The sequence below is a fragment of the Peromyscus leucopus genome, chromosome 1 (genome assembly GCF_004664715.2).
Source record: "Peromyscus leucopus breed LL Stock chromosome 1, UCI_PerLeu_2.1, whole genome shotgun sequence".
NCBI classification, from domain to species: Eukaryota; Metazoa; Chordata; class Mammalia; order Rodentia; family Cricetidae; genus Peromyscus; species Peromyscus leucopus.
This window is the reverse complement of record NC_051063.1, coordinates 3,953,877-4,013,868: the sequence shown is the minus strand read 5'-3', so window position 1 is coordinate 4,013,868 and position 59,992 is coordinate 3,953,877. Positions and strand designations below refer to the sequence as shown.

Sequence of the window (59,992 nt, the reverse complement as noted above, 5' to 3'; positions counted from 1 at the left end):
TTTCCAGCTTCTGGGCTGAAATGATCCTCCCTCAACTTTCTCAGTGGCTGTGACCACAGGTACGTACACCATGCTTGACTTACGGAATCCAGTATGGTGGACAATAGGTGGGAGACCTGCTTTCAAGGGCCTCTGCCAGGGCCTCAACTTGCCTAGGACCCATTCACCAACTAATAGTGTCTCCTTTCAAAACAAAAATGAGTTAGGCTGGACAGATGGCTCAGCCAGTAAGGCATGCATTTTTCTTGCAGAGGACCCAAGTTTGGTTCCCAGCACCCACATCAGGAAATTGACAACCCCCTCTGACTCCAGCTCTAGGGGATCCTAAGCCCTCTTCTGGCCTCTGAGGGCACCTGCATGAATGAGCACAAACCCACACATGGACATATACAAACATAAATATTTTTTAAAAATAGAAAAGAGTGTTCCTTTCCCAGCTTATAAGAACAAGGACTAGCTGGGCGGTGGTGGCGCATGCCTTTAATCCCAGCACTCGGGAGACAGAGCCAGGCAGATCTCTGTGAGTTCGAGGCCAGCCTGGGCTACAGAGTGAGTTCCAGGAAAGGAGCAAAGCTACACAGAGAAACCCTGTCTCAAAAAAACCAAAAAAAAAAAAAAAAAAAAAAAAAAAAGAAAGAAAGAAAGAAAGAAAGAAAGAAAAAATAAAAAAGAAAAAAAAAAAGGAAAAAGAACAAGGACTTAACCAGGCTGGGATCCATGTCTTTTCCCGTGGCTGGCATTTTAGGGCATGAAGAATCTGGACAGCCCTCCAAAGCATCCTTTTTACCCTGACAGACTCTCTCAGCCCAGGTCTCTTGTGTCCTTCCTTCACTCTCTATAGAGTGTCTATCAGGCTATGACTTCTCCTGGGTAAGGACCAACCCCTTCTTGGGACTATGTTCCTCCACCCAGCCCAGCCCAGTTTAGGGGCTGGCCCAAAGCAGATGTCAACATATTTTTGTTGACTTGAACCCTTCACCAGCTAAGCCTTGAGTAAATGCTGTTTTCCTGCTCCTTGTTCTGGTCATTATCCAGGGGAAGGAGGAAAAGATGACACAAAAGAGTCCAGGACAGGGTCCCTGCCTTCCAAGTCTTTAAAAGTCAGGGCAAAGATAAATTATGGCAGTGGGATTAGTGGGAGATAAAGGGGAGGAGGTGTCAGCAAAGGTCTACGGTGCCTGCCGAGGGAGAGGCCTCATCCTGGGAGCCCTTGAGGAAGGCCTCAAAGGACAAATGTGTGGTCACCACCCAAGGGCATTGACATGCAATTACTAACCAAAAATATCTTGTCATCTGTACATCTAGACTCTGTGAACTCTAAGCCATACAGTTTCCTCTGGGTAGCACAGGGAACCCTCCTGTGGAAACCCATCCCAGGGAAAGGGATGGACTCAGAGAAGTTAAGGAACTGGTGTCTCCCCGCCAGGGGTGGGGAGGTGGAATCTCTCTATGGCAGTTTTTCCAAGAGACAACCCAGAGCCTCTGGTCTTGCTGGGAGCTGCAGCTGGGTACAGCCAGCCCTCGGAGGGTTACTGAACACCTACTAGATACCTGGCCCAGCCAGTGGGGAGGGAAAAATTAAAGACGTGTCCATAATCACTAACCACAGAAAGCCTCATCTTCCCTCCTTCCACACCGCCTCCTGTCCACTCTCTCCTCCCCACCTCGTTACGCTTAGCCACAGACCCTAGGCTGAGGCTGAAGGCACAGGAGACTCGGGAGACAGCCTGGACGAATCAGTCCCAGATTCTGCAGTTCTGTTTCTAGCTATGACCTACGATGAGTGTCTTACCCTCCTGAGCTTCAGTTTCTACCTTAGTCTAACCCTCAAGCTGGATCAGACAATCAGGGCTCCTCTCTGAGTGTCCATCCTATAGGAAGCTCCTGAGATTCTTTCTGGTTCAAAACAGCCCATTGTTCAAAAGCCACTTCTGATCCCCGCGTCCCTGCAGAGTGTCAAGACCCATCCCCCCACCTCCCCTCAGTGTCCCAAGACCAGAGCTCACCTGTTTGCATCCCAGGGCTCCTCTCTCAAGTTCCTCTCAGGTACAGGACTCAAGCCTGATGGGGCATAGCGGACAACGCCTGAGCTCAGGGCCAAGAACACTGGGCATGATCCTCGGCAGGGCACTGCTTGGGCTCCTCAGAGGCTTCCATGTTTAGGGGCCAGGCTGAGGCCCCTTTGGGCACCACCAGGAAGGCAGGCGGCGAGCCTGCCTCCACGCCAGGCAGAGCCTCACACTAACTAACCTTTGCTATCTCTCAGGAGCAGCAGCCCAGTGGCCGGGCGGGCCTCCCAGACAGGCTTCTATCTTCTTAAACCCTTAATTATTAACTCCTGAGACTCAGCGGGCAGCGGAAGACACGGGCCTCTTTCCTGGGTTATGGGCTCTGAGCTGGACAAGATCTACCTGGGAGCAGGAGGGAAGCTACTCCCCCCGTGCTGATGTCCAGGGCTTCAAAGCTCTCAGAGAGCGCCTGTCCCCTGCCCTCCCTGGCTGAAACATCCAACCTGGCTCCATTAGCACCGGCTGCTGTTTGCCTTTGGACAGGTATTCGTAGTCCCTTAAGCCCTTCAAGGGACAATTGAATCACCGAAGGGCAATTCAATGTAGCTTCAGCCGCTTTGTGCCTCAGTTTCCGTAAAATGCACTGCCAGCCTCTAAGATATAACCAGTCAGCTGTCATTGCCTTTTCCTTCCAAAAGTTGTTTCCCACGCTCGCTCGCTCTCCCTTTCTTCTGCGCAGGGTGGTCATGGCAATGCTGGGCATTGAAGCCAGAGCCTTGTACATGCAAATACTGAGCCACACACCCGATCCTTACAGCTACAACTTCCATTGCGTTTTGTCCCTTTCAAAACGGAAAAGATTTCTTCCTTTGGACCTTGGACGAGTCATTTAGCCTCTCTGGGACTCAGCCCCTCGTCTATAAAATGGGAACTATTCTTCCCTATGAGAGACAGTAACCTTCATGGAGGGTCTACCCTAGTGCCACAGGAGCACCCCCTAACTCCTTCCTCTTCTGCTTACACTCTTGTCTCTGGTCAGCCTTTGGGTCCTTCTGGGCCCCTCCTCACCAGCGCCGCACCCCGCCCAGCCGGCCAGGCCAGCGGATAACAGTATCTCTGCTCAGCTTTGGGCTGTGAAGCCTGCTTGGCTTAATGTAAGCCAGATGCTGGCGGAGGGTTTCCTGGCTGTGAATTTTCCATGGCCTGCTCCCACCCCCTTCCTGTTTTTGCTTCTCGCTCATCCCCCTACTAAATTCTCCAGTGCCCCCACCTTCCTCTGCAGGGCAACCAAGGCCTCACCTGGAAACCATTAGCAGAAAACAGGATGTGCAGAAAGGGGGTGCATCTCTTACCACCCTGACTCACCCTGGCCTGGATGGTAGCAAAAGGCACTGGTGGGGGTGGAGGGAGGGACTCTCAGTGGGGAAACTGAGTCAGAGGTGCTGGGGACCTCACAAAGAAACAAGATACTTTCTGGGCATTTGCTTAGAAGGGAGGGTCCGTGAAGTCCTTGGCCAGAGCCAGTAAGGGGTTAACCCTCTCCACTTGCAAATCAGGAGACTGAGGCTTGAAGAGTCATCCGGGGTCACTGATGAGTGGGCACCGGGAGACAGTTGGGAACCGGCCAGCTGGCAACAGAGCTGTCATCTAGTCTCTCTGGGGCTTGTTTCATACTCATCCCTGCCTGCCCTCCCCCTATTGCTTGAGGTTGAGCCTGGAGCCTGGTCACGAGGGGGAGACTCCCAAGGCAAGAGGTAGCTGCCCAGACCTGGCCGGGCAGGCTCTGAGGTGGATGGATCTACTTCTGCAGGAGCTCCACAGGGTGACCTTGGGCAAGCAGGCCGAGGAAGCTGTGAGCAGAGGGGCCTGCTCTGTTTGTCTTCCTTGTCCTGTGAGACTTTCCAGGCAGCAAGGATTTGAACATACACCCCACCGGGCCCCCCAACCCCCCCAGCAATGTCTCCCTCATTCCATGACAACAACACAGCCTCTGGGCTCCTAAAGCCTCCTCTGGCTGCCCCTCTCTCCGCCAGCTGTGCAGTGTTTGGACAACTGGATGGAATGTTCTGCCGCCAGAATTCTCCCTGGATCCCTGAGCTCAGATTTCACCAGGGAGGGAGGGAGGGAGGAGGGATGCTGGCTCCAAGGAGAGGGAAGAGACTGGGGAGTTCAAACACAGGCCTGGACACCCCAGTCCCTGTGCCCTCAGGCCTGACAGAGATGACTGCCTGCCGCCCCTGTTCCACTGAGGCTCTGAAGTCTGGCCAGGATCCTCGGGAAAGGCCGGATGGCCAGTGGAGGCAGCTGTATGTTGTCAAGGACTTGGTCAAGCCAATGATGAAGTCGGACCCTGGGGACAGCCTGGGCTGGGTGAGGAACAGCTCTTGGAGAATTCTAAGAATGTGAAGATCATGCTAGCACTGATCTTTCTTCCCCACAGCCTCTCCGTTTTATAGCTAGGACAGCTGGGGTCCCAGGACAGGTGTGTTTGCTTAAGTGGACACAGCATGCTTAGTTAGACCTAAAACTGAACCAGGTCTCCTGATGCTAAACTTGCACCCCTCACTGTCCAGGGAGTCCTCATCCTCAACTCTAGAGACACACATCATCTTTGCTCTTCCTCAAAAGACACAAGAGAGACAGTCTCTAGTATATGGTAATCAATGCTCACCAAACAATAGATACGGAGGGCCAGGGTGGCCTCTGAGAGTGTGCCATCAGCTGCTTTGTGGACCGGGGAGGGGCTCGGAGAGCCAGGACACCTCCCGCCATCTCTTGCTTTGTGGTCCAGGCTTTGTTCCCCTCCTTAGCACTCTCCACCCCCAGGACCTCATGAGAAAATCCTTTTCTCTGGCTTTGAAAACACAAGCTCTAGATCCAACTATAATAATGCTAGTTTGAGACTCAGTTTACCCACCTTAAAATGGGGTGGGGTTATCTTTCATTTAATTCCTTTGTGTTGAGGTTGCTGGTGGCCGGGGGTATTGACTGGGTGCTGGTGGACCTCTTTGGAGACTCAATATGGAGACTGAGAAAACCCCTGGAGCTCAGACAGAGGGAAAGGAAGGAAGGGATTACTTTAGGCTAAATAGGTGTGTGAAACTCATCCAGGTGCCCCTGGGGCCTGGGCTGGTTCCCTGAGATGAAATCTGTCCAGAGGAAGATGTCCACCTGATGGAGGAGTTTGAGAGCTGTTCAGACCTTCAGGGAAAGACACAACTATGAGAAGGTATGACTGGAGTGGAAGACTCCAGATAAAGGAATGTGGGGAGCGGCACTGACCTGCCAACATAGCGTCTTACGCACGCCCATCCATTATGCTTTTGGTTCTTATTTTAAAGGTGGGAATTGGGGTCTAGATGCATAGCCCTATGGTACAGCACTTGGCTAGCATGCATAAGACCCCAGGTTTCATCTTTAGCAGAAAGGGGTTGGGATGAAGACCCTGGGAAGGCCAAAGGGTATGGCCAATAGCAAACAAGTGGAGACTTCAAAGCTCATTTCATCATCTCTCCACCTTTCCAGAAAAAGAGGGAAGGTCTTATATGTAGCCCAGGCAAGCTTCCAACTAGCTAGGTAACTGAGGATGATCTTGAATTCCTGTAGTGCTGGGGTCACAAGCATGTGACACCAAACCCGGTTTATGTGTGCTGAGCATTAATTTAGGGCTTCATGTACGTTGGGTAAGCCCTCTACCGACTGAGCTACATCCCCATCCCTGTCTCTGTTTTTGTTTTCACATTTACTTAGTTTGGAGGGGACATGCCACAGCACATGTGCCAGAGAACTACTTTAGAGAGTCAGTTCTCTCCTTCCACCTGTGGGTCCCAGGAATCGAACTCAGGTTGTCAGGCTTATCAGCAAGTGCCCTTAACCCACTCAGCCAGTTCATCAGCCCAAGTTTCTTGTTTTTCTGGAATAGGGTCTCACTGTGAAACCTGCCTGGCCTGGAGCTTATGGCAACACTCCTGCCTCAAGCTCCTGAGGGCTGAAAGTGAGACTTTTTAGAAACAGTAGAACTTGAGGAATATGTAAGATTTAAAGATCTACTTAGAAATGGGGCATTTCGTACTTAGGGACCAGCAAATTTTGGAGTGGCAAAAGCAACTTTTTGAGAGAGAAAAAGCTTAGGCTCAATGCGGGGGGTGGGGGGGGTGGGGGGGTGTTGGGAAGCATTCAGAAAAGGCTGGGAAGAGAGTATCAGGCTTGCAGCCTCAGAGACCAAACTAAAGAATTTGGAATTTGTTTTTTTTTTTTTTTTAGATATATTCATGTATTTTTATGTATGTACCAGAAGAAGGAATCTGATCTCATTTACAGATGGTTGTGAGCCACCACCATGTGGTTGCTGGGAATTGAACTCAGGACCTCTGGAAGAACAGTCAAGTGTTCTTAACCACTGAGCCATCTCTTCAGCCTCCTGGAATTTGTTCTAAATGCTCTTAGGAGCACTGTTTACATTTTGTTTTAGCCATTCATTCATTCATTCATTCATTCATTTTATTAGCAAGAGAGTAGAATGATCTAGGCCCTGCTGGCAGCAGAAAATAAAAGTGACCATTTACTCATCAAATCTCCAGTGAGGGAGACTTGGTCAACTTGGGCATAGAGACAGAAGAGAATCAATTGATCTGTTCATATTAACACTGAAAAGTTTTCCAAGTTTTGTTATCCCATGACAAAAGTAACCAACTCTAAAAGGCAAATAATCTGGGAACATGCTCAGCATAATCTGGGAATGTGCAAAGGGGCCACATCTTTAACAGATCAAGAATTCACAAGAATCATTAAGAAAAACACTTGGAGCCCAGCAGATGCTCAGCCAGTCACTTAAATTGACCTGATTCTGGAGTAGGATATGTTAGAGCATCTCTCCACTCATGAGGTACAACTTGGGAGGTGGTGGTGTGTAGGGGATGAGATTCAGACAGCTGACTGGAGCACCGTGTGGAAAACACCCAGATAAGGGAAGTATGGGGTACTCTGGAGGATCTCCCAGCAACTCCTAACTTGGACCTAGAGTCCAGAAAAAAATGAAGAGAGAAGGTAGGGAGAGGGAATGAAATTATTGGAAGATATGGGCTAATGTGAGAATTAGGGACCAGATCATGGGAGTGGTGGGGGTATATCCTGAGTTTAGACTTTGTATATAAGGACAAAGGAAACCATCGGGACATTTAGGCAGATGTGTGATGTGACTGGATTTCCATGTCAAAAGGGGGGCTCTAAGGGCCAAGCACGATGATGTAGGCCTGTAACTTCTGTGTTTGGGAGGTACAGGCAGGAAGATGAATAGTTCTTTAAGGTCAGCTTTGGCTACATAAATCTAAGGTCAGCCTGGGCTTTCTGAAACCCCGTCTCAAAGCAAGAAGGCACTTAGAAGGCACGCAGAATCACCGGACCTTTCCACTCCTCACGATGTGTTGACTTGAAGCAATGAGGAGCCCTTCTGTTACTGAAAATGAATACCCTAAGCCAGGCATGGGAGAGCTCATCTGTGATTCCAGCTACTTGAGACAGGAGGATGATTTAAGCCCAAAGTTGAAGACCAGCTTGTGCAATGTAATGTTACTCTGAAAAAACAAATAAATCCTAGAAAGACGTCATGGTTATCTGAGACCTTGTCTGCCAAGATCTCCAAAAGCCATCTCCTTCCCAAGGATGAAGCAGCTGAAGCAGGGAGCAGGACCAGCAGGGAGAGAGGGAGCTGGATGTAGAGCAGCTACGTGCACCCAGAGTCCTTGAGGAGAGCCACAGTATTCCATGTTGGTGACATCCTTTGATAGAACTATATGTGACTCTTTGGAAGAGAGTATCTGAATTAATTTGTGCAGAATTCCCATTAGTCAGCAATGAGCAGGGAGCTATCAGTCCGAGATCACCAGCACATAAAGATGCTAGCCACAATAAATGAGGGTCAGCAGAAACAACCCACAAACAGATTTGGGTGCCTTAGGGCTCCACATATTAGGCTTCTTTATGCAAAGCAGAAAGGTTATAGATGAAAATTTAAGGTTAATAAGCAATATAAGGCCGGGCGGTGGTGGCGCATGCCTTTAATCCCAGCACTCTGGAGGCAGAGTCAGGCGGATCTCTATGAGTTCGAGGCCAGCCTGGGCTACCAAGTGAGTTCCAGGAAAGGTGCAGCTACACAGAGAAACCCTGTCTCAACGCCCCCCCCCAAAAAAAAATCATTAAGGAGAACAGAAAAAGAATTTAAATGGCCAAATGAATATTTATGTATTCAAAATAAATAATGAATTAGACAAAGCAAGAGAGAGAACTGAATCTCTGGAGGCTATATCCAAATATAAGAGCTAGGGGGAGTGCTGAGAACCTTTGTCTCCTGGACATGACACAGCTGTTGCGCTCATGAACTCACAGGTACCTGCACAAGAGTGGGCCCTTTGCCGGGCGATGGTGGCGCACGCCTTTAATCCTAGCACTTGGGAGGCAGAGCCAGGCAGATCTCTGTGAGTTCAAGGCCAGCCTGGGCTACTAAGTGAGTTCCAAGAAAGGCTCCAAAGCTACACAGAGAAACCCTGTCTCGAAAAACAAAAACAAAAACAAACAAACAAACAAAAAAAGAGTGGGCCCTTCAACATTTCTTCTTGGATGGCGGAAGTACTTATGATATCCCACTCATCCCTGATGGACTGCCGGCAGCCGATGGTTGCTGGGGGAGAAGGGAGTAATTTTCTTCAGTAGTGCAGCCACTGACAAGTTGTCCATACCCCAGGGGATAATCTCCCACCAGTGCTCATGCAAGCAACCCTAACTAAACACTGTGGGTCACACATGGAAAGAAGACATAGAAGCTGCAGGACACCTTCTGGGAAGGAGAAGGAAGGGCATGAGAGAGGAGAATGAGGTGGAAATGGTTGAGATTCATTATATACATGTATGAAACTGTCAACAAATAAAAAATAAAAAAATAGAAGTTAAATTCATCCAAAAGATAATATAGTTCTAAATTAATAGATACCTAATAAAATATTTAAAGCAAAAACTGTAAGAGCTGCAAGGAGCGATTAGATAAATCTGCCATCAGGGGATGAATATCAGCAGACTAATGGACAGAGCTGGGAGACAGAATGCCAGGGCTTGGCGGCAGCAGGGACATCTGCATTCGCAGTAATGGCCTAAGCATAGAGCCCTGGTTCCAAGCAAACTGAGAAGCAATTGGATCACCGAGTCTGTTTCCTTCATGCCACTGGGCAGCTGCCCTTTCTGAATCCTGCATAAGACTGGAAATTACTCTCTGGAGATAGTAAAAGAGAATGTCTTTGGGCCTGTGGCTGCCTGAGGGAGTTTAGCAATTGCAGGCATGCTGAACACTGAGATCCAACACACACACACACACACACACACACACACACACACACACACACACACCTTCTCTCACTTGACTGTCAAACTTTTACCCTCCAAATACCCCTCTTTGGGACTCTGACCAACCTGAGAAAGAGGCCTAAGACTAGTGTAACCATCTGGCTAAGAACAGTGTATGGAAGGGGGCCATGGTGGTGCATGCTTTTAATCCCAGCACTTGGTAGACAGAGGCAGGCAGGCCTCTGAGTTTGAGGACAGCCTGATCTGCAGAGCTAGTTCTGTGACAGCCAGAGATACACAAAGAAACCCTGTCTCAAAAAAAAAAACAAAAAACAAAAACCAACCAAACACCACCAAAAACAGTACATGGTGAGGTTGACTATCATAGGAACATCTCATCGGTATTTGGTTTTGTACTGAGATGGGGTCTCATGCTGCCCAAGGTGAACTCAAATTCCCTATGGAGCCCAGAGCACATGCCTTGGGTCCCTAATCTTCTTGCTTCTGTTTCTCACGTGTGTCACCACACCGAGCTTTCCTCTTTTTAGTTTTGAGACACAAGGCGGGGTCTTGGGTCCTGCTGTGTGTGTAGCCCAAGCTGGCCCTGGAGTTCCCATGCTACTCTTTTGCCCCTTAAAAGTTCTTTAACTTTAAAAATTATTCTTATACCAGGGAGTGGTGGCACATGCCTTTGACCCCAGCATTCTGGAAGCAGAGGCAGACAGAGCTCCAAATTTGAGACCAGCCTGGTCTACAGAGGGAGTTCCAAGACAGCCAGGACTACACAGAGAAACCCTGTCTCAAAACAAAACAAACAAGTTTATATTATTTATTGGGGTTGGGGGTTCATGTGTACCACAGTGCACACACGTCAGTCAGAAGAGAACTTGTGGGAGTTGGTTGACTCCTTCCATGTGGGTCCCAGGATTTAACTTAGGTCATCAGGCTTGGCAGAAAGTGGCTTTGCCCAATGAGCCATCTTGCCAGCTCCACTTCCAGAGTTCTTGGCTATAAACAGGCAACCGAAGATTATCAACCAATTGTGTGAAGCCTCCTAATATGAAGGAAACCAAACTCAGTAAGTTTAAAAAAAAAGAAAGAAAGAAAGAAAAGAACAAAAGACAGAAAGAAAATGACTGAAGACCCTGACCTACACAAGACGGTCTCAAAGCAAGCAAGGCAGGCAAGCAAAGATTCCAAAATGAGTAACAGAAGACCTGCTGACCTCACATCCACCAACGGGAGACGTGTGCACACCACCACTGACTTTCCAACGTGGGTTCTAGGATTGCTTCTGGGAACCCAGCTCAGGTCAAGCAGCCTGCAAGGCAAGCGCTTTACTAACTTGCCTATCTTTTCACCCCATCTTCTGCTTTAACCCATGGTGCTAATTGGAGGAGGACATCTTCATCTACCAAATAGGAAGCCAAGAGCTAATATCTCAAACTGATTACTAAAAAGCCACCAGTACAGATGTTTTTTAGAAATATGGTGATGTGTAAATCCCAGAAGCTAGAGGGGAACAAGGAAGGATGGAGGATGGAAACAAAACACTGAAGCATTTATTTGGTTGGGTTTGGGGGAATTGTTAGTTTGTTTTTCAAGATAGGAATTCTGTGTGTAGCCTTGGCTGTCCTGGAACTCACTATGTAGACCAGGCTGGCCTTGAACTCACAGAGATCTGCTGTGGAACAATCCTTTTCTACCCTATGAATATGTATTACTCTCATTTGCTAATAAAAAGCTGATTGGCCAATAGCTGGGTAGAAAGAGATTGAGTGAGAGAGCCAGACTAGGAGAATTCTGGGAAGAGGAAGGGGGAGTCAGAGAGTTGCCAGCAAAACAGCAGAGAAGCAAGATAAGAATGTCATACTGAGAAAAGGTACCAAGCCACGTGGCTAAACATAGATAAGAATTATGGGTTAATTTAAGTCTAAGAGCTAGTCAGTAATAAGCCTGAGACACTAGCCAAGCATTTATAATTAATATAAACCCCTGTGTGGTAATTTGGGAAGTGGCCGCTGGTTATTTGGAAACAGGCGATTGGGAAAAGAAACATCCGATTACAGAGATCTGCCTACCTCTGCCTCCTGAGTGATGGAATTAAAAGCTTCCACCACCACAGACCCATTCACTGCTATATTTTAAGGTTTTTTTTATTTTTATTTATTTATTTTTTTTGACTGTGTGAGCCAATGGATTATCTACACATGTGCTGTAGTTTGGGTCTGACATGTCCCCTCAAATGTTCATGTGCTCAAGGCATGGGCTCCAGCTTGGTGACAGAAATGTTTTAAATTTTATTTATTTATTTTGAGACAGATTCTCATGTAACCCAAGGTGACTTTGAACTCAAAAGTAGCCAAAGATTAATTTGAGCCAGGTATGGAGGTGCATGTCTTTAATCCCAGCACTCAGGAGGCTGAGGCAGGTGGATCTCTGTGAGTTCAAGGCCATCCTGATCTACATGGAGAGACCTCATTTCAAAAATAAGTAAAGCACGATAAAGACAGTAAAGGCAATTCCCAGGACAACTACTAAGAGAACTTAGCAATCCAAGTTAGAGAGAGAGAGAGACAGGCAGACAGACAGACAGACAGACAGACAGACTAAACATGGAAAACTGGGAAATATCAGGGAAGGGGCCAGGCAAGATAATGCATGCTTGGAATCCTAGCATTTGGAAGCCAGGTGAGTGAAGACTGCAAGTTCAAAACCTGGGCTATACAAGTCCCAGGCCAGCCTGGATCCATACCGGGGTTTTATTCCAAATACCAAGCTCTACTCCCAACAAGAGCTGGAGATACAGTTTAGTGACAGAATGCCTCCCTGGCATGTGCAAGGTCCTGGATTAACAACACAAGCACACACATACACACACATGTTCTCTCTCTCTCTTTCTCCCTCTCTCTTTCTCTCTCTCTCTCTCTCTCTCTCTCTCTCTCTCTCTCTCTCTCTCTCTCTCTCACACACACACACACACACACACACACACACACACACACACTAAATAAAAGTCACACCAAATCTATTATAGCTAGTAGATAAATTCAGTGAAATTGCAAGATATAAGAGCAAACATAAAAATCAGTTGCTGCACACCTTTAATCCCTGCTCTCAGGAGGGAGAGGCAGATGGATCTCTGAGTTTAAGGCCAGCCTGGTCTACAGAGTGAGTTCTAGGACACCAAGGCTACACAGAGAAACTTTATCTTGAAAAACCATAAGAAAAAAAAAATCAATTGTTGCTTGAAGTCCTGGCATAAGCCAAGAGGATCACAAGTTCAAGTCCAGCCTGACTGTGGCAGAATATTCCTTTACACTGTGTGAAGACGTGTCACTGTGATTGGTTTAATAAAGAGCTGAATGGCCAATAGCTAGACAGGAAGAGGTTAGGCGGGCCTTCTGGGGACACAGAGAGGACTTAGGGAAGAAGAATTGCCAGAGAGACCTGGAGAAAGCAGCATGAGCCGTACAAAGAGATGAGGTAACAAGCCATGTGATGGAACATAGATTAAAATAAGTGGGTTAGTTTAATTTATAACAGCTAGTGGGATAAGTCTAAGCTAAAGCCAAGCTTTCATAATTAATAATAAGTCTCTGTGTGTTGTTATTTGGGAGCTGGCGGTCCAGAGAAAGACTCGCTACACCTGACCTACATACTTTGCCTCATGATACTAAGGGTTTTGGATATAGTGCAATGGCAGACAGCTTGTCCAGCATGTACAAGACACAGAACACAAAAAAAGTGACACTGACAAACAAGGACAGCTACAGAGCAGTTCCATTTCTGTCCATGGCAAGACTCCAAAAGTGAGTCAACAAAACAATTCTGGTTGCAATACTATCAACAAATAACAAGGGAAGATTTTTAACCAAGAGGGTGTGTAAGACTTACACACTGGGCCAGGCATGCTGCTGCAGCCCTTTAATCCCAGCACTTGGGAAGCAAAGGCAGACAGATTTCTGTGGGTTTAAGGCCAGCCTGGTCGAACTAGTTCCAGGACAGCCAGGGCTACGTAGAGACACTCTGTCTCAAAATAAATAAATAGATGATGGATAGATAGATAGATAGATAGATAGATAGATAGATAGATAGATAGATAGAAAATCAATAAATGAATGAATGAATAAATAAATAAATTTACACAATGAAAACTACAAACTATTGTTGAATGAAAGAGACCTAAGTAAATGAACAGACAGCCCCATGTTCACAGACAGGAAGACTTATATGATATACATGATAGAATGACCTACAGAATCAAAATCATCCTGTCACAATTCTGTCATTCTTCAGAAGTAGCAAGGGGATCCTAAAATTCATAGGAATGTCAAGGCAATGGTTCACTGAAATTGTGAACTTGACACAATCTAGAATCACTTCAGAAGAGTCTCCAAAAGGGATTGTCATGGTCAGGTTGGCCTGTGGACATGTCTGTGGGGGATTCTCTTGATTAACTGTTGTGGGAAGACCCAGGCTGAAAGTAGGAGACCCCATTCCCTGGGGTTTGGTCCTGGACCGCATAAGGGCAGACAAGGAAAGCTGAGCGAATGGCACGGATCATCGTTTCTTTCCTGCTCCTAACTATGTATATGACTAGCTACCTCAAGTTCCAACTGCCTCGACTTCCCCAAAATGATGGGCTGTGGCCTGGAATCATAAGCCAAACAAGCCCTCCTCCCTGAAAGGGTTTCTGTCGGGTGTTTCATCACAGTAACAGAAATGAACCCAAGCCACATCCTGAATAACCAAAGTTGGAGAACCCTTACTTCTTTTTTGCACTTGCTTATTTGGTGTGTGTGTGTGTGTGTGTGTGTGTGTGTGTGTGTGTGTGTGTGTAGGTGCATAGGGAAGGTTGAGGTTGGTGCACGTATGTGCAATGGTGCAAGTGTGGAAATCGAAGGACAACTTTCTCTCCTTCCACTTGTGGGGATTGCACTTACGTTGTCTTACCCACCGAGCCTCACTCACACTTTTTGATTTCAAAACAGCATGCCTACTCACCGCCTGCCACTGTATAAATAAGGGCTTGAAGGCGCATGCTGTTAAGTCTGGGGCAAATGGCTGAGAAGCCTGTATATGATGGTGAAAACTTAAGATTATAGAAGGTGTACTGACTAGTCTTCTGTCACCTTGACACACAAACTGGAGTTGTCTGAAAAGGAAGGACCCTCAATTGAGAAAATGCCTCCGTAAGATCCAGCTGTGAGGCATTTTCTTAACTAGTGATTGATGGAGGTCCCAGTCCACTGTGGGTGGGGCCACTGCTGGGCTAGTGGTCCTGGGTTCTATAAGAAAGCAGAGTGAGCAAGCCATGGGGAACAAACCAGTAAGCAACACCCTTTCATGGCCTCCATATCAGCTCTTGCCTCCAGGTTCCTGGCCCTCTGGAGTTCTGGTCCTGACTTCCTTTGGTGATAAACAGCAATACGGAGGTGTAAGTAGAATAAACCCTTTCCTCCCCAGCTTGCTTTTTGGTGATGGTGTTCTGTTGCAGCAATAGAAACCCAAGACAGAAGTCTATTCAGATTAACAAACGCTGATTTGAGATGCATGTCTAACTACTTATGCGGGTGCTTACTGATCAACATCAAGCTTCTAGAAAATTTAGGTAAGTAACAACATACGTTTGATAAATAAGGTATATTTGATAAATAAGATTTATAAATTCCTAAGGTCTGCTCAGGTTCACAGTAATAGTTGTCTAGCTTTGTTGTCTTTGCTTCATTTGTTAAGCTTTATCTATTTGGATTAAAAAAAAAAACTGATATTCTGTAATGGTAAAAGTTTATCTTCAATTAAATCTAACTCAAACTTTTAAAGTTCGAACTTAACGGATAAAGCTATATGATCCTAATCTTATAAAAGCCACTAACTTGTAAATTGTTATGTGATTCATTTAGTGACAAGCTTTATTTAGGTTCCTGTGTGTTTCAAGGTTAAGCCTAAAATCAGATACACTTATAGATGATGATCTTCAAAACTTTTCATAGATCAGTTGATGGTTGCATTTAAGGTGTTTGATGGAAGGGGAGAGAGATGGGGGAACCAGTGCAGCACCCAGGAGGCTCAAAGGTGCTAAAGGAGCAGGTAGCCAAAATGGTTGCATTACAGAGGGAAGAGCAGCCCATCCCCCTGGGCTGGAGAGTTCAGGGTAGAGGGAGGGGCTACGCAAGCCAGTAGGAGCCCTAACAGTAGGGCTGAGAGATGCTGGGAGACCCTGGTGGCCAGGTTCACCTTGACATGTTAAATAGGCACCCCAGCCATTTGTCCCAGCATTTGAGACTTAACACACACCTGCCATTCTAGCACTTGGGGGACAGAGGCAGGGTATCCCTGTAGCAGGTTGGCTAGTTAGACTAGCCAGAATTGGTGAGTTCTGGGTTCAGCAAGAGAGCCTGCCTGAGTAAGTGAAGTAGTGAGCCATTGAGGAAGACATGGACATCGACCTAGGGCCTCAATAAGCATGCACACACATATACCCAGACACATATTACACATACACATATGTACATCACACATACATATTACACGTTCATGCACATGCAAAAGAAAAAGGAAAACCAAACCAAAACCAAACAAGCAACAAGTGTAGTATTGGCCTCAGGACAGACACAGAGATCAATGGAATTGAGCAGAGACTCCAGAAATAGATACATCTGTCACAGACTGATCTTTAACAACAGTGCCACAACCATTCAATGAGGGAAACAAACCTTTCCAACAAAGAGTGCTTGGACACCTGCTTATCCATATGCAGCATAAGCCCTTGGACCTTTACCTTACACCATCTGCAAAAATGAACTAACAATATGTCAGACCCTAAGTGTAGGAGCTGAAACCATAAAATTCTCAGAAGAAAACAGGGAGTACGCAAATATTCAGGACCTTAGATTTGGCAAGATCAACATTCAGGAAAAGCAAAAAGTTTTATGTGTCAAAGAACATTTTCAACTAAGTATAAAGAGGTCTATGGAGTGCTTGCCTGGCATGCAAGAGACCCTGGGTTCGATCCCCAGCATGGCATAAATTGGGCCTGCAACCTCAACACTTGGGAAATGGAGGTAGGAAGATTAGGAGTTCAAGGTCATCTTCAGATACCAATCAAGTTCAGGGGCTGTCTAAAAAACAAACGAAAGAGTTCAGTGCTTTGAAATGTAAATAATAACAGACTTCTCTCTTTCATTATCATCTGAAGGCAACCTTTTAATTTAGGTTGTACACTGGACTCAGCTGGAGAACTTGTTTAAAATGCAGATTCCCAGTTGGCAAGGTGGCTCAGCCCAGAAGAGTGCTTGCAGCCAAGACGGAGTTGGATGCCTGCGACCCACGTGGTGGAAGGAGAGAACTGACTCCCAAAGTTGTCCTCTGACCTCTACATGTGTATTGTGGTGCTCAAGCATGCACACACACAAACCAACAGATAAACGTAATTGAAAAAAGTAAACGCAGATATGACTCAGGGGCTTTGGGGTGGAGCTTGAGAGTCTTGCATCTCTAACAAACCTCTGTATGGTGTGCATGCTAAAGGGTCTCCATGTAAGAGTCCACGTTCTAGGAGGAGACGGACATGTAAAGCAATTCACTGAAGCCGAGGAGCCCTTGGAGAAAAGACTATGCCTTCTAGAACCCCGGGAGCTTAGACTATGTAGTACGTAGTTCCATCAAGAACTCACTCATGGGACTGCAGAGGTGGCTCACCAGTTCAGAGAACTGGCTATTCTTCCGGAGGACCTGGCTTTGAACCCCAGCACCCACATGGTGGTTACAACCGTCTATAACTCAAGTCTCAAGGGACATTATACCCTCGTCTGCTGCCAGGGGTATCAGACAGGCATGTGTTACACAGATAAACATGCAGACAAAACATCCATACACATAAAAACAAACAAAAAAACAAATTACTCAGCCCAGCATCACAGTATGTTCTCAGAATGCAGGGGCCCTGGTTCTTAAAACACATTCATTGAACAGGTGGGGATGGAGTGAAAAGGTGGGGGAGGGTCAGAGCCTCACCTGGCTGGTCTCCACAGGCTGCAGTCCGTGAAGCAGAGCACAGCTCAGGGATCCCAGCTCTCCCCAGGCTGTGCTGAATTCTCACCTTGTGACTCTTTTTCTGTTGGTTCTGATCTGTTCTGTACTATCTCATTGGCCTGATATGGCTTGGTGATGCTGGACTGATGTATCCCAGCCTTCCCCTGTCTTACGCTGTCCTTGTCCCTCTGAAGGGGTCAGAGGTTATGTGTCAGAGTCCCCAGAGCTTTAGCAATCAGGTCTGCCTGGTGTCAGGGAAGAGGTGTTGACTATCTTCCTTCCTGTCCCTGGAGTGGCACTACTATATGTCCTCTGCCTCCCTGCCCAGCTGTGTTCATCTACCTCTTTCTTCCTCTTGGCTTCTGCCCTATTTATTCTGTGATTGGCCCAGGGGAGGAGAGTGGGCTGGCAGGCACCCTATGCAGAGCCTGGAGACAGCAGCCAGACCCACTGGGCCCACCCCAGGGTCTCCTGCCTACTGCCCTCTGCCAAGTCTGGTCCTCTTCTACCTGCCTGGCAGAGGTCAGGTCCTCTGTGATGCTCCTGTTGCTATGGTGATCCTAGATGAGAAGACTATAATGTTCTGGGTCTGGAACTTTCACCCGTTAGCCCATCTGTTCTCTACCTGCTCCCTGATATGGTTCTCTACCAGGGGACTCGAGAGCATGGGCTCTGCTACCATCAAAGTCTTCTCTGCATACCCCTCATTCCTCAGACCTCCCTTCAACCCCAACAGAGACCCTAACAGGTAAGCCTCAGGTCCTGGATAGCCCCCTTCCAGAGTAGAGGTCATGGTTGTGGGTAGAAAGGGCCCAGGATCCAAAGTCAGAAGACTTAGAGTCCCAGGGCCTAGTCTTAGATCATTGTGACCTCGGGCAAAAGGTCTGCCTTGAGCTCCAGTGTCCCCTGAGTGTGTTATACTCAACTGTCTCCCAGTAACTGCCTCTATGACTTGCCATGGGCTGTTCTTTTGCACTTACATCTCAGTTCTGTGAGCTCCTATTCCTGTTTCAAAGCCCCAACTCCAATGCTCCCACTCTGTAAGTTTCCCTGGTCTCTTAGACATTGTTGCTTTCATTTTCTGCAGGAGGTTTTTAAAATATTTCTCTAATTGTCACTCAACTCTGACTTCTTAGAGGCAGAAGTCAGAATGGATTCTATGCTGGCATCAGAGGTGTTCTGTTGACTAACTTCTTTGTGGCATGGAAAATAAAAAAGAATGGTCTTGGCTGAGTTGTGCACTCTCCTTGCAGGGGTCCCTCTGGGGTCCTGCATCCTCCCTGGCATGTCTTCGGCTTTACTGTTTACCTGAGGTCTGCTTGGTTGGCTGGAGACATTTTCGTGTCTGAGATCCATGGGAGACCATGTCTTATGCTGGAGTGGGTCCGGGGGTCCGGGAGCAGCTTGTTCACTGAGTGTCTCTGGAGACATCTTGGCACGTCTGGGGTGGGCAGGGAGCAGCACCATGAAGAGGTCTGTAGGGATTGCCGGGCTAACGGTGAGGAGCATGGGTTTCATGGAAAAGGGAAGAAGGATCCAGCACCTCCCAGCTCTTCAAAGGATTCTCTAGCTGCTGGTAATGCTCGGGAGACCATAGAGTCTTCCAAAGCCAGCTCCGATCTTCACTGACACCTGGACATCTAGACCAGGCAGGTTTCCCCAGCGTGAACCAAGTCAATGGTTCCTCTAGTGGCCAACATAAAGGGTTCAGGAATCCATCAAAGTCAGGGTTTGCTTTTTTTTTTTTTTTTTTTAAATCTAAAACAGAATGTTAGCATCACTGTGACTGGAACTTGATCAACTTTAATTATAATATATATATATATGTATATATATATATTTATTTATTTATTTATTTATTTATTTATATATATTTATTTATTTATTGGGCTGTGGCTATTTCTCAGTGGGAGGAGTGCTTGCCTAATATGTATGAAGTCTTTCACTGGATCCCCAGCACTGCATAAACTAGGTATGGTGGTTCACACCTGTAATCTTAGCTCTCAGGAAGTAGAAGTAGGAGCATTAGAAGTTCAAGGTCCTCCTGAGAAAGACAAAAAATTCATAGTTATCCTGGGCTCCATGAGAACATGCCTCAAATAAAACATGTTGACGGTGGGGGTGTGCATATGTATGTGCACAGACATGCATGTGGAGACCATGGTCATTGTTGGTTGTCTGTCTCATGGCTCTCCACCTTTTTTGTTTGATACAGGGTCTCACTGTGTATCTGGCTGGCCTGACACTCACTATGTAGATCAGGCTGGCCTTGAACTCAGAGATCCACCTGCCTCTGCTTCCCAAGGGATGCAATTAGAGACATATGCCACCACACCTAACCACCACCTTATTTTTTTGAGACAGGGTCTCATCACTGAACCTGGAGCCCACACTGACCAGAACAGCTGGCCAGTGAGCTCCAGGTATCTTACTGTCTGTCCCACTCAGCACCAGGGTCACAGAGGCATGTCATACTTCGCTTTTTACATGGATAGGTGCTGCGGATCCAAACTCATACCCTCATGTGGACATGGCAAACATGTGTGTGTGTGTGTGTGTGTGTGTGTGTGTGTGTGTGTGTGTGTGTGTGTGTAAAACCACCTGTAGGTGGTAAGCTCTCCCCTGAGTGTCAGTGTGTGTTGGGGCAGAGGGGGAAAGCAAAGTAGGAATCCACAGCGATTCTCAGCCCAGGCTGTACATTACAGGTGCAAAGCAGCACTTGGGCCAGGCGAGTCTGCATCTGTCGGTGGGGCCCAGGCACCGCGCTTTGCAGATCTCCCCCGGGTCTGACTTGTCTGTCATCCCTCACTCTCATCCTGCAGCAGAGCAACACTTATTCTCACCCCCTTTTCAGATGAAAAGACTGAGGCCCACATCAGTCCTGTCCCGTCTCTGTCTAACTAAGGACAGGGACAGGGTGGCAGGGAGGGGTGGCTGCTTTTCCTCCAAGGTTGTGCCGGGTCTCAGCAGACTCTCGGGATAACACCAGCCTTATTGTTCGCTGTGATTAGAAAAGTAGTCAAGGTCATGGTGAAATAGCTATTTCCCCCTGCCCCCCTTTCTGGACTTATACAGAGTCCAGAATCACCTGCGAGCTCAGCCTCCTTAGGGAGTGAAGAGGTGGGAAGAGGGAGAGCCCCGACAGGGAGTAGGAGGCTGGCTTCATACTAAGGCTCAGGGTCAAACTGTAAATTGGGGCTTCCGGAAGTGTGGTTCCCAAGACCACCCAAATCTCACAGGTTCCTGCAGCACTTGATAAAAACGCAACGTCTCCAAGGACGCAGCACCAGCCTCCCGAGAGAGATCCGGAGAAGCTGCATGTTTGGCAAATGTCTTGACAAACTGTCTCACTCAGTGAAGACTGAAGAGCCAGTGCTCCCCGGAGTCTGGGCTCTTGTGTACGACGAGCTTGTCGGTCAACTCCCAGCTTAGCCAGGTGCTTACAAGAGCCTTCAGAAAGGACTGGTGTGCTAAGGTCTGCCAGCTGTTGAGATGCCACCCAGCTGCCCCTGGGGGCACAGGTGTTTGCCTTTCTCTCTCTCAGGCTGTCTGGGATGAGATAGCTGGAACAGCAGGCCTTTAGTTTTCTCCCACTAAGCCCGGTCGGTGGCCACACCTGGCCTTCCTGTCCTCTTCTCTTTCTCTACCTCTGAGGCACCTACTAGTAGGCCCTGCCAACCAATCACAGCCACCACAACCTATGATGTCATCAGCAGCCAATCAGGGCTTCTCACCAGTATATGCAGATTGTGGTTACTTACTGTGCTGATGAAATAAATTCCAAAGCAACACATCCTTTTGAGACAAGGATGCTCAGGCCGGTGAGGGCTAGCACATAGGTCACTACAAGCCAGTGACGTGTAGCAGTGGGCTATAGTTCTTTCTGGAGGGGCCCCCCAGAGGCCTGGACAAGACTCCTTTTCCTGGGGTCCTGGTACCTTGGCTGAGGCTCAATCCTGCCCCCAACTTTCTCTGAAAGACCTCAGGAGTGGGGACACAGTGGTGGTGGCACAGATTTCTCTATTCTAAAGTTTAGAGCCATGGAAGAGGGGGTGTGAACCTAGTTCCCATCCTGTTCTTAGCTCAACACCCCCAGGAAGGAATTAGAGGAACATTGCCCGGGGCGGTGCTGGTTGCTGCTCTTGAGCAGATTACAAGAGGGGCCCGAGACAAGGACTCCTTTGTGGAAGCTTTGGCTTAGACAGTCAGGTGACAACGGACGTGGGTGGGCAGTGCCAGCCTCCAAGTATGGGCAGGGGTACCTGCCCCGGGGTCTCAGAGAGTGCCAGCAACCCAGTGGCCAGAACTTGTATGAGGTTGCCTGAACTGCTGGAACCCTACCTGTGAGTAGGGGTTGCCCCAGGTGGATGGGGCTGGGGCTTTGCAGGCCGTTAGGGGTGGATGACTGCTCTTGTGTATTCGGGGGTGTGGTGGGCACATATTGGCAGCACCTGTCGGGGAGGTGGACTCTGGATGCTGGAATGGGGGTAGTCAACCATGGCTTTAATCAGTTTTGTATTGAGCATCCGCTCCAAGAACACACTAAGAGTTTCCAGTGGGAGAGGAGGACAGCAGGCAGGAGTGTCCTGTGTCCCATGGACTTCAAGTAGCGCCATACACCATGTAGAAGGATCGAGCACACTGGGAAGGCACCACTGGTGACCACTGAGGCACTATTTCCCGTAGGGTGGCTGGGGACATTTTTCCTAGGAGATGTTCTAAAGTGGAAGTGAGCCATGGGATTACCTCAGGAAAAGCATCCGTCCCCTGAGGTGGCTACATCAGCAGGTGGAAAGGCCCTGGGATGGCCATTCAGTCACCATGAATAGGGCATTCCCTCCTGCCAGGCTAAGTGCTGGGGATGGGGACATGGCCGTGAACAGGGCTAGCCTGGGTCTCTGAGCTATTCACTCTGGTGCAGTTGAGGAAGCTGGGGAAGGGGCTGAGAACTCAGGCCGCCTGGCTCTGAGACCTGAGCTCTGTGCCAATGCTGCTGCTGCCCTGGCAGCCGCCTTTGTCATTAGACAAAACCAAGGGCACGTGGCAACTCCCAGACCTGCCCAGTGTCTTCTTGTGTTCCTACCCCATCCTTCTGTGACCCAGGCTAGAAAAATGGAGGCCCCGGGTAGGGCAGGACTAAACTCCTATGAGTCCGTCCAGACCAGAACTTAGTCTTTGATTCTTTTCTTCCCCTCTCCACGTCACCCTCTGCCTGCTGACCAGGACCCGAGGCCACCTACTGCTGCACAGTGCCAAGCCATGACTGTCACCTACACAAACAAAGTAGCCAATGCCCGTCTCGGTTCCTTCTCCTGCCTGCTCCTGTGCTGGCGTGGCAGCATCTACAAGCTGCTGTGTGGGGAATTCCTCATCTTCATGTTCCTCTACTACGCCATCCGTGGAGTCTATAGGTAAGAGATTCAGGAAGACGGGGCGGAGCATCTGGGGGGGTGGGTCTAGGGCTCATGGAGGCAGGGTCTCCAGGCCTGCAGGTGGGGTGGAAATGGGGTGAGAGCATCAAGGAGTTGGGAAGGAGTGGGTCCAATGTTCCAGCTAGCTTCTAAGGCTGAGCTGAACTCCTGGGCAGGCCCTGGCCACTGGAGTGAGGCTAGGGAGAACAGAAAAAAAAAAAAAAAAAGACCCAGAGTTGGGCATGTAGCTCAGAGAAATATTTGCCTGGTATGTGTGTCATTTGGGCTCGATCCCCAACACACACACACACACACACACACACACACACACACACACACTTGATCTCTCACACACATATAAGCAATAAATACATAAATAAAAAATTTAAAAAGCAATCACGTCTACTATGTATTGAAAAATATCAACTACTTGCAGTTTGTTCTAATAACAGTACACTGTTATTTGGTACTTTAAAAATTAGAATTTAATTAATTGTCTTTAATTTTTTTAGATTTTTAAATTTTGTTTCACATGTATGAGTGTTTTGCCTTCATTTATGTCTGTGCACCATGTATATGCCTGGTGCTTGTGGAGGTCAGAAGAGGACATTGAATCCTCTAGAACTGGAGTTACAGTTACTATGAGTTGCCATGCGGGTGCTGGGAACCAAACCCAGGTCCTCTGCAGGAGCAACAAGTGCTCTCAACCAGGGAGCCATTTCTCCAGCCCCAGTGAATTAGTTCTCTGGGATAAGGTCTTGCTATATAGCCCTGACTGTCCTAGAACCCTTATGTAGACAAGATGACCTCAAACTTGCAGTGGGGTGCTTCACTTGCCCTCTGCCTCCCAAGTGCTAGGATCACAGGCAGGAGCCACCATGCCAAGCTAGAACTTACTTGATTTATAATTTATTTATTTTTGAGACAAGGTCTTTCTAACTTAGCCTTGGCTGTCCTGCAACTCTCTATATAGACCAGGCTGGCCTTGAATTCACAGAGCTCTACCTGCTTCTGCCTCCTGAGTGCTGGGATTAAAGCCTGGCTAAAAGTTTTGTTTTTTTTCTTATAAAGGAAAACATTTAATTGGTGGCTTACAGTTCAGAGGTTCAGTCCATTATCATCATGGCGGGACATGATGGATTGTGTGCAGGCAGACATGCTGCTGGAGAAAGGGTTGAGAGTTCTACATCTTGCGCAGGCAACAGAAAGTGAACTCTAAGAGTTATTTTTGAAAGCATTTTGTCTGTAGGAAAATTAAGTGGATGGTACGGAGATTTCTCTCCTGTGCCCACGCCACCCTCCGCTCTAGCAAAGCACAGTTGCACACTGGCACACTCGCTGCAGTCAGTGAACTTACCTCGTGTTGATAGAAGTCCATAGTTTTCACTAGGGTTCATTCCTGGTGTCCTGCATCCTATGGGTTTGGACAGATGTATCTTACATGACATGTATGCACCACTAGAATATCATCAAGAGTCACTTGATTGCCCTAAAACTCAATGCTCAGCCTGGCCATCCCTCTCCACTTTTTTTCTTTTGTGGTGTGTGTTCAATCCCATATATGGTGCCAAGATGGAACCTCTGAACTTACTTGTGCTAGGCAAGCACTATACCAGCGGAGCTAACAAGCCTTCTACCTTACACTTTTTAAAAATACCAAGCACGTTGTTTCTACCTGCTTTTACTTATTTTTAAATATTTATTTTTATGTGTATGAGTGCTTTACCTGTATGTATGCATGTATGTGCACCATGTGTGTGCATTGCTCAAGGAGGCCAGAAGAGGGCATCAGATCTTCCTGGAACTGGAGTTATAAATAGTTCTAAGCTGCCATGTGGGTGCTGGGAACTAAATCTGGTTCTTCTGCAAGTGCAAACAAGTGTTCTTAACCACTGAGCTATCATTCAACCCCCCCCCCCACCACACACACACACACAACCACTTTTAAACAACTGTCCCTGGGCGTGTTTAAAAGGGTCAGTAAAGTACTTGGGTATATAATATATCTCAGTGCTGGAGTGTTTTCCTAACATAGGCGAGGGCTGGGTTCCATTACCATCGTGGCAACACACCCACCACTACCACCACCACTACCACCCCACATACACACATTCAAAATGCTGGAAGTAACCCATTCCGAGAACCCACCTCAGCCAGAGGGGGACCCTGAGCCAGACCAGTTGAAAGGACATCACCCAGATAGCCCCGCTCTTCCCCCGGGCCGGGAGTAGGGACACATTCTTAGACACTTCCTCTCAATGCCTCACCCACTCCCAGAATGGCTCTCTCGAATGAACAGCAGCTGTTGTTTGAGAAGCTGGCTCTGTACTGCGACAGCTACATTCAGCTCATCCCTATATCCTTTGTTCTGGGTGAGCGCCCCCTTGCGGCTGTTGGGGTCCAGTGGTCGCCCCCTAGCTCCAGACACACACGGGCGGACCTCCACCAGAGGCGGGGAGTGGGGTAAGGCGGGCCAGAGGTCTTCTAAAAACGTTGAGGCTGGGCCCACATGTATTAGGAAGTCGGAGAAACCGAGGCTTCACCCGGCGCTGGTCTCTGGCCACAGCCCGGCCCCTCGCCCCTCGCCCCTCATCCCTCCTGCCCAGGTTTCTATGTGACGTTGGTGGTGACCCGCTGGTGGAACCAGTACGAGAGCTTGCCTTGGCCGGACCGCCTTATGAGCCAGGTGTCAGGCTTCGTGGAGGGCAAGGACGAGCAAGGTCGGCTGCTGCGGCGCACACTCATCCGCTATGCCATCCTGGGCCAAGTGCTTATCCTGCGCAGCGTCAGCACCGCGGTCTTCAAGCGCTTTCCCACCCTTCTGCACCTGGTGCGAGCAGGTAGGCAGTATCTGGAGTGGGCGGGGCCGCAGGGCCGGAGCGGACCCTAGCGTGGCCTGAGACTCGGAGTGACGGGAGCTGACGCTGGGTGGAGCCAGAGTCCTCCGGACTTGAAGAGGGTGAGGTGGGGCAGGACTGATAGGGTCAGAATTGGGACAGAATTGGCAGGCCAGAATCAGTGCTAGAAGTGGGGCGAGGCCAGAATAAACGAAAAAGGTAGGGATTTGAGAAAGGTCAAGAACCCTTCAGGGAGAAGGGAAAAAGTTGGGGCTTGGGCACTGATGGAATTCGGATCTACCTCCTTTCTCTCTGCCTGTCCTGATCTCCGGTTTCCCCGACTTGATGGCTTGACAGGGTCCCTAGCTTTCCCTTGACTTTTTTCGGGGCCTGACTCTAGCTAATAACAAAGCCCCTACACTCCCACCTCAGAACAGCGCCTAACTGGGGCTCAGTAATTTTGTGTGCCGAAACAAACGATAAAAGAGCACAGAAATCCCTAGGTGCTCAGACAGGCTGGCTGGGTTTCCCGGTGCAGGCTGCTTCTTTTGCAGGATTACCCGATTCCTTGTCCACTCTGCCCTGCAGGCTTTATGACCAATGAGGAATATAAGCATTTGCAGAAGTTGGGCCTACCACACAACTCATTCTGGTGCCCTGGGTGTGGTTTGCCAACCTGTCAATGAAGGCCTATGTTGGAGGTCGAATCCGGGACACTGTCTTGCTCCAGAGCATGATAAACGTGAGCCCACAGATGGGATGCCGTGGGACGTGTTGTGGCTTCCTTTAAAGAAAAGGCTGGAGCTCTGCCCACAGCCTGTCCTGGTGGTGTATGATATTTTCGAACAAGATTTCCACAGCACAAGGTGGCCCCTCTCCAAATCTCCCCTCTGTCCCCTCTCTGAGTGAGACTGTGAAGTCCTGGCTCCTTTTTGCTAGCCGAAGCTACTAGGACACAGAGAGGTCTAACGAGCTGCCTATGACCACACAGCCAAGGCTATTCCATGAGCACCATTGCATTGTATCTGGGGAAGAGCTGCGGGAGACTCTGGGGAAGCAGGTGGTGGCCAGCACCTGCTCCTTCTCCTCCACCCTCCAGGAGATGTGCACCTTGCGTACTCAGTGTGGACATCTGTATGCTTACGACTGGATCAGCATCCCACTGGTGTACACACAGGTAAAAACGAGACTGGCGAGGCTGTCCCTGTGGGAAATCGGTGGCTAGGAAGATCCAGAAAGCACACTTCCCTAGGGACTGAGCACAGATCTCATCCTGGGAGTTAGGTCTGGACTTGGAAAATTCTTTCTAGCACTGAGGTCAGCATCTGTGGCCCTGTCTAGTCCAGCCCAGCAGAGGGAGTGTGACCATCCTGGTCTTAAGAGGGGGCAAATGGGCCGGGCAATGGTGGTGCACGCCTTTAATCCCAGCACTCAGGAGGCAGAGCCAGGTGGATCTCTGTGAGTTCAAGGCCAGCCTGGTTTACAGAGCGAGATCCAGGACAGGCACCAAAACTACCCAGAGAAAGCCTGTCTTGAAAAACAAACAAACAAACAAAAAAAAAAAAAAAAAAAGAGGGGGCAAATGGAGTGGGTAAGCTCATTGGGTAGTGTTGCCACATACATTAATCCCTCCCTGGGTTTGATCTTCGGCATCTCATGAAACTGGACATAGTGGCACACACCTGTATTTCCAGCACTAGGGATCTGGTGGCCAGAGGATCAGAGGTTCAAGGTCATCCTTGGCTACATAGTGAGTGTCATGCCAGCCTGGACTACATGAGACCCTGCCTCAAAAAATAAAAGCAAACAACACACACACACACACACACACACACACACACACACACACACACACGGACAAACAGAAACCCAGTTGCGTGAGTGTGGAGGTCAGAGCAAGGCTTTGGACTCAAAGCTTCCAACTCCAGGGTCTCTGCTTAGCCCTCTTCTGCCCCCTGTGGCTCCTCTCCTTCCAGGTGGTGACAGTGGCAGTGTACAGCTTTTTCCTCGCATGCTTGGTGGGGCGGCAGTTTTTGAACCCAGCCAAGAACTACCCAGGCCACGAGATGGACCTCGTCGTGCCTGTCTTCACAATCCTGCAATTCCTATTTTACATGGGCTGGCTGAAGGTAGGCCTCACTGGATACCGCCCTCCCCCGTGCGATTGGCATGGCCAGAGGGGTCATGGTCAGGTCAGCCACCTGAGAGGAAGACAAAGCAGCTAAAATAGAAGGTCACGCATATCACACATGCGTGAGCAAATACACAGAAACTGTTTTGTCCAACACACATGCGTGCGTGCGCGCACACATACACACACACACACACACAGAGAGAGAGGGAGGGAAAGAAAGATTCTAGTCTCAATATACCTTCCCCCAGTTACCTTTGTTTTCTAAAGACTTAACTAGTTTATACTACCTTTATGCTTAAAATTATCTGAGGTGCCTCACTAGCTATCAGGATGTCCCCTGAACCCACAGAACAATCATCACCCCTGTGGAGCTTTGCTTTAGTATTTTTTAATTTTTTTTAAATTTTCATTTTATCCATATGAGTGTTTTGCCTGCATGTATATAAGTGTACGGTCCACATTCAGTGCCCCAAAGAGGTCACTGGAGCTCCTGGAACTGGAGTTACAGATGGTTGTGAGCCCCCACGTGGTTGCTGGGAATTGAACTCAGGTCCTCTGGAAGAGCAGCCAGTGCTCCTAACCGCTGAGCCGTCTCTCCAGCCCTTGCTTTAGTATTTTAGATATTAGTGTCCAGGAAACTCCCCTCCTGGCCACTGTAATTCAGCACAGCCTCAGCATTTATCTCTAATACCATAAAACAGCAAACACGTGCATCTTGGAAGATAAATAAGTGTACCAAAAAGCAATGCAACTTGAGGTGAGCTAGTTACAAGGGTGAGATCAAGGGGGTTTGGCTGAGTGACACAGGAAGGGACAGCTGTGGTCTTCAGAGTAGAGACCAAGAACATGGAAGCCCCATGGGGAGGGTGCCGGGGCCCAATTCTGTGGCCTTGAAGACAGTTGTTAGGTAGGAAAGGCATCATGAGGGAGTGGCTGTGGCCGGACCCAAGGCTTAGGATGGGAACCAGAGTGTCAAGGTTCTCAGAGCCTCACACCCCCCCACCCCACCCCCCGCACACCGCCTCCATCCCCAAAGGTGGCAGAGCAGCTCATCAACCCCTTCGGAGAGGATGACGATGATTTTGAGACCAACTGGATCATTGACAGAAACCTGCAGGTATGGGGGGGTGGGGGCGGGGGCTGTGTCATGGACCCTTCTCAAACTGGATCCCAAGAGGGGACTCAGCATTTTTCCAGGGAGACCCTACAGTAAATTGTCTTCCCCTTCTCAAACATCAGCCCTTTTCTCAGTCAATCATTCACTCCCAGGATTCACATCTCAGCTTCGGAGCTGCAAGTAAGCATCAGTCTCTTCAGTACCACAGGTGGGGAAACTGAGGCCCGGAGAGAGCAAACTGATGATTCCTAAGGCATCAGGCAAGCTCATGTTCCTGTCTGGGCTACTCATTCTATTGGATACCCACCTCTGTCCTTGGCAACCAGGTATCCCTGTTGTCTGTGGATGAGATGCACCAGGATTTGCCTCCCATGGAGCGTGATATGTACTGGAATGAGGCCGAGCCTCAGCCACCCTACACCGCTGCTTCTGTCCAGTATCGTCGACCTTCCTTCTTGGGCTCCACCTTCAACATCAGGTAGGCAGTGCCAGAGACCTGGTTGAGAAAAACCTTAAGTGTAAGGCTTCCCTAGCAACTTGGAACAGCTGTTGCTATTACATGAGGCATGCCCAGTAAGGGCTAGCTAGTGGACTATGCTGTAGGAGACAGGGTCTCCTGAATAGACTGTCCTGCAGAGAAAAGGCTTCCTTCCACCCACAGTAGCCACTGTCTTCTCTGTACAATCCCATTTCATTTCATCCGAATTCCTCCTAGACACAGTGGGCCAAAAGGGCCATTCCACGGTCCCCTGGACGACAGCTGGGAAGGCTCTGGAGTATCTGATGTGCTTACACACTGTACTTTGCTGTTCTCTCTGTTTGTTTATGACCCAGTCCATTGAACTGAAATTAGAATTAACTAGGAACATTTTGGAAGATGTTTTGAACTTGTTTCTTCTGAACACCAGCACTGAACCTGGGGTGGGTACCAGAGGGTAAGGGTAATAATACATAAGCCCTGCCTCCAGGGACTGTGCAAGCTAGTGAGCTGAGCAGGCTCCAACCCATGGCCAAGGACTGGGCAGGATGCAGTGTAACAGAGGCTGCCTTTGGCTAAGAGGTGACCTCTTTCTGGCCTGCACTTAGGTCTTAAAGCCAGGGAGACTTTGGATGTGGACCAGGGCTTTTTGATATAGGTTAAAGGTCCTGGAGCCTCAGGAAGTCTGCTGCCAGGAAGCCAGACACCTTTTGTTAGATGTTGCTCCCACCAGGAAGCAGATTGCGGTTTGCCTAGCCGCTGCTGGGCTTATCTGAGCTGCTTCCCCAGGAGCAGATAGATGTTCCGATTGCCTGGAGAAAGATGCTTGAACAGGGTGGCTGATAAAGAGGATCCGGTGGGGTTCAGGGAATCCTGTCTGATCTCCAGAACACGTGTCCCAGCGACAGGCATGGTGGCATGTACTTGTAATCCCAGTGCAGAGGCAGAGACAGCAGACCCGTGGAGACTGTTGGCCAGATACCTAGCCTAACTGTGAGCTTGAGGCTAATGGGAGATTTGGTCCCAAAGAAGGTGGATTGCTTTCCTGAGGATGCAAGCGGATTGTCCTCTGGTCTTCACACAGGCAGACACAAGAACACTCATTCACATATGGACACACACACACACACACACACACACACACACACAAATCTGTAATGTTAGGCTGGGGAGTTGGATGTTGCCAGTGAACCAGAGGGAGCCTAAGGTGAGCTGGGCCTTGAGGGACTCCCTGGGAAGTGCAGAATCCACCAGGGAGCTGACAGCTGAGGCACTGAGAAGGCTGTGCAGCCTTGGTCCTGGGCAGGCACTTGCTCCTACCTTTTCTTGGTCCACCCATAAAGTAGCAGTCCACAGAAGTCTTGGATCAGGACTTACTTATTAAAGGATGAAATAAATGGATGTAACGTATTCTTGAATACAGAATGAAATGGCATCACTGTCTCTTCATCCACCAGGGAGGGATGGGGAAAGGTCCAGACTAGGCCACTGAGCTGTGGCATCAGGAAGCCTTCCACCATCCAAGGGGCCCCAGGACCCTCTCTCTCATTCTGAAAGCTTCAGGTAGCCTTAGAGAAGACCACACTCATCGGGCCAACCTGCTCCATTCCATTGGTCATTAGACTGAATGGCCAAATTCCCACAACACACCCACTCAGTCCTGTGCATCCCTTTTCCTTCCAGCCTGGACAAAGAAGACATGGAGTTTCAGTCAAATGAGGATGACGAAGATGAGGAGAACCCTGGCGGCATCATTGGACGCTTCTTAGGGCTGCAGTCCACTGACCACCATCCTCCCAGGACAGATTCAAAGACCAAACTATTGTGGTCTAAGAAGGACCTGGAGGGCCATAAGGCCAAGCACAACTCTAGAGACCAGGAAGATAATGCCTGGAAACTTAAGGGTCTGGATACCTTCAGGGCCACTCCACTGTTTGAAAGGCCAGGCTACCACAGTGCCCCCCAGACACCACTCAGCCATACTCCCATGGTCTTCCCTCCTGAGCAGTCAGCAGCCTCCAAGCCTTACTTAGTCACAGGTATAGACACTAAAGACAAAAACCTAACACCCATGACTTCTGAGACCAAGAACACTTTGTTTTATAGGTTTATTTTTACTTTATATACGTTGTGTGAGTCTTTGAGTATATGCCACATGTGTGCTGGTAACCCTCAGAGGCCAGAAGAGGGTGTTTGATCTGCTGGAGCTGGAGTTATAGGCAGCTGTGAGCTGCCAGATGCAGGTGCTGGGAACCAAACTCAGGTCCTCTGGAAGAGCAGGAAATGCTCTTGACTGCTGAGCAATCCCTCCAGCCCCACCAAGAACACGTTTGAATTGCTCCTAGGTGATGGGCATTCCCGAGAGCACCAAACAAAGAGGAAAACTGTGGAGTTTAACTTGAACATTCCGAAGAAGAGCCCCACAGAACGTACTAGAAAACAACATTTGGACCAGGGGCCAACCAACACACACGCTACACAGAAGGAGCATGTACAGCCCCATTCTACCTTGGAAAACAGGTCTGTCCACCTGGACCAGGAGCTGTATCCCCCATGCCTGTGACCCCAGTTTCCATTATTGCTGATGGGTGGGGGAACTTATGTCCCTACACTAGGGGGTGTTATTAACAGCCACCTTGGCAAGAAGCATGTGATGGGAGGCCTTTTGCCCACTTCACCTAAGAGCTTGACATCAGCAGAAACACTTCCAGAAAAGTAAGACTGCGCTAACAGAATGCTGAAGGGAGCGCTATCTTGGGGAAGGGGGCAGTTAGCCACACTGTTTAGTTTTTGCAGGGATGGATGGATGGTACCACAGAGCCTTGAGACAGACCTGAGACTCTAGCTAGGCTGTAGTCCAAGGACCAGCCTTACTGCTCTATCAGCTGGATGGCCAACACTTGCCTATAGCCCATACCCAAGCACTCGGTACTTCTTTTCAAGGCACTGGCCATAAGGTCTCCTCGGATACCTTCTCAGGGCTTTAGGGCCTCATTTAATCCTTCCAAAAAAAGCCTAAAAGCTACGGTTATTTCTCTTTTAAATTTCTCGGACACTTTTGCCCAATTAGAAACATTCCATCCGCACACTGATCACATGGGGGTTCTAACTTCCCACACTTCCCCATTCTTGGTTTCATTTGTGATCAGAACATCCCCTTTTTTGTAAATAGAAACAAACAAAAAAGGCAACAATTCCTATCTTGCTTCCGGGGCTGGACATTAACTTTTATAGACCACCTGGGTATGTTTAAGACCAGCTTCAACCTTTGTCCTCATAAAATCTTAAATCAAGCACCTTCCCAACTCATGCTGGGAACTTTCTCAAATCTTCCACAGGGATGAAGCTGGCACCTAACCTGTTTCCTGGGATTGATGCTTCACGGCCTGGTCCTCACCTGCAGGAATGCCAGCAGGACACTGACCCAGTCAGAGGCACACAGCTGTGTGAGACACCCAAGAGTATGTTCCCACGACAGTCTGCCAAGTAACTCAGAACCAGGGGTGCTGAGTCCTGTCTGAACACACCCGTGTCTCCCGGTCTTTCCCAAACTTAGGAGTTTAATAAATACAAGCGTTCTTTTTAGTTGTTTCAGTCATGAGCGTAACAGTGACACCAACAGCAACACAGCTGGGAGCTGACACACCTTCAACCTCAAAGACGGCGGCTGGGTACCAAAATTCTTTATTTGAAGAAATGGTACAAATTAAAGAACTTAAGCGGATGTTTTGGTGCGACTTTTAGAAAAGATAAAGGCAGCCCGACATGCATGCACGGCCTCAGTGACCAGTCAAGTCACTTGTGGCTTTGGGGAAGTCAGCTCAGCTCTCATCACCGTGTCCCAGGGTGTGCTTGTCGAAGAGATATTCTGCCAGGCCAGCTTCAGGGGCTCCCATCTTGCGGAGGTTGGTCACGTGGTCACCCAGTTCCTTGATGGATTTCACCTGCTCGTTCAGGTAATGGGTCTCAATGAAGTCACACAACTAGTAGGAAAGAGAACACGGGAGAAGGTCACTGGCCAGCTCTCTCCCAAGCCCCGTGGCAATGACTACCTCCATTCATGCCCGGTGTTTCCCATACTCACGTGGGGGTCGTTTTTGTCAGTAGCCAGTTTGTGCAGTTCCAGTAGTGACTGATTCACACTCTTCTCCAAGTGCAGCGCACACTCCATCGCATTCAGCCCGTTCTCCCAGTCATCACGGTCCGGTTTCTGAATAGAACATTGGGTCAATTCATCTGCACTCTCTGCCAATCAACCCGTAGTACACACCTCACACCTAACCACCATTCTCTGCCCTAAGTTTCCTCTGACAAGTTTTCCCCCGTAACATGCTTGCTCACTGCTGTGTGCCAACTCTGGTTATCAGTACAGGCCTAAAAAAGGGACAAGGGCAAAAGCCCAGCGTAGCCTCATTTTCTGAGTGAGGCACCCCTAGATCGTCTGCTCACCTTGATATCCTGCAGGAAGATTCGGCCACCTCGTTGGTTCTGTAGCTTCATCAGTTTCTCAGCATGCTCCCTCTCCTCGTGAGATTGGTGGAGAAAGTATTTGGCAAAGTTCCTCAGAGCTACGTCATCCCGGTCGAAGTAGCAAGACTGGAAGTGGAAAGAGGACGTGTTATGGGGTTCCCACAGCAAGGCAGCTGGAAGGGCTGTAGGTGGCAGGGCTATTTGCAACCCCACTCGGCCTTTTTTAAAGTACAGGGAGGAGGGGAGGACTTTGGGACTTGGCTTCAGCAAATGTCCTATGGTTCTGTATTAGTGCAGAGGGAAAAAAATTTTTTTTTTCCCTGAGACAGGGTTTCTCTGTGTAGTTTTGGTTCCTGTCCTGAATCTCACTCTGTAGACCAGGCTGGCCTCGAACTCAGAGATCCACCTGCCTCGGTCTCCCGGGCGCCTGCGCCACTACCGCCTATCGAGTAAAAAAAATTTAAGCCAAGGCTTAAATTAAACCTACTCGTCTGAGGAGAGTGCTAAAGTACCCTGCACTGGGAAGCCATTTTTCTCCTCCTCCTTCACAAATCACGTAAAAAACCAGCTAACATAGGCCTATCTCAAATCTATTTGGAACACACTTATTTTGGGGTAAATTGCACAATCACAAGGCAATCAAAGGGTGATTCTCTCTACACTGCCCCAAACCTGTTTTTTCAGAAACATATTAGTGCACGGAAAACTTCCTTGCCCAGCAACTGATGGTGGGCTTTATCCAACAACTATCTATTGCTTCTATTAGTAAGCCACAACTCTCGGATGCAAAAACCGATATAGTACTCTGGATGCCTTGAAGGGGCAAGGTCGGGTGACGCTGATGCCTGCAGAAGGGAAGATTTCTGGAGATAATGTTTCAATACAAGTGAGGCTCTGTGATAAGCAGAGCAGAGAGGTGGGGACGGCTGCTTAAGATAGGGTCAGGGTAAGTTCACAAGAGATAAGCCTCTTTGCGCCGGGTCCCAACGCTGCCATTCGACACCATGACCAAGCAGACCCGCCATACTCAAGAGGAATTGGAGCTGGATGCATACCGAAGCAGAGAAGTCTGCAGGTCACGTGATCGGAGAGGAGCGGGCAAAAAAAATGCATCTAATTGCAGGTTTGATTGGACGGATTGACAATTGTGCTGCCTTAAGACCTCAACAGGGGTGTGTGTAACGACGCGCCTGGTCCATGCAACAGTCACAAGGGGCTAATAGCTCAGACTTGCCACGCCAGGGCTGCCCTGGGAGAGAGCCGGAGCAAACTCCATTTTCCCAAAGGGCGCTGGGAGGCCTGCAGCTGGCCACGCCCCAACCCGTGCCCCATCTGCTCCCCTAGTGGCCCCGGGGTGAAGCCGCGCCCGACTCCCGCCCCGCCAAAGGCCAGGCCGCGCTCACCATAGACAGATAGACGTAGGAGGCATACAGTTCCAGGTTGATCTGGCGGTTGATGGCAGCCTCTGAGTCCTGGTGGTAGTTCTGGCGCACTTGCGAGGGAGACGCGGTGGTCATGGCAGCGGCTGGGCGAGGCGCGGTGGCGACGCTGGAGCGGCGGGGTGACGAGGTTGCAAAGGGTTCTGGATCGGAGCAGCCGGCTGGGGTCGGAAGGGTCGAGCGCCGGGTTCCGTTCAAGCACTGTTGAAGCAGGAAACCGCGGCGACTCTGGGCGAGAACGTCTGGCGCAGATGGCCACCGAGCAGTACTTATAGCGGGAGACCGCGTCAGGCGCGTCCTGGCCAATCAGCGTCGCGGGCCGCCGAGACCCGCCTCTTCCGGTGGGCGAGTTGCCCAGACCCTCAGGCGCGGGCGGGGAGGATCTATGTGTGTGAGGCTGCGCAATGGGCACTGATCCTCCCTGCCAAGAGCAGTGCCTGGCAACAAGCAGACTGTTCCTGTGCCCCGGGGCGGGCGGTAGTTGGCTCCAGCCCTACTGCAGAGGCATCTGGGTCCTTGGAATCCATGGGGACAGAGGGTGCCGAGGAGGGTGATTTTCAAGTCCCATAGGACATCCCTTAGCTCAGTACGTGTGGTTAAATCGTGACATACGTGACTTCGTCTTACAAATCGGAAAATGGAAGCGTGGTGCTGTAGGTGGCGAACGAGTTATAAGTTGGACTAGGAAAGACCAGCTTTCTCTCTTCCAGAGTCTGTGCAGAGAAGCGTAAAGGAGGAGTAGGGGGCCTATCAGGGAGGAGGCAATTCGGGTCTGCCCCGTCATTCTGACTCAATCACTCAAGGCCTTTTGCTGGTAGCAAACATGGCTCTCTGGACAGTTGGAAAAAACAAAGGCTGGGCGGGCGTTTCTCCTGAAAGCAGGGACAGCCTTCTATGGAGGAATCTTGGGGCCAAACGATCTAGGTTTCTGAGAAAGTCCCTGGTGATGCTTGAAAATTAAGAGAGGTCTCTGGATTAGAAAAGAAAAGGAGAAGCGACCTGCGTGTGTCTATTTCAAAATGGTCTCCTTTATCTTTCTCAGTAACCTTGGGTTTGTCCTTGGAGAAAAGCTGGTGAGGCTGAATGGCGGGTGACAGGTGCATGAAACCTTGGAAGGACAAGCCAACTGTGTGTGTCTGGAGTTGTGACCCAGCTTCAAAATGGGTGTGAATTCTTAGTAGAACTAGAGGTTAACCACTGCATCTAGCGAGGCCCTACCATTTATGTCTGCTACCCTCAGTCTGGTCTTTTGACACGAGTGGGAGCCCAGCAGAAGCTTTTCCAGATACTCGAAGCTGGAAGCCAGACTTTCAAACATTTTGCTGTTACCATGTTTGAGACCAGTAACAAGGTTACTGTACAGCCCAGACTGGCCAGGGGCTCACTATGTAACCCAGGCTGATTCTCCTTCCAGTTTCCAGAGAGCTGGGATTACCCCCCCCCCTTTTAAAGTAGTGTACTGAAATACTGCATTACTAATAATATATATTCTTTTGAAAACAAATGTGTGTTGCTGAAATCAGGCAAGATTTCAGCGGTACTCTAGGTACAGTATGCTGCTGAATAAATATCCTAGCGTCAAACTTCAGGAAGACGACCCTAAGACAGTGATACTGGTATAAATTTGAGCCGGGCAGTGGTGGCACACGCCTTTAATCCCAGCACTCAGGAGACAGAGGCAGGGGGAATCTCTCTGAGTTCTAGGCCAGCCTGGTCTGCAAGAGCAAAATCCAGGACAGACACCAAAAGTAAACAGAGAAACCCTGACTCACTAAACAGAGAAACCCTGACTCAAAAAACAAAAACAAACAAAAAAGTGGAGGGAATAGCTTATTCGCAAGTGTGGAAATGCTTGACCTGTTCCAGGAACCTTAAGGAAAGTATGTTTGTTGGCCTGGAAAACAAAGTACATGTTGGAAAGTGCTGGAAAGAATACAGTCAGATTGGTGTGCCATAAAAAGTCATTAAACTTTACACTGCAGGCAACATGGAGATACCATATCCATTTGTTTTTAGCCACTGTCAGGAAATGTGATGAATGATGGTGTGGTGTGGGGGGAGATGATATCAAACATTTTCACTTACATCAGCAGTACATACTCCAAGTACCAAGTACTAATATTAACAACAACATGAGACAGAACAAAGCAGTTACTGTGATAAGGAGGTGCTATCTTCCTGAACGGTGAACCTCCATATCATGATAGTCAGCTCTAAACCTGTAATTCAGCACAGTCCGAAATGTGAAAAATGCGGTGTTTCCATGGTAGGGTATGATTCTGAAATTCATATGGAGTCAGTGGACTAGCTGGTAAACATTTGAGGAAAACAAATGCTGTCAGGGAAGCTTTGCTTGAGATATCGTTTTACACACACACACACACACACACACACACACACACACACACACACACACGTATATTACAATAAAGTATGGTACTGGCCCAGAAAGAGGAGATCAACATCTAACTATGCCCACCCACATGTGTTTGGGAACTGGATATAAGTTAAAGCCATGCCTTTCAAATTAGGGAAGAATGGATTTAACCAATCATGTCGACACAATTGTCATGTGAAAAAAAATGAATCATTCTCTATTTAAAAATACCTTCTAGATGAATCAAAAATACAACCCTTAAAGTTGAAATCTATAAAGTTTTAAGAAAACTGTTAAGAAGATTATCCAAATTTGGAGTAGGGAATGTTCTTTTGAGTCTGTCAAAAGTTGGCAGGTTTGAAATGCTTAAAAACGAAAAGGATTTAGATAAAGATATTTTAAACGAGGTTAACATAGAAACGGTGTGTTAGGCTGGTGGTATTTATAGAAAGGATGAAGGTTAAGAGCCAAAACATCTCTGTACACTTGTATAATACATGATTTTTCCTGTCTTGGGGATGGAACCTAGGACCTGGGGCAGAATAACCAGGCACTCTACCACTGAAATACTCATGTTGCAGTCCGTTCTTTCTTTTTATTTAAAGATGATCTCACTGGGCAGTGGTGGCGCACACCTTTAATCTGTGAGTTCGAAGCCAGCCTGGTCTACAAAGTGAGTTCCAGGAAAGGCGCAAAGCTACACAGAGAAACCTTGTCTCAGAAAAAAAAAAAACAATAATAATAATAATAAAATAAAATAAAGATGATCTCACTGTATTGTCTAGGCTACTCTTGAAAGCCTAAGCTCAAGAGGCCCTCTTTAATTAAGCCTCTCTAGTGCCCAGACTCCATTGTATCACTGCACCAGGCTATGCAATATCTGTATTAATCATTCCTTTTAAGACGGACCGTTTGGTTGACTTCCCTACTGCTGTAGATTGAAAGCTCCAGGCAGGAAGGCATTTTCAGCACACCCAGTCCTTTGTAAGGTGCTTGTGATTCGGTGCTTGATATTTGTCCCTTGAACAAATGAATGCATTGTGTGTGGAGTTTGGATTCCAGTCAAACAAGAGGGCCGGGTACCAGTTGGGAGACAGCTGCCATGCTTTTTTATGAGAGTAGGAAACAGAAAGCAGAGGAGAGATTATGGAGAAGACAGGATGAGGTGGATGGTTGGATGTTGTGTGGGTTGGGAGGTGGGGAGTGGGTACCAGGCCCCCCAGTTTTCAGGCCTGGCCAGCTGGGTTGCTATAGCCCTGCATGGTACCAGAGAAACACAGGAGAAGCACCTGTTTGGGGGGAAGGCTGTTGGGAAAGGTCAGCTCCGTTTTGGACTGGGTGTGTTGGGTCTCCAAGACTCCCAGGTGAACAGAAGCAGTATAAAGTTAGACTCACTGAAAGGAAGTTTAGCCTGCCACATCAAGTAAGTTTTGTGACTCAGTATGGGCTCCATGCTTGTTAAGTACTTCAGTGGCAGTTACAGTAAACAGCACAGCAAACCAGGAACAGGGTGTTCTGTGGGAGGTCACTAAGGGAGGAGGAGGGCTTGAAGGGAAATGGGAAGTGTGTGAGCACCCTTGCTCCGGGGTCCGGTTCCCACCTTTTGGAAGCAGTGAGTACCAGAACTGCCGTATCCGAGCCTCCAGATTCTGAAGCTATGGCCGGGTCTTTGGACCTTTGTTGACTAGGCTTCTGCTTCCCCCACCCCCATGTTGCCTCTACTCCTCGTGACTTTGAGGAGGGAGTTTGGCTAGCTGCCCAGAACAAGCTGAACAGTGGCCTCCTAGAGCCAGGAGCCACAAAGCAAACGCAGGCCAGAAGAGAGGCAGGCCCCTCTGTTCCGTGGAATGCTAGCTTGGCCCAGAGGAGGAGGTGGGGGTGGATAGACCTTGTGGTGGAGGGCTGTTGTTCCACCGTGACTCAGCACTCTGCGCCTCCTGAGGGGTTGAGCTCCAAAACTGCTTTGTCATGGAGGGGCAGGGCAGTCTGGAAGGCTGTGGTTTTGCTGTGGGAGAAAGGAAGTGGGGGGAGGGAGAGGAGCAGGAGGGAATGGGTGAGGGCTCCCCATTTCCCCACGGGACACAGAAGCTTCACTGAGAATAGAGAAGAATAAAGAAGTCTGGATCACCCTGCCAGGCTTGCATGATATTTTTACCAGAAAGACAAAGTGCCCTTCCGTCACTTGTGGGGACTTCTCCGCAGATAGTGGGACTCTTTCCCTTCTAGTGATGGTCCCTGTGCAGTTACAGCTGCTGAGGACGCCACATCCAATAAGTCTTAGACATTTGGTACATTAGGGTCCAGGGGACACCAGAGTTCACAAATCACTTTACTTTGTAGGGCAGAAGGTGAGGCTTCCTCAGGGAAATACTCACCATCTAAAAATGCGGAGCAGAGTATTCGATGGAACACCAGGGCGATCACTCAATGTCATGTGATCATTATGTGAACCGTGGAGCAGAGTATGCAGTGGAACACCAGGCAGTCACTGAACGTCATGTGATCATCAAATGTGTGGTGAGTGTGTGGCCAGAGTGGGCAAATGAACTAATGTCAAGTGAGAAAGCAGAGTCCAAACGAGTTCCTGCAAGTCAGTTCCTGGGGAGGAACTTCAGGACTGGAAACAGGTAAAGGTCGGGTGATAATGGGCTGAGGACTCTCCAGACTGAACAGCCAACGTTGCAAAAGTATGGGATTCCCTGAGAGTTGTGCAGGAAATTCTGACACTTGCAAAAGCACCACTCAGCTAGATTCTGGTACGTTCTAGATGAAGCAACTGTCATTCAGAGAGTATGTCCTTAAATCATTTCTTGAAAATTCATGAGGCCATGTAGACTTAAAAGTCTAGATCCTTCTGGAATGTTAAAGGTTGAGATTCACAGCCTGGAATGATAGAGGACAACTGTGAATGGAAGCCCTGCCTCCCTTAAAAAAAAAATGTAATTCAGGGCTGGAAAGATGGTTGATGTGAGTTCAATCTTGAAGGACTGAACCTGTTCCTGCAAATTGTACACCCTTCCCACTAAATACAAAATTTAAAAAACAGTGTAGGGAAGGAGTGGAAATGATCCTATAGTATTTATAAATGAAATTCTCAAAAAATTAAATTAAAAAAGAAAGTAGTTCAGGCCTTCCTGCCTGGGGAACCTTCCCAGGTTGTGTCTGGGGAGCCATGGTCTCCGACAGAGACCACATCGCTTGGACCTTGGCTGTTTGTTTGCTTGGTCACCTTCCCTCCGGACTTGGACTTTGTCCCCAGACGGTAGCCCTGCCAGAAGCCCTTCCACTTCCAGCGGGGTTCGGCTTGTTAACTTCCCTCTGGTCATCCTACCTATGGAATGTCCAGTTCCTACTTTGACCTGTGTGCCCTTGGAGGCCGGGCCTCTACTCTGTCCTTCCCAGTGACCCCTTGGATATCCACCCACAGCCCAGAAGCTTCCTAAAGGCCATTTGGCCTCTCTGAGCTCTGTTCCTGTATTGAGGTATGGGCATTTGAAGCTCAGTCTTCCCCACCCTTCTCCCCATCTTTCCTCATGGAGCCAAATGAGAATGGTAACTGGTAGTTCAGACTTAGGTTACCCTAAGGACATTCCAGCATGGCAGTAGTTTTGTGAAGTTTCCATAATAACAGAACAAATGAAAGTCATATCAGATTTTTCCAGTATATTTGTGAGTACGGCAGAGACAAGTGAGTTACAGTAAAAGAGAGAGAGAGAGAGGAGAGAGAGAGAGAGAGAGAGAGAGAGAGAGAGAGAGAGAGAGAGGCCTCAGATGTTGTCTGATGATGACATTCTTCAGTTTTGAGTTGGGGGAAGCTACGGGGTCTGTTTGTATGTTGCAAGGATTTATCTAACACTAACGAGGTTGTTAGGCCACATTCAAAGGTGTGTACAATCAATGGCCACTTAGGAGGGCTAAAGATAGCTCAAGATACTCTGCAGTGAGGCTCTAGACTTGCAACATTCCAATCTTTGCCGAATCACTGAGGTTCTAGGCAGTCCCCGGCTCTAACAACAAGCGCAGCTTCTCTATGGCTGCCCTCGTTCACAGTTCCCTCCACACCACGTTCATGTCACAGACTATCAGCTGTATCAGCTGTTACCTAGCCACATGCTGTGCCTACTTTACCTAGTCAAGGCTCAGCTGGGCCTACCCTGGCCAAGTCAGGGAGGCCCAGATCAGCAGAAGTGACAGCCAGCAGCTTCAGTTACGGGAAGAGAAGAAACATGACTTCTAAGCAAAGGCCTCAGCCTCCTGGGCCTGGAAACACCTCCTTGAGGAAATGGGGGTTCTAGATGCCTTGGTCTGTCATCAAGGAGATGCCAACCCATTCAGAGGAGGCTATGCAAAACTACTGTCAACTGCCAGCCCCTAAATAATGACACAGAGACTTATTATTAATTATGAAAGCTTGGCTTTTAGCTTAGGCTTGTTCCCAACTAGCTCTTATAACTTAAATTAACCTGTTTTTATTCATCTACATTCTGCCTCGTGGCTTTTACCTCTCTCCCATTCTGTACATTCAACTTGCTCCACATCTCCTTGCCGTCTCTCTACCTTTTTCCTTCCCAGAGTTGTTCTCTCCTGCCTGGTTGTTGGCTATTCAGCTTTTTATTAAACCAGTCACAATGACACACCTTTACACAGTGAAACAAATATACTGCAACAGGTCAAAGTTGAGGAGCTGACAGAGGAGACCTGAGTTGGTAGTCTGGCTGTGGAGCCTAGGGGTAGGAATTCTAGATTCACTTGCAGTGGTCTGCAAGAAAGAGGAGTGGACACTGTTAGGGTTCTGGAGAAGTCCCACAAAAGACCACCAACCACCTATATAATCAACAAGAGCATTTATCTCGAGAGTAGGGACCAGCATGCTGGGGCCGAACATCCAACACAAAGACAAAGTGGCAACCCCGAGAGAAGCTTGCAGGCTCTTTTATACACAGCTAAAGGAATTCTAAAGTAGTTAGGTCACCCTATCTATGACTGGCTTAAGCAAGAAGCAATCATATTAGTACGTTCCTGATTGGTTAGGGCTAGCAGGGACTGGCTAGGGTTACAGTTTTTCAATTTTTTACAAGTCCCAGGCTCTGTCCTTTGTAGTGGGTAGCCATTCCAGCTTGGATCTGGAAGTTCCAACCCCCATTGAGACTCTGGCAACTGTCACGCCTACGAGGCGGGGCCAAGGGAGGTGTCTGGAGACCTGAGACCTGGATGGGCGAGCGCTCTCTCTGTTCCTGGACCCTAGATGGTGGAGGTTGACTGAGCAGAGCTCCAGAGAACACCACTGGATTGCGATACACCTTCCCCAGACCCCCGAAATCTACCTATTCCTTCATTTGTAAGTCACCCACTAAATAAATCTTCCTTTTAACTACATGGAGTGGCCTTAATAATTTCACCAATAGTCCTTATTTGGTTATTTCCTTGAGCGACTGTAGGAGCTAGCTCAGGCCTGGTACCCGCAGTTCCCTGGTCCTTGTTGGGACATTGGAGATTGATTGTCCATTGTTCGTGGCTCTTTAAGAAACTGCTTGTTCAGTCTCAGGAAACTGAAACTGAGGCCTGATCTCTGACAGAAGACCAAGCAGCTTGTTATGGCATCTACTCTGCCCTCTCAGACACAGAAACTCAGTGGAGTCTAGTTGGCAGCCTGGGACATGGTGTTGGACAAACCTAGGACTGACCAAGTGGGAAGTCAACAGGTTTCACCGGTGAACAACCAGGCCATTGTCCCTCGCTGATGAAGGTCCCTTTGGTGCCATTCTAAAGAACTAGCGTGTCTAGGTAGACCAGCAGATGGTTAGCAGACAGGAATTTGAGAGTCCCATGAAGGAATCAGGATCCCAAAGGCTTCACCAGCTTGAACATAAGGGGTCTCAGTCATCGTGGGGCCACTACCAGTGTCCCAGGATCCTCTGTGCTCCTCACTGCCGTCTTACAAAAGCAAAGGCAAGCATTTCCTTTTTCAGATTAAAACCCCTGCAGGGCTCACCCCTGCCCCAGAAATACATAGTAACCCCTTCCTCTCTGTGGACTGCTCACTCCTTGGGCCTTCTCCCTTTCAAAGATCTCTTCACACCTCTTTTGTTCAGCCTAGACTGCCTGCCTCTGGCCTTTATTTGAGAAAAATGACCTAGCTTTCAACAATCCCCAGCTCAGATAGCCCATGTGGATCCCCTCCTTGCCAAGAGGAGAATTTTCATCCTTCCTGCTCTCTAGTATCTCCAGTACTTTGCTTTGCTGGAGTGGCCTGTCATTTCCCAGTCCTCACCATTGGAAGGAGGCCTGCCCTGTTCATCATGGCAGTGCTTTTCCTGCCCTTCACCTCGGAACCCAGCAAAATAGCAGCCTAGATTGCTGAGAAATACAGGTTGACTTGACCTGGGCCTTAGCTCACTGTTTACTTTAGTTATTGAGGAGCTCAGTCACCCCACCCTTTACCTCAGAGGTTTGGTTTTTCCCCTTTTCACCTAATTAAGACCAGATCTTTCTCCTCTCACATTTGAGATCCAGAGAATAGGCTGGTCTTTCTTGGTTGGGGATTTATGCCCTGGCACAGACCCTACGATGTAAGGCAGGAGAGGGCGACAGGACCAGTTGGGCTATGGGGACAGTGGGTTAACACATGGTCACAGGCTCCACTGCTCTGAGGGCCAAGGAAGTCCCTTTGCTGCCCCGTGGATGCAGATGTTTCTTCAACTACAGGGAATCATGGGGTGTCACAGAGGCCAGGGGAGGAAGTGAGGAATTTCTCTACCAAGTTCACAACTAGGAAATCCCACGTGCTTCCTGGTGATGGACTAGAACGTTCTTGAGATCTTTGTCACTCCGTGAGTGTGGTGCTGGGCACTGTGCCAGAGAGCTTACACAAAGCTGTTGACACCTGTTCCTGAAACTGACAACACCCGTGCTGAGAAGCTGGGCAGACCCCGGTGCTATGGGCAGAGTCCTGTCCTCAGATGAGGAAGCTGAGGACAGAGAGGTGAAGTCACTGACTGCCTGGCCTAAGGTGGTGCAGCCGGCAGGAGACAGGGCCCTGCCTGGAACCTGGGTCCTCACTGTGGGGAAATGTTCTAGTGGGGCACGTTGATGCAGCCATGGTGGCAACATCCTGAAACTCATGACCTTGTCCAAGGGTGTGGGAGAAGATTCCCCATATTCTGGTTGCCTGGAGACTTCTGAAATGTCATTGTCTCTTGGTATCCACAGGAATTTGGATTTCAGCTGAGGGTGTGAACTCTAGGACCCAGTACATAATCCCCAAACCATGGATGTTCAATTCCTTTTTTCCATTTTTGACAGGGTCTCAAGTATCCCAGACTGGCCTTTCTGTGTAGCCAAGAATGATCTGAACTTCTGCCCCTCTGTGTCTACCTCTTGAATACTAAGATTGTAGGCACGTGCCACCAAACGTGGTTTTATGCAGTGCTAGAGTTAGACCCTGGATTTTATGAATGTAGGGCGAGCTCTCTACCAACTGAGGTATCCCAGCCTCGAATCTAATACATTAAATGGCATAGTGTCTGTACGTAATTTACACACATCTTCCATATATTCTCTGTATGTGTGTTTGTGTACGTGTGCACATGTGTGTAGATGCATGAGTGCATACGTGTGCATACATGTGGAAGGCCGGCCCTCATTGGGTATCTTTATCATGCTCCACTTTATTTTTTGAGACAAGGCCTCACCGAACCTGGAGTTGGCACGTTTGGTTAGACTGCTCAGTGAGCTCTGGGGTCTGCTGTCTGCCCCTGCAGCATGGGGTTATAAAACTCCACCATGCCAGAGTCTCACATGGGTGCTAGGGATGCAACTTAGATCCTACTGTTTGCTTGGCAGACAATTCCATTCATCCACTGGGCCATCTCTTCATCCCACCTCAAAGTTTAAAATACAGTGACATCATTTACCCTCTCCTCCCTCCAAACCCTTTCTTGCCCCCCATCCCTCTCTGAGGGGATCCCTGCAGGTGTCATACCGGGAAGTGAACCATTCGAAGAGATGAGAATGAAAACCCAGTGTAGACTGACTTCATCCACCTGGATCAGACTTCGGGGAGTCTAATACCAGGTGGTTTGTTGTTGGCACAGTTAAAACACAGTACGGCATAGTTTCCAGGCAACAATCAGTCCAATTCCAGATGCACAATAAAGCTTACAGTGTGACTACATAGAGACTCCTTTACAAAGTACATGTGACCGTGAGGGTGGGTTCCATAGCTAAAAGACCTAGAATCCAGTGTGGTCTCTGACCAATAGCATAGAGGTCAGCAGGCCACAAAATACTCGTGATATCTCCCCTAAGGATGGGTAAGGGTCTAGGGAGCCAAGAGTCTGGGATAATCACTCTGGGGAATTAGGGTGAGGTCTGTCCCTACTGATAGCGAAACGGTCACTAGGTCGTTAACAACCTCCACTCTCAGCTTTCTGGATAGAACACAGGCATTTGATTTTTATCTCCTCCACTGAGGAGACACCTCTGTGTGGTTAACATTCCTGGTTCTCTTAGTGCTTCTCTGTGAGTAGAAGGACCTCTGTGCCCCCAACACCTCTCAACATTATGGCTCCTTTTCTCTATTTATTATTCAATAGTAGTCATTGTTACAGTTTGGTTTTCTAGAAGGTAGCGGCTAGCTAGCGGAGGACCTTCTGTGTCTGTACCATAGGTGCACAGCAGTTCCTGTGGCCTCATCCCCAGGTGGTAGGGAGTCAGGGCCCTCTGGACCAGCTTCGAGACTTGGGGCCAGAAGCTGCCACTCCTGAGCTCACTGTGACGATGCCAACATCAAAGACAGACGTTGGGTTTGCTATAAGGGGTTATTTTCCAAGTTAATTAGGGATTTGATTCCTAACTGTAGTTTTCTTGTTTGTAGAGTTTTGTGATTCACTGCACATCCACCCCATAGCCCCCAGGCTTTCAGTTTGTAGTCTAGGCTGGCTTGAACTCCTGATCCTCCTACCTTAGCGAATGTTGGGGTTCCAGGCATTTACTAGCAGCTGTAGGTCACTGTTGTGGCCCTTTTCAATATTTACTTATTTATTTTTATGTGTGTTCCATGATGCTTGTGTGGAGGTCAGAGAGCAACTTTGGGAGCCACTTCTCTCCTCCACCTTGCTGTGCATGGTGTTTCTTTTTCTTTCTTCCTTTCTTTTTGTTGTTGTTTTTTGTTTTTGAGACAAGGTTGCTCTGCAGACCAGGCTGGCCTCGAACTCACAGAGACCCTCTGCCTGCCTCTGCCTCCCGAGTGCTGGGATCAATGGTGCCCAGCAGCAGGGGGTTTCTGGGTATTTCTTGTTGCTTGCTACTGCTGCGAATTCAGACTATCTGAACCATGAGCTTCTGGTAGATTCTTTTGTCTCTGCTTCCCATTTTGACTAGGATAGTGGGATTACAGACGTGCACCATTGTGTCTAGCTTTTCTTTTTCTTTCTTTCTTTCTTTCTTTCTTTCTTTCTTTCTTTCTTTCTTTCTTTCTTTCTTTCTTTCTTTCTTTCTTTCTTTTTTCTTTTTTCTTTTTTCTTTTTTCTTTTCTTTTTTTGTTGGAGCTGAGGACCAAACCCAGGGCCTTGCGCTTGCTAGGTAAGCGCTCTACCACTGAGCTAAATCCCCAACCCCTCTTCTTTCTTTCTTTTTTTCTTAAACATGGCCCCCCGGATGGCATTTAGGTCATCAGGATTGTATACTAAGAACCTGCTAAGCCATCTGCCTGGCCCATTGTTGTGTTTCTTTTTATTTTCTTTAAATTAATATATATTAATGATATATACTAAATAAGTGTGTGTGTGTGTGTGTGTGTGTGTGTGTGTGTGTGTGTGTGTGTGTTAGAGCCCACACATGCCATGATAGGCTGCTTCCTTATTGGTACTCTCCTTCCACAATGTGGGTCCTAGGGATTAAACTCAGGTAGCCTGGCTTGGTAATGAATGCCTTTACTCATGGAGCCATTTTGCTGGCTCAGTTTTGTCATTCTTTAGAAGCCACTATGAAGAGTCTCATGCATGGCAAGGCTCAGGCAGTGGACATGGTTTTGAGTTAGCCCTGAGCTTAATCTGTAGTTGGCAAACTTGAAACCTGGTGCCTGAGATGGCCTCTTGTTCAGTGATATCCCTGAGCAGTTCATCAGAGCCCTGAGGGGACATAGGGGGTATACTGTCATTAAGGACCAATGCTACGGGCCACAGGAATATATCATAAGAACTCAGTTGGTTATGGCAAAAGCCACTACCTGAAGGGATCAAGGAATCCTTCAGTGGAAGCCAAATTCTAGGAAGTTTTTGGTGTTATTTGACTTGTTATATATCAGCTGTCTTCTGTTATGAAAATCATGGTGCCTTCATAGCTTTACCAGTTGATTTTTTTTCTAAGAATTGCTAACAGTGTGACTGATCACTATTTGGACATATACATTCGAGGTATTTGGAGAACAGCCTCAGGAAAAGCTTCCTTCCCTTAGGCCATCTGTTTTTTTTCTGATTTTAGCACTGGAATCGGTTATCTCCCTTAGCCACATTCAAGGACTAACAGGAATAACAGTCCAGACCACCACATAATAAGTCTACTGAAATTAAGGTAAATTCCACACAGAGACACCACCTAGGTCAGGTGGACCTTAAGTAATAGTTTCGCACAATTTAGCACGGACCTCCTTTTCTTACAGCCTTACTAACTTTATAGATCTCTAACTCCTTACCTAACCACTTCTAGGAATATTTAGATAACCTTCTGTGCTAACAGCTATGCTCAGCCAGAACTGCAGTTCAAGCCTCCCTGTAATTATCGTCATTGGCAGCACCTGGCCAGTCCATCCCCAGACGGAGAAAAGTGCCTTATCAGAGATACCTCTGTACTCTCTAAGAACAGACCCGAGTGTCCAGACTACCTGTTTGAGAAGTCTGGAGGATGTGCCAATTAAGCTTAACCTTCTCCTTTCCAAAGTCTTATCTCTACTTCCAGATCTCCCTTTAACTATCACCAGAGGCATTTAGCTGTACACAGGTTGCCTAGCAACCATGCACACTTTCTTCCACCTGCAGAAAAATGGCAGATAGCTTGGACAGATAAGGGTCAGAGGATAAAAAGGCAGTTTTATTTTCAGAGAGAGAAGATGGAACTTAGAGGTATGAGGAGATGGAGAGGAAGAGAGGAGTGAAGAGCTTGAGGACAGAGAACTGAGAGGGATAAGGAGGATTTTGACCAGAGAGTATGTGTGGATGAGATGGAAGATGAGGAAGAGGCAGATGGGGAAGTACTAGCTGGGTAAGAATGAGATGAGAAGGAACTAGGTGAGGCAGAATTAAGACGAGAGAATTAAGATAGAACTTAGAGGGAACCGTAGATAAAGTAAAGATAAATCAGGAAGAAAGGAGCTAGGCACGAGATCAGAACTGAAGCTGTGTAGAGAGGATTTTATCCCAGAGAAATAAAGCAAATGGACTAAGAGCTTGGTGTACTTAGATTCATTTCCCGAAAATAATTCTCACCGTTCATAGTTTTCTCTCCTGAGCCCCTGGAAGTATAATCTTAAGGCTGGTCCTTTTAATATTGTACAAGTGACCAAGCCTGGATCTTCAGCCCTCCAGGCACTCTGCAGGCTTGACTATTTCCCCCAGAGGCTGGGACCTCTTGTCAGTCACAGTGAGCAGAACCGTGTCAGGGAGCTGTAAGGTCTCCCTAAGGAGCTCGTGGCCTCTAGTTCCTGTGTAGGAGCTGAGGACTGTACAATCTGTCAGAGTCTGGAGTCTCTGAAATGGAAATACATCACACCTAGGAGAGTTTGGGTGAGCTGTTATGAAATCCATTATTACTAGCTTCCAGGCAGGACCCTAGACCCATTTCCTGCTTCCTCTGCAGAGGACTCTCTTGTCTGAGGCTTGCGACTTCAGTGAAACCCAGGAGAAGCTTCCTTAGAGACTGGCATCTTTCATGGTCTCCTCTTTCTCATCTCTCTGGTTTTAGAGTATGAATGTTATTCTAACCCACCTTCTTTTAATTTCTTGGAATTAATTGGAACTAAATAGCTCTAATCCCACACACACTTGCTCTTGTGCCCACCTGATTCTCGGTGCTCTGTGTAGGTACATGGTACACACTCACTCCCCTGTCCACCTGATTCTCCAGTGCTGTGTGTGGGTACATGTGTGGTACACACTCACTCCCCTGTCGCCTGATCTCCAGTGCTGTGTGTGGGTACATGTGTGGTACACACTCACTCCCTGTCCACCTGATTCTCCAGTGCTGTGTGTGGGTACATGTGTGGTACACACTCACTCCCTGTCCGCCTGATTCTCCAGTGCTGTGTGTGTGTGTGGTACGTGTTGTACAGGGAGGAGAATCTGTTTGTTTGTTTGTTTTTCCTTTCTTCTGTGATTTCTGGTTCTCCAGATCCTTATCTTACTTCCCAACACCACCTCTCTTTCTAGAGTCTACATCTAGATTTTTTTCTCTGGTGAACTGTTTCCTCCCTTCTGCTTCCGCTGTGTGCTAGAATTAGAACTGCCCACCCCACCCCGCCCTCAGCCACAGTCATGCTTTCTGTCACTTGGGATAAAAATTGCATCAAATTATTTTTGTTGTTCTTGTAGTTTCTTTTGAGTTAGTGTCTCATGTACCCAGGATGCCTTGACCTGACTGTATGGCTGAGGCTGACCTTGAACTCCGTATCCCCTGCCTCTACCTGGAGCTGTGTGTGGGAGCCAGCACACCCAACTTCAGTCAGCTTACCGTTTAAATGACCTAAATGGCAACTGAACTCCTTCTTAGGTCAAGCCTGGATGGAACGTTTGAGACTAATTTAAGACTTAGTCTGTCATTTAGCTAACAGTTTGTGTATTCACGTTTGGAGACAGGGTCTCATGTATCCCACCAGAGCTCTGAACCTGTTATGTAACTTAGGGTGACCTTGAGCACGTGACACCATGTTCAGTTTGTGGGTGCCGAGCAAGCACTCTACCTGCTAAGCTCCATTCCCCGCCTCTCAACTAAAAATGGTTTAAAAATTAAAAATCTTTAAGTGTGTGGGTATCTGTATATGTGTGTGTGTGGGGGGGGTGGTGGAAATGGGTGCCTTTGGAGTCCAGAAGAGGTGTTGCTCACCTGGAGCTGGAGTTATAGGTAGTTGTGAGCCACCCAGTTCAGGAACCCTGATCCTGGAAGAGCAGTTAGCCTTCTTAGCCACAGAGCCATCCCTCCAGCCTGCAACTAATGTTTTAAAATCGCATTTTGTGGGGCTGGAGAGATGGCTCAGAGGTTAAGAGCACCGACTGCTCTTCCAGAGGTCTTGAGTTCAATTCCCAGCACCCACATGGTGGCTCACAACCATCTGGAATGAGATCTGGCACCCTCTTCTGTATACATAATAAAAATCTTAAAAAAAAAAAAATCGCATTTTGTGCCTGACCTGATACACAGGCCTGTGTTCTCAGCTACTTGTGAGAATCAAAAGTTCAAGATCTTCTAGGGCTACAGAGTGAGTCAGGGCTAGCCTGTGAAACTCAGGGAGACCCTGTTTCAAATTAGCAACAAAGCATTAGAAAAGACAGAGGCTGTAAGTCTGTGTGGAGATCGTGCCTAGAATGTGATCAGCTCTGATTTCAACCCCAGCCTGGGACAAAAGAAAAGATTAGATGTAGCTGAAAAACCAGAACCATGCGCGCCTTCTGACACCTGAGCCAGCTACTTTCTGTTGTATTCCATCAAAGCCTGTCAGGCGTTCATACACAGTTCAAAGAGCATGGAAAAGCAAGGGATAATGTCCCGATCTTTGGTTTCCCGAGCTGGGGCAGAGGGTGCAGAGGGAAGGAGAGAAGAGGAGAAAGGGAGGCAAAAAACCAAGAATCCAGGTAAATGGGCATAGTTCACAGGACACTTAGCACACAGTGTCACGTACCAGGTGCACTTTGGTCAATGAAGGATCGCTCAGATGACAGTGGTCCTGCATTCCTATGACCCGGTGACGTTTACTTACTTATGCATGTGTGGCCATGCCCGTGTAAACAGAGCGACCACACTGACATTGTCTAAAAGCACAACACATGCAAGTACACACAGTGTGTCATGCTTGGTCAGAAAGTCTCTGTTCCTGGTTTAGCTTATTTACGATGGCATGCTTCTTAGCATTCTTTTAGTCTATTCCTTCTACTCGAGAAACAAAATGGAAAACCAAGTTCACCGTCAAACAGTACGCCAGTTATTCGGGCAGCAGCCTCACCCACTTCATGTTTACTGTGTCTCTTGATAGCACGAAAGAGAAGGACTGAAAATGGATGACTTAACAAGCCATTCCTTCAATAACTCTCTGTAGTGCGCTGTGCTGAGCCATCAGGGAAACAAACAAGGCTTCGGCTGCCCTCGGACCTCTCAGCCCTGGCTAACACACATTCTTCGCAAATGTTTTCATAACCACCTTGCCTGCCACACCTGCTCGGTGCCAGGGTTGCTGCGGACCCAGGTATCTATCTCCCCGGTGTAACCTCTGAACCAGCAGGCAGCAATTAGCCACCGCAAATGGAGTCTGATAAAAGCACCAGCCAGAAGTGGTTAGGGCAAAGTCCAAACACGCAGGGGCAGCTATAACCATTAGTCAAACTCAGAGGACAGGAGAGCTGGAACCAGGTCATTTAGGGAGCCTGCTGCCCTGCCCTGCTGCCCTGTTTCCTCATGATGCCAGTCCCACAGCTGACCTCACTCACCCCTCAGACAGTTGCTACTTAGCAGCTGCCTCTGAGTCCAGGCACAGATGTCTGACAGGTGCAGGGTAGGCACATGAGGTCTCATTCCCTGGCATCCTTTCTTCAGGTCTCATGAGTCCCTTAAGTCATCTACATTAGTCCCTGCTGTGCCCACATGGCCAGTGTGGCCCTATCTCTGTTGCTTTCTTAAGTCTTTCTATCTTTTTGTTTGTTTGTTTTTTGTTTTTTTGTTTTTCGAGACAGGGTTTTTCTGTGTAGCTTTGCGCCTTTCCTGGGACTCACTTGGTAGCCCAGGCTGGCCTCTAACTCACAGAGATCCGCCTGCCTCAGCCTCCCAAGTGCTGGGATTAAAGGCGTGCGCCACCACCACCCGGCTAAGTCTTTCTATCTTAAAACTGTACCTTGTTTTAAATTAAAATTAATTGTAGGGTCTGTGTGTGTGTGTGTGTGTGTGTGTGTGTGTGTGTGTATGTGTGTAGTGGTGGTGGTGGCCAGTGGCGCAGCAGTGGGCACAACTCTGAGCACTGGAGAGAGGTTTCTCACCGAACCCAAAAGCTCACAGTTTCACCTAGGCTATCCAGCCAATGAGCTCCTGGGTCTGCCTGTCTCTGCCCTCAAATGCTGGCATTACAGGAATGCAAGGCCATGCTCAGCTTTTACACAAGTGTCAGGCCCTCACGTTTGCACAGCAAGTGCTCCTATCCACCAAGACATCGTCCCTGTTCCCTCAAACTGTCCCCTTCTATCGTCAGAGCCTGTCCTTTCTCCAAACTCTGGTTTAAGTGGGCAGCTGCCAGCTCTGGAGCAAGTTTCTTCCTCTCAGTTCTCCTGCTAACAACCTCTCCTTCACCCTTTGCTGAGTGACAGGGATGCTGAGTCTTTGCATTGTCTTCCCTCCAAGGCACAGTGCTTACTCTTTTGGGGGCCATCACCAAGCTCCCAAATAAATCACACACAGAGGCTTATTCTTAATTATAAATGCCTGGCCTTAGCTTGGCTTGTTTCTTGCCAGCTTGTCTTTTAACTTATCCTATCTACCTTTGGCCTCAAGGGCTTTTATCTTTCTCTATTCCTGTATGCCTTCTCTTTCCTTCTTACTCCATGTCTGGCTGTGTAGCTGGGTGGCTGGCCCTAGCATCCTCTTCCTTCCTCTCTTGTTCTTTGATCTCTCCTCCTTCCAGGTTTCTTCTTCTATATACTCTCTCTGCCTGTCAGCCCTGCCTATCCTTTCTCCTGCCTCACTATTGGCTGTTCAGCTCTTTATTAGATCATCAGGTATTTTAGACAGGCACAGTCACACAGCTTCGCTGAATTAAACAAATGCAACATAAACAAAACAACACACCTTAAAATAATATTCTACAACACAGAGACATGAAAGTCTTAGAGGAGAAGGCAGAGTAAGGGCTTGACTTCCCTCCCCTTTATTTTCTAAATAATTTGGTTTTCTAGAATCTACTTTAACAGTCAGCTATCATTACTATAATGAAGAAACTGAAGAAATTAACTTATAAAGAGAAGAAGTCTTTATTGCTGATGAGACTGGAGATTACATTCCAAGATTGCATGACACTGTTGTTTTTAGACTCTGGTGATGGTAGTACATTATGGTGGGAGCACACAGAAGTGACCTCATGCCAGGAAGAGGAAGCCAATAAGGTATTACAGTAGTCTGTGAGGGCATGTTCCTAATACCCAAGAACTTCCCACTAGGTCCCACTTCCTCCAGGCCCTTCTGCTTCCTAAAGAACACCACCCTCGGGACCAAGACTGGCACACAGAGGACACTCATCTGAACCACAGCATCCACAAAGTCAGTCAATAAGGTTTCTTGTTTTTGAGGCGGGGTCTCAGGTGTCCCAGGCTAGCCTCAAGCTCACTGTGTAGCTGAGAATGCCTGTGCTTCTGACCATCTTGCCTCTACCTCCTGAGTGCTGGGATTGCAGGCATGTACCATGTTCAGTTTTCAGTTTAAAAAATTATGAAGGGGCTAGAGAGAGAGCAGAACCATTGAGAGCACTTGCTGTTCTTTCAAAAAAATGGGGTTTCGTTCCCAGCACCCATGTGGGCAGTTCATAACTAGTCTGTAATGCCAGCCCCAGGGAATCCAGTGTCATATTCTGCCCTCTGTCATACAGTCAAACACATGGAGGGAGGGCAGTAGAGAGACACAGACACAGAGAGACACAGACAGAGAGACACTGAGAGATATTACAAATAAATGTTATAAAAATAAATGTTAAAATCATTACACAGCCTGGCTTTTAGTGTATTTCATGTGTTTCTGGAGCTCTAGATATTAACTGTACTGATTCTCAGAGGGTCTCAACTTTGATCTAGTGATAGCAGTTCACTTTGTGCCTGAGTCCTTTTGACATGACCTCTCAATTAGAGGTCTAGACAAGCTCTTTCCATTCTATTCATTCTCCTCTATTCCATTCTATCCTATTCTATTCCATTCTATCCTATCCCATCCCATCCCATCCCATCCCATCCCATCCCATCCCATCCCATCCCATTGTAAATGGCATTTAGAGGCCATCATGGGACACTAGATGTGTACATGTTATTTGTGTTGCTCAAAAACACTAGGTCTTTTCAGAGAGTGCAAGTAAAGCTTTTTAATATTTATTTATTTGGTGCTGAGGACATGAGTCAGTGTGTAAGATGGAGGCCACACGAGCGTGGGATTGAGCTCAAATTCCTAGCACCTATGGAAATTCAGAGTCGGTGGGGCAGCCTGTTTGTAATCCCAGCATCAGGAGCAGAAAGGCAGGAAATTCTGAAGCAAGCTGGCTAACTAGCAGAATAGGCAAGCTCCTGGTTCAGAGAGAGACCCTGCCTCAATCTGTAAGGTGCAGAGTGGTAATTACATAACATAAAGATACATAATGTTAGCCTCTGGCCTCCACATGCACCCATACGTGAGTGTGTAGTCAAAAGTTTTCTCCATCCTGCCCAGCCCAAGGTCCTGCAGCCGCTTATAAAATAATCACTCAGAGGCTTAATATTATTTACAAACTGTGTGGCCTATGGCAGGTCTCTTGCTAGCTAGCTCTTATATCTTAAGTTAACCCATTTCTTTCTTCCTTTTTTGGTTTTTCGAGACAGGGTTTCTCTGTGTAGCTTTGCGCCTTTCCTGGAACTCACTCTGTAGCCCAGGTTGGCCTCAGACTCACAGAGATCTGCCTGCCTCTGCCTCCTGAGTGCTGGGATTAAAGGCGTGCGCTGCTGCTGCTGCTGCTGCTGCTGCTGCCGCTGCCGCCACTGCTGCCGCCGCCGCCGCCACCACCACCACCACCACCACCTGGCAGATTAGCCCATTTCTATTAATCTATGTTTTGCCACGTGTTCTGTGGCTTCACTGGTCTGCTGGCATGCTGCTTCTCTGTCGGCAGCAGCTAGCATCTCCTGTGAATCCACCTTTCTCCTTCCTTTCTCTCTCTTTGGATTTCCCGCCTGCCTCTAAGCTGCCTTGCCATAGGCCAAAGAACACATTCGAACACGCGTAAGTAACTCATGGGCACCACATACACACACAAAGAATTATTTCCTCTTATCGTTACTTGTTGGTTTTGAGTCAGCATCTTGCTGTGTAGCTCTGGTTTGATTACTACTCACTGTGTAGCCCAGGCTGGCCTCAGACTTGGGCAGTCAGCCTGCTTACAGCACAGGCCACCATGCCTGCTCGATATATATATATTTTAATTTTAAGAAGCAATAAGTTCAGACTGATTTCCTACTAAAATTATGGGTCTGGGGTTTTACTTAAATTGGGGGTGGGGGTCTGGGCACTGGTGGCACACGCCTTTAATCCCAGCACTCAGGAGGCAGAGCCAGGCAGATCTCTGTGAGTTTGAGGCCAGCCTGGTCTACAGAGTGAGCTCCAGGACAGGCACCAAAACTACACAGAGAAACCCTGTATCAGGGGAAAAAAATGGGGTGGGGATTGCATGGACGTACAGAAGTCTTTGTGCTCACAGACAGGCACTAGAGGAACCTGGAATATTGAGCACACAGGGTTGTTCTTTCATGGGGAGGTATGAAAAACATGTTCTCTACCCAGAAGGCTGGAGCAGCGTCTAGCCTGGTGACCTTTGTGCTCTCTGCGTGGCTAATGGCTAAAGACTTTTCTGTCACTGGATCTTCCCCAGACCCTTATCGTAAGATTGATTTTTTTTTTTCAGTCAATCTTTAGAACCTATCTTTATGGACTTTATAAAGAGTTTTGGCATAATCACATCTGATCTGTATTTAGCTTAATTTGTTCCCCAGGGAGATTTATTTATGTATGCTTGGTTGTGCACACAGGGTTGAGTTAATTATCACCAGAGTAGTTTCCACCAAATTGTGCCATGCTTAAATATGCCTAAAACAAACAACTCAGGGTCAGACTCCCGAAGTTTGAATCAACACTGGCTACTGATCCTGTTGAGCCAAACTGGCTTCTTGCCTCCCATGGCTTGGCTCTATACTCTGTGGCCGTGAAGGTCTCAGATACCTTTCCCACACACAGGCACTTAGATTATAGTTTTCTGAGGGTCTCAATGGCTTCCCCTCTGCCCTAAATCTCCTTTCTTGAGGACAGCATCCTAAGTCCTTATCTGCCTTTTTCTTTAACTCATGTTATTGAAGACAGCTTAATTTACTGCACTGTTCTTAGAGCAAACCTCACCAGGGGTATGAGACAACTGTGGGAAAGTCTCTTGGGAGAGTTCCTCGGGATGTGTGCTGCCAGCTCAGCCCACAGGGACCTTTTGCTTTCAAATTTTAGGAACTGATTTTATGAAGTGAAGTTGTCAGAAAAAAAGCCAGACCTGAGTTAAAGAGTCTGCAAGGGACTGGCAGTGGTGGCCTACACCTTTAATCCCAGCACTCGGGAGGCAGAGCTAGGCAGATGTCTGTGAGTTCGAGGCCAGTCTGGTTTACAGAGTGAGATCTAGGACAGACACCAAAACTACACAGAGAGACCCTGTCTATAAAAACCTAAATAAATAAATAAATAAATAAATAAAAAGAGCCTGCAAGGATGAGTGACTGATGAGAGTTAGATTAGAATGCTGCCCATCCAGAACTTGATTCCCAAAGCCCAGAAGAGCTGTTCCTATGTTCGACCTAACACCCTTGTGACTGTCATGTGAAACGTTTAGGGATGTGTTAACAGACTCTTGGCTTCTGATAACCCAAACCTAGGAATGTCATAGATAATGTCTATAAAATTCATAGCAGCGGTTTCCTTGCTTGGCTATAACTCACCTACCTGATGCATCCAATACTGTGTTTAGAAAAATGCCTTGATTAGCTCGATATGGTGGCGCACACCTTTAATCTCACCATTTGGGAAGCAGAGGCAGGCAGATTTCTGTGAGTTCAAGGCCAGCCTGGTCTACATGAATTCTAGGACAGCAAGAGCTACCTAGTGAGACCCTGTCTTAGAAATAAACAAACAAAACAAAACCCAAAACAAACAAACAAACAAACAAACAAACAAAAAAGGTGCCTTGACTTGTAGCATTCTCTTTTGCCTTGCTCCCCACCCCCCATCCCCAGACAGGGTTTCTCTGTGTAGCTTTGGAACCTCTCCTGGAACTCACTTCGTAGCTTAGACTGGCCTTGAACTCACAGAGATCCGCCTGCCTCTGCCTCCTGAGTGCTGGGACTAAAGGCATGCACCACCACCACCACCACCACCACCACCACCACCACCACCACCGCCCGGCTGCCATTCTCTTTTTGCTGTTTTGTTGTTATGAAACCTCACGTGACCATCCATGTTAGATAATGTTACTTTGTGATAGCTGAATCCCATTCTCAGGCCATGGACACCCCCGGGGCTCAGAATAGATTCTCTGATTCCTGTGGAGGTGGCACCTGTGTTTTGTGTCCTCAGTTTGTCTTTTCATTGTTGCTTTCCCGGTGCTGGAGATGAGCTCAGGGCTTTGACCATGCTAAGCACCCTCTACCACTGAGCTGCACCTCTAGCCTGAGGTTGCTTTCAAATTTTAATGTAGGGAGCAAGATGCCTCAGTGGGTAAAGGTGCTTGCCACCAAGCCTGATGATCTGAATTTGATCCCCAGGACTCATATCGTAGGAGAGAATCACTCGTGAGAGTTATCCTCTGATTGCCACATGCCCACACACATATACACATGCAAGACAAATAAATTTGAATTTGAATTTAATGTTATTAATTTTAAAAAAGATTTATTCATTTTATTTTGCGTGTATGAATGTTTTGCCTGCAGGTATGTATGTGTACCATGTACGTATCTGGGTGTCCAAGGATGACTGAAAGGGTTTTAGATCCCTAGGCACTGGAGTTTTGGATGATTGTGAGCCACCATGTAGGTGCTGGGAATTGAACCCAGGCCCTCTGCAAAAGCAACAAGTGCTTTTAACCACTGACCTTTTCCTCTAGCCCCTAACATAATTTTATACTAGGGTAAAACAAATAAAATCATGCCACATACAAAAATAAGGTGCATTTAAAGATTCTAGAGTCTCTTTATACTACTCTATTTAAAACCACCCATGTTGATGAGGATGTGTGTATCTACTTTTTCATATTTGCCTTTTGTCTTCTTGCTGTCTAGACAAACGCTTGGTTCTGAGTGCCTCTCTCCCACTTTTCTCTGTCATGTTTTTCCCCTTAACGAGGTGCCGGCCCACTTTGTATTTGTTTGTAGTGATCTTCCTTGTTCCTTCCATGGCCACAGAGTGGTCTGTTGTGTGATGTGCTGGTCACATCCACTCTCCTATCCTGGACTTGGCTTTCTTCCCAGGCCTTGTCTGTCACAGAGAGCTTCAGTAAATGACCTGTCCCAGGACGTTCGATATTGTTTGCAGTGGATCTTTAGGATGGGTTCCTGGAAGTGGGGTGAGGGTCAAAGGGCAAACACGGCTGTTTTTGCTAAGCATTGCCAAGTTCTTTTTCCATAGGGATTAGCACCATCCGCATTCCTACCAGCCATGTGTGACCATGTTGGCTTTTCTCATAGCTGAAACAAGAGAGCATTTTTGTTAAATCTTTGTATTTCAGCCAATCTGATTAGTGAGAAATAGTTCCTCAGGGCAATTTGCATTTCCTTTACTATAAACCAGGTTGAGTGTCTTTGCACAGTTTAGAGGCATTGCCTTTTTCTTTTTAACTATTTAGTATCTTTAGTGTATTTTCCAACCAGGTCACTGACCTGTTAGTCTATGTTAGAAGCCCCTTGTATAATAATGATATCAGTCTATATGTATACTGAGTGTATACATTTTGTCAACAATATAAATTGAACTTCTAATCAGTTATTTGTTGTTTTTAATTTTGTTTCATTTATTTATATAGATCTTAAAGATTTATTTTTATTTTCATTTGTGTGTATGTGTGACTGAGTGTATGCCACATGTGTGTAGGTGTCCTTGGCAGCCAGAAGAGGGTGTCAGATTCCCTGGAACTGGAATTACAAGTGGTTGTGAGCCATCAAATGCGGGTCCAAACTTTGATCCTCTGGAAGAGCAGCAAGCACTCTTAACCACTGAGCCATCTGTCTAGCCCCTATTTATATTAAATTTTATTTAATTACTTAATTACTTGATTTTTGGCCATACAGAATCATATTTCTTATGCATCTTTCTCCATATGGCTTCTGGATATTGTATGAGAATTGGAAAA

The 59,992-nt window shown here is 47.8% G+C and overlaps 2 protein-coding genes across 2 annotated transcripts; one reads left to right on the top strand and one right to left on the bottom strand.

Annotated features, from left to right (window-relative positions):
* The first annotated feature begins 17,427 nt into the window (after positions 1-17,427).
* LOC114685691 (bestrophin-1-like) lies at positions 17,428-32,940 on the top strand. The gene is given in 13 exon segments (XM_037204582.1): positions 17,428-18,126; positions 22,602-22,789; positions 25,067-25,161; positions 25,396-25,629; positions 26,215-26,277; positions 26,280-26,368; positions 26,726-26,803; positions 27,603-27,755; positions 28,797-28,877; positions 29,204-29,355; positions 31,039-31,394; positions 31,701-31,875; positions 32,694-32,940. Coding segments are annotated over 12 exon segments (1,647 nt in total). The 5' UTR covers positions 17,428-18,126; positions 22,602-22,637; the 3' UTR covers positions 32,713-32,940.
* Positions 32,941-33,023: 83 nt separating this feature from the next.
* LOC114685692 (ferritin heavy chain) lies at positions 33,024-35,558 on the bottom strand. The gene is made up of 4 exons (XM_028860338.2): positions 35,229-35,558; positions 33,805-33,951; positions 33,440-33,565; positions 33,024-33,338 (listed from the first exon to the last, which is right to left on the bottom strand). The coding sequence occupies exons 1-4, from the start codon at positions 35,340-35,342 to the stop codon at positions 33,177-33,179; spliced, it is 549 nt and encodes a 182-aa protein (XP_028716171.1). The 5' UTR covers positions 35,343-35,558; the 3' UTR covers positions 33,024-33,176.
* Positions 35,559-59,992: the final 24,434 nt, after the last annotated feature.

Bases quoted from the DNA above. Each gene is read 5' to 3' on its own strand.
- LOC114685692 (XM_028860338.2), bottom strand. From the start codon at position 35,342: ATGACCACCGCGTCTCCCTCGCAAGTGCGCCAGAACTACCACCAGGAC. The intron at 33,566-33,804 runs GTGAGCAGACGA...TGTTCTATTCAG, and splicing joins TCTTCCTGCAGGATATCAAG to AAACCGGACCGTGATGACTG. The intron at 33,339-33,439 runs GTGAGTATGGGA...CTTTCCTACTAG, and splicing joins CTGACAAAAACGACCCCCAC to TTGTGTGACTTCATTGAGAC.